At 37.5% G+C, this 72,089-nt stretch overlaps 1 long non-coding RNA gene across 1 annotated transcript; it reads left to right on the forward strand.

Annotated features, from left to right (window-relative positions):
* The first annotated feature begins 14,461 nt into the window (after window positions 1-14,461).
* LOC125099259 (uncharacterized) lies at window positions 14,462-49,367 on the forward strand. Its single transcript, XR_007127071.1, has 3 exons — window positions 14,462-14,516; window positions 42,619-42,696; window positions 49,262-49,367. It is a non-coding gene; the product is annotated as an uncharacterized LOC125099259 (long non-coding RNA).
* The last annotated feature ends 22,722 nt before the right edge of the window (window positions 49,368-72,089 follow it).

The raw sequence follows: 72,089 nt of genomic DNA on the forward strand, positions 1-72,089 counted from the left end.
AAAACAATGACTGTGCTTGATTACTTTTTGCATGCTAATTCAGCTGTTTTATTTTTTCCCTCTGCCTTGCTCTTGCTTCTTAAAGTGTTCCTCACAATGACCTGGGTTAGTGCAACCCAGCTCCACTGGAAAAGGGCGGTGTGGGCACACTCTAGTTCTTTCGCTTTCAGTCTTCTTCTTCCCGTCTGACTAGCTCACCTAATTACACAGTAAGTCACCGATTATATGACACAGGGAGGAAAGTCTTCCTGAGCTAGTCAATTGATGCTTTTATTTCACTCAGGGAAAACTTATCAAAGGAGACAAGGAGCCCTAAATGCAGCAGATATTTGATGCTAGTGGTAAGCTTATATTGTTGCCATAGCAACCTTGTCATTAAGGATGTTTCAGCATTTCCTATTAACCTCTATTTTCAGAGGTTTATAACTTCTTGGTAAAAATTCCCTCCAGGCTAAAATTTGGTATACATGATCTCAGACGTGCCAGGTGTCAGTGAATATATACATATATAGTATCCATTTTCTCAAAGAAAGCCTGGTGCATTTCCAAATGAATTATCTCATTTTTCATATGGTACAAATTCATTCAATTTAGTGTTAACTTGATTATTTTTAAAAGATTCTTATGGCAACATGACTAAGCACCTGTACGATTTCGTGCTCGCGGTTGCTTTCTTTCCCTTCACCTTACTAGTTGGCATGGTCACCATGCTTTATCTCAAATATCACTAAGGGAGACATGACCGGCTCAAGATCAGTTTCAGATTCACCTAAACAGAGGCCGTTACAAGTGGACACTATGTGAAGCTGGAGTTTATATTTTGCATTTATCAGAGTACAGGGAATAATAAAAGCAATCTCACTGGTTGTGCAGTGCAGGAGTCAGGAGGGATGAAAAGGCAAGGCTGAGGTCTGAACCCATTGTCCCTTTTTCTTTCCCTCTCATGCACAAAGTGACTACATTTCCCGTGGTCACAAGGAAGAAGCCTGCGGTTTCCCAGGGATTAGAACCTTCCCACCGCAGAATTTCAGAATCGGGTAACACAGTAGTCCAGGTTTGGTTTGGTTTTCTTCAAGAGAGTTTGTTTTGTCTTGTTTAGGTAATTTCTTCACCCATTCTGCAATTTTTGGGCGCTTTTATAACTTTTTATTCTGAAGCATTTTAAGCCCGTAGAGAAGTTACAGGAATAGCAGAGCGAGCGTTCATCTACCTCCTACATTAACCAATTGTTAACATTTAACTAAAACACTTGAGAGTTGTTAACATTATTATACTTCAGTATAATATAATATATTTCAGCCTGTATCTCCTAAGCATAAGCATAGCCTCCTGTGGAACCACAAGACAATGATCACACCCAGGATATTTCCCATTAATGCAATTATCTAAAGTAATTCTTAGGCAGTGTGCTCCGCTGTCTCACATATTTTGTTGCTTTGTTTTCCATCCAGGATCCAAGCAGGGATCATACATCACATTTAGCCGTCACATCTCTATATTCTCCCTGAATATTAAATATTTTTCTGATCAATTTTAACTTTCATGGCATTGACTTTTTTGAGGAGTTCAGGTCTGTGGTGGTGGAATGCAGAACATTGCATTGTCATTTCCTCATGATCAGATTTGGGCTATGCACTTTTGAAGATTTTATGCATTTTTGAGAGAGAGAGAGAATGAGCAGTGGGGAGCAGAAGGAGAGAAAGAGAAACAGATTCCCCACTGAGCAGGAAGCCCAAAGCGGGGCTGGATCCTGGGATCCAGAGTTCATGACCTGAGCCCAAGGCAGCGGCTTAACTGACTGAGCCACCCAGACCCCGTGGGCTAAGCATTTTTGGCAGGGACGCCAATCTGGTGATACCAACAGGAACATAATGCCACTTGGTCGTTTTGTCCCATTATTGATGACTACTTTATTTCTTGGGTTAAGTTTCATAACTCCTTTTTAGCCCATTTTGTGTTTTTAATATATTAAAACCATCCCCTTACCGGTCATTTATTCACTGCATTAGAGTTGTATTTGTGTATTTTCCTTCATGCCATACGTGTGTACATTTTTAAAAATTCTTACGTGATTTTTAAAAAATTTCTTTCAATGGGACAGATTCCCTGAAGTGAGATTACTGGATCAAAGAGTATACTTTGATACAAAGAGTATCAAAGATACTGTATCAAAATATGTGCCCTTTAATTTTAATAGAGTTTGCTTGCTTGTTTTAAAGGCTGTGTGTCTGCACACCCACTGCCAGTGTGTGAGAGAGACGTTATTCACTTGCCCACCAGTAACAGTATTCTCAGTTGCTGCAGTGCTTTCCTATGTAATAGGTGTAAAGTGAGGATCTGACATTAACACTTAGTGCTTTTTTAGGTTGACGTGTTTGGGCAGCTTTGTGTGTTTATCTGCCATTTTGGTTTACTTATCTATGAATTGCTTCTTCACATCATGGGCTTATTTTTCTAAAAGAGTTTTTTTGCTATCTAGTGAATTGGTAAGGAGTTCTCTATATATTACAGGATTAAACCTCTGCCTTTCTTTGTGTTATATATATGTATTTATTTATGTTTTGGCTTATTGGTTTTATTTATGATATGACTTGCCATTCAAATATCTTTAGAATTTTTATGTAGTCAAGTATGACTTTTGTTTTACAGCTTCTGCATTTCCAGGGTTAGGAAGCAGACCAATCCTACTCCTGGTTTTTATATGTAATCTATACAGATGATTTTGCAGAATACTTATCTAATATTTTTAAGACTTCAGCATAAGTACAATTAAACTTTATGAGAAAAACATTATGTTTAATATTATTATCTTCCAGATGTAACTTTAATTGCACAATTTGTTAAATAATCTTATATTTTCCTACTGAATAGAAATGCCCTGTTGATCATGTTAAATTTCCATATGTACTGGAATCTATTTCTTCATTTTCTTTTCCTATCCACTGACTTGACTCTTTATGTGCTTATAGCATGTGGATATGAATAAATCTTTTCCCACTTTAAGATATCTATTCTGGTTTATTGTTTATTTAAGTCACACCAGTCTCAGTTATTTCCTTAGATTGAGATCCTTAGGTAATTGTTTAAAAAAGCATTTCATATGCACAAAAATATTTTTTACCATAATAGGTGAATAATAATTTGTCTGTTTGTAGAGCTACTGGATTGGATTTCTGCTCCTTGGAAATCTGTAAGATACCTGTAGATAGTTTTCTTTGTTATAACTTGAAATGTTGCAGATGAGAAGTCTGATTCCAGACTGATTCTTTGCCTCTTAGAAACTTGTCCTTTCTCTCAAGAACTATATAACGTGTTCTCATTATTTTTAGAATTCAAAAAACTATTACCTGTATATATCTTTATGTGTGTCTTTTCTAATCAATCACTCCTTCTTGGAACACAGTGAACGCTTTCAATTTATAAGTTCAGTTCTTATTTCATCTTGGAGAATTTCCTTATTGATTTGTTTAATTATTGTCCATCATCCATCTGTTCCTTTTTAATTTACAGTTTGGGAATTTTGATTAATCTCATGTTAAGTTTCCTGGATCTATCCTGTTAGTCTCACATTTTACCATTTCACCCCATCTCCCTTCCTTTATTTCTCTTTTTGAAAAAAAAAAAAATATATATATATTTTTTTTTTTACTATTCCAAGTCCCCAAGTCACATTTCAACCAACACCCATACACTTCTTGCACAAATTATTCAGATTGGAAGTCATGATTTCATGTCCAGCAATTCCATGTATGTGCATGTAGACATGTGTTTCTGTTCATGAACACACCTGCATGATACATTTGTATCTTCCAAAGGTGCAGTAATCTCACTTGATAAATCTCACTTTGATACAGTAATCTCACTTCCAGGAATCTGTCCCACTGAAAGAAAATTTAAGAAAATTTTTGTTGCTTTTCTTTGCCAGTTCATGCCTCTCTTTTCAACAGTTCTGAATCAATGGGAATATGGCCTAATGATTTTTTTTTTAAGATTTATTTATTTATTTGAGAGAGAGAGAGAGCACGCAGGTGGGGGTGGGGTGTAGAGGAAGATGGAGAAACTTAAGCAGACTCACTGCTGAGCTCAAAGCCTGAGGCAGGTGGGGCCCAATCCCACCCCACTGAGATCATGACCTGAACTGGAACCAAGAGTTGGAAGCTTAATCAACCGTGCCTCCCAAAGCACCCCATGGCTTAAGGATTCTGATTGATATTATATCCAATGTCTGAGCAACTAAAATTGTAAGATTATTTTTCTTCTGGACTGATTGCTAATTGGTCTGGTCCTTGCAAGGTCATAACTGGTGGCCTTCTCAAAAGTAAGAAGAAGAAATGATCTTTATGTGGCCAGCTATGTAGCATCAGACAGGCCTCAGGTGCAGGGAGATGCAGTACCCCCATGCAGCTGGTTCTTGGCCACTGGTGCAGGTACCATGTACAAGGAAGTGAGATGAATTTTGAAGTTATCGTGAGAGAACTACACTCTTCTCTAGGCCATTATTCTAAATATGCAGTGCTCTATAACTTTCTTTGTGGATCGCTCTGATTTGGGTTTCCAAGTTCTTACCAACCCAAAAAGAATAAAGCCTATATGGATCCCTTCTACTGGAATTACAGTGGATTCCAAGAAAAGTAGATCACTTAGAATCAACAAAGAGGGTAAAGCAAGGCAGCGATATGCAGGTCCCAAATTGCTGAATGAATCCTTTCTATCTGCTTTTTTCTACCACAGTTTTTGTTTTTAATTCTACTAATGTTTACCTTATAATTTAAAAAGTACGTGCTTAAAATTATATTAATTTTTTAAAAAGATTTTATTTATTTACTTAACAGACATAGATCACAAGTAGGCAGAGGAGCAGGTGGTGGGGGGTGTGGGGAAGCAGGCTCCCCACTGAGCAGAGACCCTGAGGGACAGGGCTAGATCCCAGGACCCTGAGATCATGACCTGAGCCGAAGGCAGAGGCTTAACCCACTAAGCCACCCAGGTGCCCCAAATTTATATTAAGTTTATCATTGGAGTCAGTTTGAAAATTTTCCATTTATTTATGTAAATGTGAGGTTTTTAAGATGTTCCCAATGCCCCCCACCACACACACCTTACCAGTACTGACTTTCTCATTTCAAATGAGAAAGTCCATTACTTTTATTTTTTTCAAATTTCAAAGAAAATCTCTTACTAAATTTTAACCATATTCAAAATGATATTAAAATTTATCCCAACACAGTTAACACATTTAATGGCTCAAACTGTCAGTTATTTTCAACCATGACATTTCTCATTATAATTTGCTTTGTGTTTCATCATTTGGGGATAGATCTTCTGGCAGTTTAGTAGTTTACCCTGGAAAGCATACAGACTGGGTGGCAGAGAATTAGGCCCCTACACATCAAAGAGTTGCTTTCTCTTGTCTTCATAAATGAATGACAAACTGGTTGGAAATAGAATTCTTGAGTCAAAACATTTCCCTTCAGAATGCTAGAGTTGTTCCATTTTCTATCCTTTAACGTTGCAGAAATGTGGAGTCATGCTTTGTGTTTCTTTTCTTATACAGACTGTGCTTTTTGCCCCCTTGATGTTTGCAGAATTCTTCTGTATCTTTGAAGTTTCCGATTTCACTAAGCCATTTTAAGTATAATATTATTTTTAAGTTTGGCTGGAGCATGATATGTACTCTTGGTTTTTAAAATAAACATTCCTGGGGTGCCTGGGTGGCTCAGTGGGTTAAGCCTCTGCCTTCAGCTCAGGTCATGATCCCAAGGTTCTGGGATCGAGCCCCGCATGGGGCTCTCTGCTCGGCAGGGAGCCTGCCTCCACCTCTGTCTCTGCCTGCCTCTTTGCCTGCTTGTGATCTCTGTCAAATAAATAAATAAAATCTTTAAAAAAAAAAATAAATAAAAATAAACAATCCCTTTAGAGTTGAAAATAATTTCTTCCATTTTTTTTCTTATATGCATTCTGTTTCTTCTTTCTAAAGTGTTTTGCTACTTATAGTTTGGACTTCCTGAATCTGACCTTTATACGCTTCCATCTTTTCTTCCATGTTATCCTTCTCTGATCATTTCTGTCAGGTCCTGTAAATTTTTCCTAAATTCTATTCATAACTTTGATTCTCTAGCATGTACGACCTGCCAGAAAACAGTCTTGTTTCTCATCACAATATCGTCCTTTCTGATGGTTTTTCTCATCTGCTGGTTTGGGACTTCTTTGTTGTAAAAGTTTCAGATTAATTTTAAAAAAATTGACATTTAGACATGTCAAGGAGTATATGTTGAAGCATTGAAGTCTCAGGCCTGAAAATGTCTACTTTTCCATCTGCTACTTGAAGCATTGATCATCTCATGGATGAAGTTCCATGTTGCTCCACGAAGTGATTAATGTTGGGTTTGGTGTTTAGGCAAGGTGGAACAATGAGATCTAAGGTTTGTAGAAAGAAGTCACCCTGCTGTGGACTGCTTATTCTGAATTTAATGTAAGTTAAACACTTTTTTTTTTTTTTTGCTTAAGCCACTCTTCTTTTTCCCTCTTTTTAGATCCCTTTCTAGGGGTTATAGAGCCAGGCTGCTCAAGTTTAAAAGACAGCACTGCTGCTTAACTCATTTTGTGGTGGCCTTTAGAGAAAGCACTTAGGCTCTCTGTGCCTCAGTTTACTCATCCATAAAACAGGAATACTGATAGTACCTATTTCATGGTTCCTGAAAGTTAATTAGGCCACTGAATAGAGTTTTGATCCATAGTGACCACCATAGTGACCACCATATAAATGTCTCTATTATTATCTTTAGCTTTAGCAAAGAATTTACCTCTGTCTTACATCTCATAGATTACCACAGAAAAGCTGCCACAGTGGCTATTTCTTTGCTTTGCAGGCTTGCCAAGCACTCTTCTTATCATTCTTATCATTGTGCCCACTGAACTGTTGGAGTAGTCTACACCGGTAAGAGGTCTGAGTCATTATCTCTAAGGTTCAAAAGCTGAAAAAGGGAGTTGAGCTGGTGTGCTTCTCGACAGGCCCTTACCTTGATATTACCTCCAGTTCTCCACTTACAAGAGCAATATAACAAAGGATTTCTCAGGTCTTTTACTTAGTATCCCAATTCTAAAATCCTCCTTGAGTGAAATCTGTGCCTTTATATCTGCCTTCAAAACTAAAGGAAAACATTCTCTGCTCACAGCACCACTGACCCCAAGCAATTTTGTATGGATACCAACTGGTCATTCTATAATTTCATTCATTTCAGGTATTAATGACCCTGAGTTATCCCAAACCCCACTGGTTATGGGCTCCATTTTGCAAGACTGCTCCCCCACTTTCAATGCCAATTACAGGTTGTGGGTTTCAAGGTCGCACACACTTCCGTCTCACTAGGCTACAACCCCTTCCTCAGGTTTGACAGTTCGCTGTTAATGACTCACAAAACCCAAGGAAATGCCTTACTTGTTACTGTCAGTTTATTAAAAAGAATATACTATTATAGGATACAAATGAATAGTATTATACAATTTTATAAGTATATGTTATATATAATTATACAATTATAATTATACAATTATACAATATTATAAAGGATACAAAATTATAAAGGATACAAATGAACAGCTAGGTGAAGAGGCACATGGAGCAAGGTCTAGAAGGGTCCTGAGAGTAGGAGCTCCTATCCCTATAGAGTTAGGTATGCCAGTTTCTTGGCACGTGAATGTGCTTACCAACCCAGAAGCTCTCCAAATTCCTTAGTTTAGCATTTGTACGGAGGTTCCATTCCATAGGCGTTTTTGGTTAAATCATTGGCAACTGGTGATCATCTCCATCTCCAGCCCCTCTGAGCTCTCCAGGGATTGGGAGATGGGGCTGAAAATTCCAAATCTCTAATCATGTTGTTGGTTCCTCTGGCAACCAGCCCCATCCTGAGGCTACCTAGAGGCCCATTAGAGTCACTTCATTAGCATGAACTCAGGTATAATTGAAAGGTGCTTGTTAAGGGTGACAAAAGATGTTCCTCTCACATTGTCTCTTAGGAAAGGGTTTTAGAAGCTCTGCCTCAGGAATCAGGGGCAGAGACCAAGTATATATATATTTTTTTTCTCAAGTAACAAACATATTTTCCCCTATGTACTATATCCTGCAAAAATTCCTGAAGTCTATAGATAGGCTTCTATGTCGACCAATAAGAATTTAACCAGCCATAGATGTTTCTGTAATGATGCAGATTGTTTTTCCTATATATAAATCAATTTTAATAATATTTGCAAGATGGAGAAGTAGATGCTTGTGTTCATTCTGCTCAGAAGTTTAGGGTAAGACCAGGTATTAATAATGTCTATGAGAGATGGTGCCACACCCCCATCCATTTGTATTTCAAGTGGTCCAACTTTTTCATATCACTGCTGAGTCCTAGTCCTTGTTGGACTGTTGACTTACTTCTCTTTTATCCTCAGGCTAGCTTAGATTTCTTAATGAGGAAGGGCTCGTTTCAGAGAGAGAAACAAATAGAGAGAGAGAGAGATTGTTTAGTAATTCCTGATTGTGTATCTTGGGCACAAACTCAGATTTAGACTATCCTGAGTCCTGCTCTAGACTACTGTGGTAATTAGTCTGAGTGTCTACACATGTGTGCATGCGCACACACACACACACACACACACAATTTTCCCAATTGGTATTACTGTTACAAATTTTTTTATTTTCATCTTAGTCACACTATATTGTATAGAATATATATATATATTCTGAGGACATGGGGCTCTCTCCACAGAAATGGAGGTTGAATGGATTGGGATTCATAATCATACATTTAGGGCTGATCATATAAGCTGTCTTAAGATATTATCTTTTTATAAGGACTTATTATTCATTTTGTATCTTAGTGTCATAATGGTGTCCTAATCATGACTCAAATTTACTTCTTTTGACTCCTGGCACATTACTTCCTATAATTCTTTTCCCCAAAGTTTGAGGTAAAAAGCTGACTGTATCTAAAAATCTTTAGTATTACAGTGTTGACCAGTTTCTAGAAACTAGCAATAACATTTAACTATTTGAATTAGCATATCTGCCAAACAGGATATTAATTAAAAACTAGGCTTTATGAAAATGACTTTTGGATGTCCATTGACATTGGGATGTGACAGGTGAGAGACTGAAATATTTCCTTACGTTAATCAAATTACATATTACTTGATACATTTGATTCTCTGGCTCATACATCTGTCTAAAAAATTTTCTTAATTGTGCAACTGTGATTCTAGAATTTTGGGGTCCAGTGCCTTTTTTGCTTTCTCACCTTACTCTAATAATTATTATGCTTTGAGCTGGTCAGTTGCTGCTTACTTGTACCATTGACCTAATCGTTGGACAATGAGGATATGAATAATTCTTGTCTCAGACATGGAGTAACAATTTAAATCTGGGGTATAGCTGAATGCTAAATTGTAAAGTCTAAAACCTCAGAATATAACTGCTATAAATGTATTAAAGGATTAGGCTACATGTGTTAGCCCTGGAGTGATATCATATTCATCATGAAACTGGCAAACATGGGTTTAAGTCTTTAATCCCGTATCTCCAAGGACATTAAAGTGGCACCAGATCACGACTTTCTGCAACACTTCTTTTCTCCCCCTCAGTTCTTTTGTACTGAATATTTTTTGCCAAACTCAGAAGTGGTGTGGACTTGGTAAAGCAGTTTGTCCTCTTCAATATGAGTGGGTATCATCCAATTGGTTAAAGGCCTGAATAGAACAAAAAATGGGGGAAAGAAGAATTTGGCCCTTCTTTTCTAATTGCTTGAGCTGGGACATCAGCCTTCTTCTGTTCAAGATACTCCAGGTTCTTAGACCTCTGTAGTTGGACTGACTGACACCACCAGCTCTCTTGGGTCTTGCACTTGCAGATGGCAGATGATGGGATTTCTCAGCCTCCTTGATTACATGAGACAATTTAATAAGTCTGTAGATGATAGCTAGCTAGCCAGCGAGATAGATACATACATACATACATACATACATATGTAGAGATAGAAATACAGATATCTCCTATTGGTTTTGTTTCTGTGGAGAATCTTAATACACCACTCTTAAAAATTTTACCAAGGAGGAAATGAAATATTTTTTAATAGCTAACGTGATTTCTGCACAGTTACATCTGTTACTTCTGAAATGTGCTAACTGAAATTACTGGTTTTATGCTTTGGCATATAAGCCAAAAGCTTTGAAATTCCCAGGTTCTAAGTACTATCTCAAAATTTTTCATACACCAGATCTTTAACCCTCATTAAGAACAATATATAGATCTTAGCTGGAAATAATGCAGAGATGCTAGGAATTTTGAAGTTTAGAAATTCCAAAGAAGAATTTTAAAACTTGAATTAACAACCATTATCTGCTAATTAATAAACAATTATGTTAATAAACAAATTTAGTAACAACATTTTAAGATAGTCTTGAGTGTAGAAAGCCATGTGATAGTCCTCAACAAGCCCTACAAATTTCTGATTTCCTGGATTCAAGTCTCAGTTCCTCCAATTTAATTACTAACTAATCTTGAGCAGGTTGTTAAATCTCACAGAGTTTTAGCTTCCTTATTTGTAAAATGAAGAAGATAACATTTGCTTCACTGTGTTAAACTAATGCACAGAATTACTGTCGATGTAGTTTTAATTTCTTTACTCTCTGCAACATTTTGAATCAGTTCTTGTATTGTTCCTATGTCCTCCTGTCTACAAAGACTACCTTGTTTACTTCCCAAAGGTAGGGATCTCCTCCCTCCAAGTTGTAGAATCAACACACCTAACAAGGTTTCCTTGTTCTAAAGAAAATGGGGAAGAGAATTCTAGAAATGATGTACCTTACGTTTTCTCTTATTTTTTTAACTATCAAATCTGAAAATAATCCATTAATCTGCTTTGTTATTCAGTGATTTCATTTAAGTGTGTGAACTGAAATGGCTCTATTTTCAGCCCCATGCCAAAAATGTATTGCTGAAACTTGCAAAAGAGCTCATTGTAATTATCTTCCTTGTATAACCTGACCAACTGCATACAGTTGCAGTATTATATGCAGATATTTTAATATTTTCTTGATACTTTCCCCCCATGCCTCTTCCCATTATTTTAAACATTTTTATACAAATTTTAGGACTTTTAAATTTTACTTTTAAATCAGTTCTCCCTGCCATCCACATTAGACTACATCCCCAATTTTATAAGGAAAGGTAAATTGGAAAAAAAAGTTTACATATGTAGAAACCATATGTAATTAACACTTTTAAGGAATATTTTTTTTTATCTCTCCCGAAGATATGTGAACCTCATTGACTCGGTAAGGTTTGGGCTAACAGAAATGAGAAGACATTCTTGCTCTCTCATTTTCCACATATCAGCTAAATTTGTTGATAGTGCCTTTTATATATGCCTGTAACTGTACCCCCCAAAACAATTTTGATTCTTCACACAGTTGCCACTTGTTTTTCTAAAATACTGAACTCTTAACTGGTCTGGACTCCAGTGATGTGTCTCTTTAATAGGGGCAATGTTTCTAAAACACAAATATGACAATTTCACTACCTTCTTTCAGTGGTTCCCCATTACCCTGAAGATTAAATATACCTTGGTATGCGATTGAAATCTCTTCATAGAGCCAGATTTTCTTTCCATCTCCCTTTGTGAACTCTCTCTTTCTCCTTCCTTTCACAATCTATTCCCTGCCCAGTGATGCTAAATACTGTCCAGTTCCTATAGCATAATGTACCTTTCATTCCTCTGGAAAATATCGCATGCCTATCTTTCCCCTTGAGTTGTGTAACACCTACTTCTTGGGGATGATGTTACCTCCCCTGGGTAGATTTCTTGAGTTTCCTGAGCTCATTAGTTGTCCATGTTCATGCACCATATGCATATAAACTCCAGAGTGCTTGTTTATTGCTCTGTCTACCCACAAAACCATAGCTTTGTGTTATTTTCCTCATTGTGTCTCTTTAGGATAATACCCATCCACTTTACCCTCCAGATCCTTTCAACACCCCAAAAATCCTGGCCTGTGTCCTAACATTGATCCCTATGGACTGTATCAGTGGGTTCTCTTGCCATGACTTTCCACTGGCTTCTGCTAAAGGAAGATCCTGACATGAGATTGAAAAGGTGAGGGGGCACCTGGGTGACTCAGTTGGTTAAGTGTCCAACTTTTGATTTTGGTTCAGGTCATGATTTCAGGGTTGTGAAATGGAACCTGGAGTTAGGCTCTGGGCTCAGTGGGAAGTATGCTTAAGAGTCTTTTTTGCCTCTGTCCCTCCCCCTGCACAAACAGTCTTTCTCCAAAATTAATAAATCTTAAAAAAAAAAAAAAGAAGAAGGTGAGGATATTGTTGGGGGTTTGGTTCCCCCTGACTGGTCTCCTTCCACTAAAGGCTGTAACTCACTTGTCTCTCTTTCTAGGATCTGGCAAGCACTCCTTCCCATTCCCTCTTCATATCTAGAGATGGTAAACAATAAATATTTATTTGATTACTTCTAATCAAATCATTTTATTATGAAATACTTTTTTTCCCCTGGTGCATATGTTTTCTTGAGTAAAGAAAGAAAATGAGTTTTCTTACATCTGATGGCCCATTAATTGACCGCTCTATAGAACATTTTCCAGGCCATTTTTGATTCTTGGATGGTGCACAAATTAATATTATATATTTTAATAATCATTTACTTTGATCTATAGCAAAAAAAATACAACTAACATATCAAACCCATGGCCTTATGGGTAGCATAGAGAACATACATTTTTCTTATAGAATGCCATTAAGTGAAATCATTGTCAATTGAAAGAAAAATGAGTAAATAACATTTACTTATTACTGATAGTAGTAGATATGACAAACTTACGGAGTATTTTGTGACTCTCTGGAATCTGGAAAGCACTGCAAAATAAAGGATTCTGAGGCTGCATCTTACTCATATAGAAAAGGTTGTGATAGACTGATGATGTCTGCCACAGACACTGGAAGGTTTACAAAAAATACACTTGCCAGCACTGTGTCATGTCTGGAGTCTCACCTTTCTTTTACCCTGGCAATCCAGTGCAGAGAATTTCTAATTCGAATATCTTACCTCAGCTGCTCTATTGGAGCTGGATAGCCTATGTTAATGCTGCTAGGTACAAGTGTGGGAAACATACATATATTTCTGCCTTTGCCGGGAATCTATCAGCTCCTATTATTCCAGAAGTTGAACTGACACTCATTTAATTATCCCAACTGTTACAAACACTGCCTCGAATTACTAGCTACTAGCAGAAGAACAAAGATCTTGAAAGAGTCATCAGTGTTATCGCTGTAAGTGTGTGAACAGAAAAGGTAACATTCCCATCTCTGGAGTCCACGACACCTGAAGACATTGTACGCTCAAAATTTTAATTTTGGTTAAAAAAGTCAATAGATTGTTAGAACCCTGAAAATAGGATTATGGAATGGGAGAAACTTTGGGGGCAACTAAATTTTTTATGGGAACTGAATAATTAAAAACTATTTCTATAGCTATTCTCCTGGGTGGTGACTGGGTTTATGACTCTAGGCACACAATACTGGGATTGAAACATTAGGTCCAATTCTACAGAGACAAGTATTTTATTTACTTACTTGTGTATAATTTATACCCCACCTGCTTCCAAAACATATGTTACACCAAAGAATAAAAGTAATAATAATGAACATTTGATTGGTTTTGGAAGCGCAGTAACAAGGTATATTAATTAATTATACTTAGTATTTCCATGCCATTTAGTTTGGCTAGGACCATCCAAAGACTACCACAGCTTAATGGATCCTAGGGCACCATCCGAATAAAATGGTCGATTGAAATGCTTAAAGTTAAAACAAACAGACAAACAACAGCAAAACCCTCAGAGCTGATTAATCCAGTTAGCATGTCTACACTGATTCAATCACTCTACAATTTCATATATATATATTTGTACCTGGGAAGAAGCATGTGTAGACAAATAGTTTACGAACTCAAAGGGTTAAAATAGGGTTTTGTGGAGGAGGGGTGAGTATCTATTCAAAAGATCAGAAGCTCCCCTCCATTCAGTGGCCGTCTAGTTTCTTATTGTGGTCTAACCTATTTACGAGAATAAAATCAGCCACAGCTATTCCCATTTTGAAAGACAAGAGCTTAGTTTCCTAATGCTCATTACTCAATGTAGAAATCCATTTCTCTCTTTGCTGTCTCTTTAGGAAATCTTTGTTTAATAATGCTCAGTAAATTAGGCCTCCATAGGCTTGCCTTCATCCCACCCTGCCAGCTTCTTTTCCTTTTTGTACCTCGGTAAAATATCTGCTTAGAGTCTCTGATTTGAAATGTTAATTAAGGTGGGCCTGGCCTCAGGTTACAGTGTACATCCCTTTTTACATGCAAAGGGATATGCTAACTAGGTTACTTGGAATCTGGGGGCCAGGAAGGAGGCTTCCAGAAGACAACAAAAGTCCATGAAGAAGGGGGCACTTCTCAGCAACTCTGGAAACCATCGGTAAGGTAGTGTTGGCTAAAATGAGTTAATGTAGTAGTAGTACACAGAAGGGTCTGCTGTTGATTGTGGCCACTTTTTTTTTTTTCCTTTTGCAATCTCTTAATGTTGAGTTTATATCCAGTTAACATAGATGTAATATGATTGAATTAGATATTCAAAAAAGCCAGATATCAGAGTAATCCTAGCTACTAATTTCAAACAGTTAACTAACATTGAATCTACTTGAATTCAAGACAATGATCTCAAGATTTTCAGGTTCCTGAGTGTGTTATTTATTTCAATTCTTCAGGGCCACTCTGAGAACCTCAAAAAGATGCCTGTATTACACTGAAAAGAGAGCGTCTGTTTCTCTGTGTGTTGTGATTCTGAGTGTGTGGGCATGAATGGGTGTGTGTGAAAATAGTGTGTCTGAGGTGTGAAAGCATTTCATAGCCAGCTCTAGCAAGCTGGAGTTAGAAAGGCAAAATCTACATTTGAAAGCAAGGACACCGCAAATGTTAACTTTAAATCATGTAAGATGTAGCACAAAGAAATAAATTAATATTGTTGTGTAAAAAGTACCCTAAATTAGCCTCCAGAGACATGAATTGCAAAATAAATGCAAAAGTTACACCTTTAATTACTGTGGTGGAACCTTTGAGATTTTGAGACATTTATTTGTATAAATCACTTTCATAGTTATTATGGAAAGTCTTTTCCAAGTCTTTTGATTATAACGTTGTAGATGAGAAATCCTAGTTTCATTATTCTCATACTTGAGATGTTTAAAGTTCTCCTGTCTGTTAGCATTACACTTTTCCTCTGCAGAGCTGTAGAGGACAGTCATTCCAGCACACGCAAAAAGAAAATATTTAGTAAGAAGCATTTTCTCTTAGAGGTCAGTCTTAACTCCCCCTTCTCCCTCCCCCTTCTCCCCGCCCCCCCCCCCCCCCCCCAGTGAAACAGTCTTTCCTCCTTGCTTTATAGCAGGAGTTCATTGTGTGTGAACTATACGGCCTCTAATAGCCATAGATGCCATGGAATCATTCGGTTTTTGAATATAGCAGTCAGTCATGGATTTTAGTTTCTCTCCTCAGTTCTCGAAGGTTGACTAGTTCCCCCCTTCATGTTAAAGTCATTAAGGATAAAACATTTAAGCGAGTTGAATAATTGGTATTTGGGCAAATGTCTGAACAAAAGATAGGATAAAATACCCAGTAACAGAGGAGAGATTGTGTTTTGTCCTGTCCACAGCTGCCCCCGCAAACCTGTGCCCTTTATTAAGAATAAAGTAAATAAATAAGATGTGTGTGTTGGGAGGAGGTGGGGAAGGTTTTCCTAAAGATGAAGGAAAGCTCAGATGGTTATAACATACTGGCAGGTGTTCCATTATACCAACCTCCTCCAAATGCTATTCGAAAAATCCATTTGGTTTAAATGTGAAGTTTCAGTCCACAACCAGGAAAAAGAGCCCCTTTCTGGAATGTAGTTAATGTTTCATTTTAAAGAAAGAATAACTAGAAATGTAAGTTTAGGTTTTCGATGCCTCGAGAACCGCAAACTAATTTCTGATTGAGATTTAGAATTATTTTCTTTGAAAGTCTTTTAAAAATATTTTTCTCTTCCTACTGCATTATTTAACTGATAGCATGCTTTACAGAGCTAGAATGATTCTTAGCTTTACTTCTGAGGTATCACGGATAATGGGAGAGCATTCTTTTGACCCAGCCAGGGGAAAAAAATTAAGCAGAGTCTAATTAGCTTGTGACTATTTGGCACTATCTCATACTATTCTCCAAAAATTGAAATACAGTAAATTTAAGGAAACAGACAAAAATCCTGGAGTTATCCTCCCTTTCATTCATTGAAAGATATCATGTCAGCATTACTTTGTAAAATACCAGGAGTCAAAGTCAAAATAATTTCACCTGATATTTCGCAAAGTCAGTCATGACAATTGTCTTCAACTCTGTACGTCAGCACTATTCTCAGCTTTCTTCTCAGCAGTTACAGGAAAATCTCATTCTAAAGTAGGCCACATTACTGGAATGTACACCCTTACTTTCCCCTCCGTGGTTTACATGGACTCCTTAGGCTCTTAACTTCCCCAGTTGCTGCTAATAATGATAGAGCCAGACTACTCCACTTCACAAAAAATATTTAAATAAAGTTTCTTCAAGCACAAATGAGATGCAGCATATTTACATTTTTATTTGATGAAGCCTGTTCCTGCTATCTTTGTTCTTAATTTGGTCTCAAAAGAATTAGCAGTAAGAGGAAAAATAGTCTGTAAATATGTATGAAATCAAATATAGAGGGTAAGCTAAAAGGTATTGACTGCCAACAGAGCTTAGCGGCAGGAGGCAAAATTTTCTCCATAGTTTTCTTCTTGGCTGGAAACACATTGCCTTCTATCTAGATTATTTAATCCTCAAAATGCACATCAAAGCTTCTCATCGGGTGGTGCATGTCTTTATAGGCAGTTGAATGTCAAAGATCTAGCTTAAAGATTTTTGAAAAATGTAAAAACATAATAGATCCCAGATAATAACACAGCAGTGGAGCTTCTGTCCTATTCCTGCCGGCAAAGTCCCAGCATCACAGGCTGTGGCTAATCTCTGTGGCAGGGAGAAGAGCACATTCTGCTGCTGACAATGTGTGACAGCTCTCCAACCGCTAGCAACGAGATGCTTAAACCGGGTTCCAGACCAAAATTAGCTTGTTGCCAATCCCAATCTCACTCCACACCTGTGGCTGAGGAGAACTCAGAGCCATCAATGCGGTCCTGCTCTCATGCCCAATTAGGCAGTGGAACAACTTATGCAAAAATGTGGCAGAGGCATTTTCTGCCCTTCTAATGCAGAGCAAGATGCCGGCTTCTGCACCAGCACTCCCCTTTCAGGATTCATTTTTCAATCTTTGGCAAGGACAAATTGCTTGTAATGATTACATCAACTCCTTTAAATGATTATATCATTGTGAGTTGAGTTTAAAAGCCCTTTAACACATTTATTTTGCACTTCAAAAGTTGGCTTTTGTCTTGGAGAGACAGGGAAGCATATGGAAAGAGACAAAAGCCCCTATATTAGTTGGACGACCCCATACACGGGGGACTGTGGGGTTTAGAAGGTCATATGCTAGGTGTAATAGAAACTGCCTGAAATCGTCCCATATTGGGCTCAGAGTGGTATTCGTTTATATTGAAGATGTTGAGATAAAGGAGGGCTAAGCCTTCGCCTTCTTATTGAAAGATGTTGCACGAGGCTAAGTCGGAGTCAACATTTCATCCCCATCATCATCATCCTGTATCTCTCTGCCTCTTAACGGAAAATGGCTGGATGGTTGTTCACATTAGGAATTTTTCTCTAGTTTGTAGTTGGCCCACAGAATACTCTCTTACATATTTTTAAAGTAGAGAAAGGAAAATTAGCATCTCTGCGGAATGCCAGCTATCAAGCACCTCCCCTTAATTATGCTACCCCAAATCCCTTCCATAATCTGCCTGGCAACTAGACACTTCCAGCTATCTCCGGGGAGAGATCATTATAGTGTATTAATTCAAGACTCCTAGTGATCTGGGGCACCGTAACACCATGCAGCAGTTGTAGTAAATGCATTATTTAAGTCTGTAAAAGTATTTGGGGATGGGTTTTGGCATGAAGACACTACACAAAATAAAGTTTTATTTTATTAACAGAAGCGTGGGAGAAATGGGCCATGACGTTCCAGGTGCACTATTAAGTACGGCTCCACATTTTGGCCAACTATCGCTTTTTTTCTCCCCCATTTTCCTCACGTGGCTGCCTAACTGCCTCCTAACCCTTAGCAGGAGAGGAAAACAAGCCCTTTTGGAGGCCCCTCCAAAACATCCGTGTTTTGGATGCTGTGGTGACATATAGCCACAGTATTTCCGAGATGCTGTATTCTTTCTCCCTCTGAAAATTACTATACAAAGACAGAGGGAAGAAGAACGGTTAGGAAGTTGTGTATATGACAGACATCAACATTGTCACACTAGTGGCTATTTGCATCTCTGCCCAGCTTGAAAATGTTGTCTGTTGTGCCAACACAGCTTCCTTACTTGTAAAAAATGCTTCTCTCTGTTGGAGGGCTCAGAAAGATATTCTTCGTACAAAATCCCCTTAGAGAAGCTCCAATCCCTTTGGGGCAAATTCTGCCGGTGTATGGCGGCGATGAACTGTCATTGGTTCCTCCTTGGTCTGTGAGATTGGGACCCGTAGAAATGGCTGTGACCGTTACTTTTCTCTTTGGGGATTTGCCCTTTTTTTCATTTGGTTGGAGATTGAGACTGAGCTTTGTTACAGAGAATTATCCTGTGGCAGTGGGTTGGGGAGATAAGTCTTTGTTGAGACATAAAACACATACAGACAAAAGTGTGAAAAATTGAAATGACAAGGTTGCTGGGGTGTTGTTTCTTAAGTTTGGTCAAATGTTCAGACATAGGAAGTAAGGTACTCTGGCTCATTGCTGTGTATTCGAGTGAATTCGGTGTTCCCAGAGGGGAATTACTGTATGATTGTATCATAGGCACATATGCCAAGAACTAATACAGTATCCAGTTGTTACCTTGTCTCAGTGTCTAGAATTAACCACTGCCTGTTTCCATTTTGGTGTGATAGTGAAGTTAGATGGCTGCCATCTTACAAGAAGCTGGACAGAGGAATCAAATGAAAGTCAAGTTTCTTCGTATCTGTTTTCATAATTACACGATTCTGTTCTGTGTAGTTAATACACATCACCATCTGTAGAGATGCTATATGAAGAACAGAGATTATATTTGCCTCATTTATTTTGTTTATCCTCATTTGAATCAAAAAAGACGTGGATTTTTAGGCCGCAGTTTTAAGGTCTCTGAAGTCCACATGAAATGAATTCAGTTGCTGTGCGGAATGTGTTAAATACTAAAATACTACAACACCACCAACAGAAACAATTTTTAAAAAGCAACATCCTCAATCTTAGAAAGAGAGCCTTATTTGGTATCTACTTTACCTATCTTACAGGTTTTTAGAAGTAGAACCTCTTAAGGAATGTAATTTACCTTCCAGAAATAGTTCAGAAAGTTGTGATTTTATTCTGCCTTCCTAACCTCTGAATAACTTTGTTTTCTTCATAAACGTGTGATTTGAATCCCGTTTATTGTGATTTCCAGATTCTGTCAGTTTTAAGACCCAATATCAATAAGTGCAATGGATGAAACATTTTTTTATCTGGTATATCTTACAGAAGGGTTTTCGAAAAAAATAAGGTTAACATACAGCAACTATTCTGGAAACCCAGAATTCTGTTTTAACAGAAAAATTCAAATGCAAATCTGGTGAACAGCAAATAAAAAATTAAACGGAAAATTATAAACTGACACAAGACACTGAAACAGTTTCTTTTGCGTTTGATGCAAATCATCAGATTACGTTGAAATACTATTGAACACAAGGACTTCTTAGTAGAAATGTAAGACCGGCACATAAAAATAGCTATAAAGGTCAAAGTAAGGCATATTATTGCACTAACATTTTGTGATAAATTTTAGTTTTTTGTATAACCTTTGTGCTCTTAAATTTATACAAATTTTGTATTTTTTTAATGGAGAGAAATTACATTTAAAACTTTTTTTTTTCTTTTTCCAAAACTGATGTTGTGAAATCTAAGAAGACCTAGGTTCTCATCCTCTCTTTGTTCCTAATTTGCTAAGTACTAACGCTAATAACTGTTAACCTCTCCAGACCTAGGTGTTTTCTTCTTTAACATGAGAAGATTAAAATTAGATTTTCTAATCTTTTCTATTACTATAGTCTATGACTCTCTTCTCTATTTTTTTTCTTTTTTTTTGTCATTTCCAGGCTATCTTTTGGAAAGGATATTGTCACCTTAAATCCCAGCATTGAAGATTCGGCAGTCTATTGTATTTTTAGTCTCTTATTTACTCACCTAATCAAATAACATTTCAGTGTTACCAAGTCACCTCAAAGTGGTCTGAAGAGAAAAGTTCTAGACCAATTATACTTGGTGTCAGAAAAAGAAAAATGAGACATTTATCGCTTCCCTGTGTGTTCTAAGGGTTATCATTAATTTTATATCATGATATCCGTTTCAAAATATGCTGAATCACTAACAAAGTAACTTTTTGTGACATTTAAGCTGAATAATTAAAAGTTACGGTAAATCTTCGTTTAAGACTCTTAAATTTCCCTCTAAGACTTTTGTTATATATTTTAAATCATTATCTAGTTACATATTCTGTATTTTACTTTGCGTTTATATATAGCTGGCTGAACATGAAAAATGAGTGAAATCAATAAGCCAAACAAACCAGAGAAATAAAAACCATTCACTCTCGATTGAGCAATATTGATTATTGAGGAATTGCTATTAAGCTCTCTGCTAAAAACGAGTAATTTAAGGAATTCATATTTGTTATATCTCAAGTCTTTAACATGCATTATCTAATTCACAAGGAAACCTCATGAGGTAGTATTGATATTCCATGATTCAGATGAGTTAACTAAAATCCAAAGAGGTTAAAATTACCTCAGCTAAGGAGGTTCCCAGCATGTACTCATGACTGGTGCTCTGGGTCACTTGTCTTTATCTCAACCTCATATAGTTTTAAAGGGTCTGCATTGACTGAAGTAGATAGGACATGCCCGATTCTCTAAAATAAAAGATTTTAGTTCTCTGATACAGATCTGGATAAATTTTAGGAAGTAAAAGGAAGGAGACATTTGGGTAGGTTTTGGGGGTTTTTGTTTAGTTTTGGGGTTTTTTTTTGTTGTTGTTGTTGTTCATTCGCTTGTTTTTAGCAGAGGGAGGCATTTTTAAAGTTCAAAATAGATACCTACTGCCTTGGGAAAATCTCATTGTTAGTTAAAAGCTACCCCGCAATATAACTTGCTCCATTTCCAAGTGCGCCAATAGGACCAGGCGATGTGGACGGATACCGGCTGGAGTGGACTCCTGTGAGCCTGCCTGCCGCCTGATTATGCCGGCAACAGGAGTTCTAGCTGCTTCTCTTACCACTTGGCGACATTTGCTAGTTCTTGGCCAGGATGGTAGACTCAAGTTGTGCCCGGAATTTGTGTCATGAGAGATAATCCGAGGATGCCCTACAGTGGGGTTAGCTGGCAAGATTAAAATGTTCCTCCTTTCTTCCAGTTCACTTAGTTGCGTTTTCATGAATCTGTTAGAGAACCACACAGTTTTTTCCCATTAAACCAGAAGGCCCTTTGAAACAGTGTTTTTTCCTTTATGTTTCTCATTGGCACAGTTCCTGTGAAACTTCCTTGTTCTTTTTGGACAATTACCCAAAATCAAATTAATTACTCATGGGAACCTTCTCTTCTATAATTCTGAGGCCTCGCATGATTCTTCTATTTTGTTGCTTTATGATAAATTTAAATTAAGCAAAGAAATAAACATTGAATTGCCCATATCTCTATTTGGTGTAATATTCTTCTTTTATTACTAGATAGAAATGGATTGTTACGCTATTAATGTTTCCTTTTCTTAGCCACTGAAAGTTAATGTTCAGTTCTTCTCCCGTTCGGATATTTTGCAAAGATGTGTAGAAGCTTCATTCCTGGTCATAACTTACCATCTCAGAGGGCAAGTTTTAGTCTTGTGCTGTGTCAGAATGAGCTTGGGTGGGAGGGTGAGGACAGGCAGGCTACACTGAGACAAGACCTTGACTTCAGCCTTTCCACCTAGACTTAACATTGAGCTGGAGCTGAGAAACCCGATTCGCCTCGAATGAGGAGCATGCGAGTACAATCCTTTGGTGTTCAGCATTAATTATGAGGGGGACAGTATCACTTCCTTTTTTCCTTGTACTTCAAGCATGATGAAACAACAGACGTTCACATAAAAGTAGGTGGTAGAAATATTAGGTCTCCTGCAAATTAGTCACATTTGAAATATGGTCAAATCACTTTTATGGTAGTATGTTTCTTGCTTTAAATGATATCTTCTTGCTTCAAACACAGAATTCAATGGATATAACACCATTACATCTAAAAATGACAATGCCTTGCTTCCTTTCTGACACATTTATCTTAAGTAAGAATGAACTGACCTACCTATGCAAATTCTTATGGACTCTACTGCTATATTCATATTGACCAGAGATACAAATAAATCAATAACGAGGACAGCGTAGGTGGATTTGTAGGAAAGATGATCTTATTGTGAATAGAAGAGCTGATGAGAAACAATATAGCTTAAGCCACTTGTACCAGGGGAAACAGTTTAAAAAAAGTTGCTAACTAATCAGGATGGATTCTTAAAAAGAAATGAAATTATAACTAGAAAGAGTATAGAACCTCTGTGAAGCTTCAGACGGTACAGCTGGCTGGAGAATGTACAGTCCCCTGAGACTGAGGATAAAAACCCATAAATGCACCCTCCCAAGTCTTTTCTCCTGACCTCATGCCAAGGTTAAGATAGAAGATTTTTTTCTATGACTTTGAAGCAGAGTTAAGGCGAAAGAATTTGATAAAAACAGATAAGTGGGGGCCTTTCCCATTACTCAAGGGAAGAACCCGAGTAAAGAGGCCAACTTCTGTCACCCCCGTGTTCTCCCATCTGCGTCTCGAGTTTGTGCTGTGATTATGTTGCGGACACCTTTAACTCCTGCAATTACGTATGCAAATCAGTGAATCCGGCCTGCGACACAGAAAGGGTAAAATGCTAGGGCAGGCTGGAGCTTCTCCTGTTTGGTTTGCACAGGCATTCCTCTGAGCGGCCCCATCCGCTGCCCTTGTCGAAAATAACTGCCAGAAAAAAGTAGCAGAAATTTGTGAAAAACAAAAAGATTGCTGCTAATGTCCCATAGATGTTAAAGACTATTTGGTAACATCACCGTGAGGCTGTCCGAGCGTGATGCACCACACAGGGGACACATTTCATTTCACTCAGGATGCTGTGCTCAACAGTAAAGCCCTAGCAGAAGAAGGACGCATTTTTTACTGCGTTCTGAACTGTATTTGTCACCTTTATTTTCCCTTCTCAGCTGTTTTCATTCTGTTCTTCTGCAACAGTAATAATTATGACAGTCACAATTTTTTTTTTTTTAAGTTCACTAAAAGGAAGCTTTAATGATCTAAAGCGCTGAGAAGATTTATATATTCTTTCAGGTTCTAAAAGTCTCCCTTAAAAAAAGCAAAACAAACAAACAAAAAAAACTGGCCCCTATTCCAGCTTCTAAAAATGTGTTTCTGTAAATTATGTGATACTCTTCCCCAGGCTTTCACATGGACTTGATGGAAGGTCACGGATACATGTTCCTTCGAAGGCTCCTGCCTGCCTGCGTTCAGGACTGCTGCCGCCTACCACCCCACCCCGCCTCAGGAAATGCTTGCACATTCTTTGAGCTAATTCATTAAATCAGTCTTTATATTAGCAACATAATATGTTGCACAAACTCGAGATGGCCAGGTCATTAGTCCTAAAACAAATGACACGCATCTTAACATGTAAATTTAGAAGCACACACTGAAATGTTAAGATGCAGGTTGTAACAGAAAGCAAGCAGATGTCTAATGTGGAGACGGAAGAAAAAGGCAGCCCTTACTAGTAGGGGAAAGTAAGGTAAGCCTTTCTTCCTGTGTTGTTTCATGAGGAGGATGCCGCCTCCACATGGAGACAAGACAACAACAAAATGCACTGAAAAGGCTCAGGGTGTGTACACATAGGTGTGTATTGTCATTCTGGCCAGGAACTCAGCCAGACTGGTACCCTACAGATGCTGCGGGAGATCTCTTTATCCCTGCCAATGATCTATTTTGTTTTCGAGATTTTGAAGCCTAAGCAGTAAACAGTCTACACACTGACCAAGGTGTTGATTTTTATTGTGTGACTCCTGCCAAAGAGGAAGGCTCCCTAACATTTCCTAAGGGTGGAGACCAAGTGTAACAAGAAGAAACAGGGGCACGTGGAAAGCAAGATGGCTAGACAGGTGAAGCAAAGGAGAGCCAACTTTAAAAAAAGAAAAGGGACAGTAAAAACAAAAGAAAAGAAAAGAAAAAAGAAAAAAAGAACAAAAAGTCTGGGTTTAAACCAGTTTCTCTTTTCAAAGGAGATCGGTGATTTCAGCACTTGAGTGAGCATCAAGCCCCGTGAGAGAAACACACTGACTGCCTTTAATTGTTAACCCTCCGTTACAGGAGTCTTTGTCATAAAACTAAAAGCTGTTTGACTTAAAGCACAATCTTTGCACATGAGATTGCACAGGTTGTGATGAGCCTGGAGACTTAATTACTTTCTTGCTTCAACTAAGGGGGATCCTCCAGGTCAGGCTTATGGCATATTGATGGGAAATAAAAGAAACCTCACAAAAAATTAGCCTCCAGTGTTCTGGTTGCCCAGACACCTAGGAAAGCTTGATCTTTGTTTCTACTTTTCATAATTTCTTACTATTCAGGAGCAATATATTTACCATGCACACCAATGCTGAGTAGGAGGGAAGGAAAAAAAAAAAAAAAAAAACGAGTAACACGAAAGGTTAGTCAGCTTAAAATAACGGTGCTAAAATAATTTTCTGGAAAGAACCTCACCCCTCAAAAAACAAACAAACAAACAAAAAAATAAAACAAAAATACCAGAAAAACCCTGCTTTAAATCAGTGACCATACTCCCTAAAGTTAGAATATTACTTATTAAATGTGTTTTCTTATGGAGGGCTGAATTTGCAGTTGCTTGTCTGCAGTTGCAAATAGAAATCTTGTCTCTTCTATTTAGTTTTTGTGTTCCTTGGGGTGAGTTCGGGCAATTGCTTAGTCATAAAAGTGACCTGTTCAGCAAAGGCTCATTTTATACTGTTGGTGTGGTTTTATTTCGCTAAATATGGAATAAATTTGGAGCCCAAAAAACACGTTCTTTGCAAAAATAATTACACAGTTCTAAGTGCAAAAACTCAAGACAAAGGATACGGCTGGAAGTGAATTCTGGAGAGATAATGGATGGATGTTGATTTCACTAAGGGAAAACAGCCCAGAGTCAGTGTCCCTATGGCTGTACTATGTCCATCACGCTCCCTTTATCTATGGCCAGATTCAGTCTGATCAGCTTCTGCAGCATTTCTGTGTATTCTGAAGGAAGAGGCAGCATGTCAAGGCCTTGTCATCTCTGGTCAGGAGAGTAGTTTGTCAGGAGAGTTTGGAACTATAAAAGCATCAGTAACTCATTAGAATATTTGTTGTTTCTTTTTGACAAAAGAGGCAAGTGTCTGTCAAGAAAAATCTGGGGTTTCCTTGCCTTCCCTAAGGAACTTGGAGTCGGCCTTGAATAGCCGTAGACTCTAGAAACCTTGTGTGCAAAACAGATGTATTGATTCCTGGAGAATCTTGTTATTCGTGACATGCAACAGTGTAAGTCAACATGACTTCACCTATTTGTTGCCATGTGTGAAACAGAACGTGCAACTTTCATTAGCGAGGAGCACATTATATGCCCGGGCTTTACGGAAGGTCTCACTGGAAACCCACGGAGGCACAAATCCACACATAATAATTCAGCAAGAGACATCACCTGCTTAACGGGGAGCTCTCTAAATGGTTAAATATCGATGTATTGGTTAAATGTTTTAAATTTTTTTCCAGAGCTAAAAATGCATACTCATGCTTGTAAACAAACAAATCAGTTGCTTAAGGGTTATAAGAAATTTAAATGCAAACAGCCCTTTGTAATGATGCCCCAGAGACTGACATCGTAGTCAATTTCTTGAGAATGCATCATTGTAAACTTAGTTTTTGCTTCTGGTTTCCCTAGTAACTGGAACAACATATTGTTCGGGACATAAAATAATATCCTATTTCAGCCACTGAGAATCTTGAACTAAAATGTAATTGATTTTGCATGAGGTACAGGATTATCGTGTCCTCCCCATTTCGTTCAGTGAGGTGTTTATTACAGCACAAAACGAAGGTACTCAGAAATATTTTTCAGACCAGCCATTTTGTTTCTAATCATCTCATTGTGAGAATACTAAAATTGCTAACCGTGTGGAATGTTATCTATACCTTTAAGAAGGACATATTATTAAACAGAATTATGCCATTGATAGGTATTTCCCAAACATACTGGGATAATGTTTATTTCTCTTATCCTCACATGCAGAAAGCAGCTTAATCTCAAAATATCTACATTATTGTTAAATAATAGTGATGCTTGTTTTGTGCAACCCATATGTAATTCAAAATGTAGCCATGTAGATATTCTAAAGTGAGTAGATGATGGAAAGTCTGGTATTTAGTACAATGCTTCAGTCTGAAATTTTCTGACAAAGAGTCGGAAAATTTTATTTTAATTTAGTTTCTGCAGCTGGCCTGCTGTACTGCCGGAGGCAAATTATTAGATCTCTAGTGTCTCAATATCCTTATCTATAAAATGGGAATCATAACACCTACATCACGGGGGTATTATACGGATAATTACTTGATGTGTGCAAAGAGCTCTGAAGATAAAATATGCCAAATCTTATGATTGTTTTAAACCACACACATAGCAGTGTGTTATAGGCATAAATTAGAGAGTAGTTTAATGAGCTTAGAAAATTGGAGGCCCCAGCTTTAAGAGAGGAGTATCTGGAGACTTAGCAAAGCTCTGTCTGTTTTACTGTTTGCAAATAGCATTTCCTAGAATCATATGGCAAGAACAAAACTGTTGAGTGATTGATTTTTGATGATATCCTTCCTAGAAATACTGTGTTCCCAAGGAGGTGATAATATTATGCTCTGGGCACCTCTGCTCCAGTGAAATTTGTTTGTAGATTTTTTTTTTCTTCACCCCATTGGGAAATTGACCTCCTTCCTGACTGCTCTGTGGGAGATGTGGGGTTCTACAGGAGAGTTTCCAGATGGAACTGCTGCCTTCCATAATACCTTGTTAACTTCTTTGCCAGCAGAGGCTCAGTCTCCTGTCACACCAGCCACTGACTGCTTTTTTTTTTTTTTTTTTTTTTTTTTAATAAAGTGGCAGCTTGTAGGAGTTTTCTGGTCTATGCCAAAGGAAACACCCTGGATATTAGGAGTGGTTTTGCTAATGTATTCCCTTATTCAACAAATATTGAAAGTCTGCTATGAAGCAGCTAATATTTGAGGCATGTAGGGATTATAAAGATGTGTTACATCATGGTACTCACCCCTCAGCTCTTTCCCAGCACAGCGGGGGCAGGTTACCTGCGTCCACTGAACCACTGTATGATGTGGAGAGCGCAGATGTCATAAATATCGTACAGAGCGCTCTAATTGTTCTGCGACTGGCTAAGATGATCAAAGATGAATTCTAAGATCAATGTCATTTAAACTGGGCTACATGGAATAGGAAGAATTTCAAAAGCTAGTGAGAAGAAAGAGAAAAAGGAAAGGTTATAAAAAATACAACACATTAGTGTATTTTTGAGACAGAAAAGGAAGACAATTTTGATCTCAAACAATCCAGTTTGCTGATAATATCAGGTATGTGGAAGAGAGTAGCAGGAGATAAGGGGCGAAAAAGTTCTTTCTGGAACGTCATTTCCCATGAATTTTGTGATTGGTAGTAATATATTGAATTATTTATTGATTGAGGTCACTTCATTCTCCCTCCCTCCAAGTCCACCCTGAAAAGGCACCACTTTCTACATGATCCTTGTTCATTAAACATTTGTTGAGTGAAAGCAGGCAAGGACCAGGTTGTGGAGAGACTTCATGCCACACTATGGGGTACGGATTTGCCCAGGGAATGTCACGGAGTTACCAGCAGTCCCTCCTAGAAGGGAAGAAGGGAAATAGGATGTAGGGAGAGGTGGAACCTCAAAGTAGGAAAACCAGTCATGATTTTGTTGTTGTTTTTGTCAAAGGATGGATTAGAGGCTCTAAGCCAAGATGATGATGACTGGATGGAAAACATGAGGCTTTACCGTAATACATGTTTCCCATCCAGTCATCATCATCTTGCTCTCCACATCTTACATGGCACCGCACTCCACAACAGCACAGCCTTACAGGAAATTGGGTTCTCTGGGCAGCTGGGTGGCTCAGTCGGCTTAGTGTCTGCCTTGGGCTCAGGTCATGATCCCAGGTCCTGGGATCAAGTCCCACATCGGACTCCCTGCTCAGCTGGAAGCCTGCTTCTCCCTCTGCTTGCGATTCCCCCTGCTTGCGTGCTCTCCCTCTCTCTTTCTCTCTCTGTCAAATAAATACAATTTTTTCAAAAAAGAAACAGAAACTGGGTTTTTGTGGGCAGGAACTGATTTGGTTGGATACACAGAAGTTCAGTGATAAATATGTTGAGTATGAAATACTATTGGAACATGGAGGTGGGAGTGTCTGACAGATCTCTGAAAATAGACTAAATCAAGAGAAAATTAAGAAATGGAGATAGTAGGTTTCAGTGCCATCTGTAGAGGGCTAATGCTGGAAAACCATTCGTGTAGAGAGAGACCACGGAGAGACAGAAGGACAAAGGAGCCAAGAGAAAGCTTGATATTTAAGAGATGGAATAAGAAACAGAACCAGGTAAGAGTAGATCCAAGTATTATCTATCAGAGATTCGAGAACAGAACAGGCATAGAATTTGAAAGGCTTAGACTGTCAAAATGGACAGGCTGATAGCAAAGCAAAAGCACAAGTAGGAAGAGACTTCAGAAGAGTCACTGAGTGTGATGAAAGTTCATTATTGGTATGTAAGGGTTTCCTTTGAGCCATTAGTATTGATATCTGACATTAAGTGATTAAAGAGTGAAAGAATGAGCATTGAAGAAGTGAATGCAATAATTGTAAACCATTCCCTTCAAGAGTGAGCAGGGACTGGTATAAAAGAACAGGAGAATCATCTGAGAAAGCTGTTGGCAGACACAACTGCAAGTCTGTCGCTGTTAGAGCTGCTGCCCGAGATGCACCATGCGCCACAGCTGTGTATCTATTTCCGATATGGAAATAGAAGGCTCTCCTGTCTGGTTGCATAGAACCCTGTCATAATTACTCCGACTTCATGATTTCTATGTTTTTGATAGACACAAGCTCTTTCATAAACTCTCTCGTGTCCTTGTTCAGAACAGAGTAGTAGTAAAAGGAAGCACATTTCTGACTCTGTTGCTCATGTTCATGTTCTCACAGAATGGTAAAATTTTTTTTTAAATGTAAATTAATCTAGATATCAAGACAACTGACAAATCTAACATCAAACTCTCTGAAGAGAATAAGGTAACATTATACGATTTTCTGGACTGTTGTTATATAATCGACAGTCGCATTCTAGTCACCTTTCAATATACAGGTTTCCTCCACTATCCGAAAGCAGCGTTCCTATGAAAATTTTGCCAAGTTGAAATGGTGTAAAGCAAAGAAGCAATTACATTAATTTGTATGGAAACATTTTTGAGCATTAAAAACATTTTTTTTTTTAAAGCAATCTCTCTTAGGTTTTTCTGATGCCTTAGGATACACTTTGCTAACAGATGCACAAAGTAAATCGACAGAAAACACAGAAGCTCACAGACACAATTCAAAGCTATGGAGGCTTGATGTGGGGCTGCTGAGTGTCCTTCCTGGGGAAGGAGCTTAATGGGGTCACTCTAGCTGCTCAGGGTACCTGCTGCCGCATGGAAGTTCACTATAAAACAGTCCCGAATGCTAATTTTAGTTTTGCATTTTATTTTATTTTGTATTTTATTTTAATCTATTTGACAGAAAGAGATACAGTGAGAGAGGGAACACAAGCAGGGGGAGAGGGCAAGGGAGAAGCAGACTCCGCACAGAGCAGGGAGCCCAATGTGGGGTTCAATTCCAGCACTCTGGGATCACAACCTGAGCCAAAGGCAGACACCTAACAACTGAGCCACCCAGGTGCCCGGGGTTTTGCCTTTTTAAAATCAAAAGTGAAAATTCTCTTTGGATTTATTTTGGTTAGAAAAAACATGGGTCCTTCGTAAAAGGGCAGTTGTCTCTGCAAAAAAAAAAAAAAAAAAGAGGTCCTTCCTAGGTCCTTCATAAAAATAAAATGTGAACTTTAGAAGAGCAGAGTGTACCTGCATGATGTTTTTATACTATTGGATAGCAGTTCTCCAAGGAGCTTCTGTGTTTTTGCATATCTTACCAGTGAGGCACTGGATGCTTATTGAACAGTCTTAGAAAGAGATAGTGTACCTCTTCAAAGTAAAAGGCAGGTTTGCCTTCAGCCTTGGAAGACATCGTGTCTCCTGCTGGGGCAAAGCGCGGTCCTGCTTACTGATCATTCTCTTGTAATATCAACCATTGGGGGTGCCGAAGTTCTTGGCCCTCTTCACCTTGCCCTGAAGAAATGGGGGTTCAAGCAACTGATGCAAAAATGGTCATACCCTGACTATGGCTATTACTGTAATTAACAAACTGCACTTTGTCTCTGATCCAGGAGTCCCGTGTCTTCCCCTCATACTCATGAAAAAATGGCAGGTGTACAGACTACCTCCCAAGTAGTATAAATCTGAGAGTCTTCCTAGTTTTTGCATATACATTAGTAACACTAATAACGTGAATGATGAGGTTCAAAAAATTGATAGCAAGTATTGAATACCTAACATGTCAGATTCAATGAATATTTTCAATAAATTAAATAAATATTTATTTAGCATCGATAGTAAGCCACGGATTATCCTGGCCTGGGTGTTAGGATGTGGTAGGCAAAACAAACATGCATCTTTCTCTCAAAGAATCCATGGGCCATTGAATCTTCACAATGGCACTGTGAGGCAGGAATATCCCTCTTTAAAAACTGAGAGAACTAGAGGTCAGCAAGATTAAATAACTTATCCAAGGTCCTGGCAGTCTCTGGTTGGGCCAGAATTTGAAACCACATCCAAACTGAATAGGTCAGTTTTCTCTTTACTATACCACAAAATGTATTATTTAAAATTTTATTTTCTAACTTACCTTTGAATAAATATTATTTTAAACTTATAATTTGTAGATCCTCTTACATATATCTGGCCCTTAGATAATATCTAAATAAATTGTTTTTAAATGGAATCTTTAGCAGTTACATAACTGTTTTAGTCAAAATAATTCACTTGCTTGGAACAGCCTTCTCAAAATATTTTGTCTACCATTCCCCCCTTCCCCATTTAAACCCCTCTTCCTCTGTATTTTCTCCGATCAATATTGGAAATTATGGGCTTTGAATTTTTTTTTAATTGGTGTTGAGATGGGTTTATACTGTATTAACACAGTAATTGTGTTAATAAGAAAGAATATTGTTAAGCAGCAGAATATTAATTATTGTTAATGATAAAGAAAGAATATTGTTAAGCAGCTTGATGGACAGGTCCGCAATTGAATTAGCAGTTTATTTTGTGTACTTTTACTCAGCATGTTTCCTGCTCTCAATTCCTAATGTCCTACAGGGATGCAAAAAGAAAGGCAGTATTGCTCAGTAATAAAGATCGTAGGCTCCGAAGCCAGAAGCCATGCAGCATACCCACTCAACTTGTGATTTGGGTGAATTTCTTTTCTATTCCTCAATTTTCTTTGGAAATTTGAATAACAGCATTACCTGTGGATAAGGCTGTTACATGGTTTCATTAATTTAATGAGCTCAGTGCACCTAGCACAGTGCCTGATATATGGTATACGACAAATGTTAGCAGGACCTGTGACATCATACCAGGTCCTCGCCAAATAAACATCTCCATTAAATCTGTAGTCTTCTAAAGTTCTAGTTGGTCACAGTAGTTTTGCTCTGAACTCTGTGCTCCAAAGCAACGGCCCTTGACTTCTCAGACTTTTTCTAAGCATAGGGTAGGCATGCCAGTTCAAAAATGACGATGCCTACCTTGTAAAAGTAAATGTCACCGGCCTCCACTGTGAGCATTTAAGCCAGGTGAGTGGTCTGAAAGAGAATAAGGAATCAGAAATTTTGTCTCCTATTCCCAGCTCCATTACTGACTTACTAGGGCAGAATAAACAAATCACAAATAAATAAATAAACAAATCACTTAACCTTTCTGGATTTCAGTTTCGGCAGAACGAGAGTGATAAGCTTTTACTTTCTTTCTAAGGGCTTTGAAATCATTGGCTGGAAGGTGCTACAGGAGTGACAAGTGTTATTCACTTTGCAGTATTTTGGTCTTACTTGTGCATACTCTGAATGTTTGCTTTTCATCTTGGGAATTAAATACTTCTTTCACATTGATATGTGGTAACTGCAAAATTGGTGAAATTCGCCAGCTCCTCAGATAAAATCAGAGGACAAAGAAGTCAGGCAGTTAATTATGTGAAAGAATAGATTAGGGGAGGGAAGAACAGCTTCAACAGAAATCTCTCGGATTGTGGTCCCAAGTTCAGGGTTACAACTTTGGAAGGTGAAACAGGGAGGGTGGAGGTTATAGAGATAAAAGGGGAACATTTGTCTGTGTTCTGCAGCCATGCTCTCCCTGTCCTCTGCCCACACTTCTAGGTTCTTGCCTCCTTGGCCTGCACAGTGTGCAACCACTTCAATCAGATCCGAGCTGCTATGTTTTGTATTTTTTAAGTAATCGCTATTGCCTGATAGGTCTCAAAACCCTATTGTATTTCAAAAGCCATATTCTTTGCCTATTAATTTCCTCGTTTATTTATTTTTTGTAAACTCACTTTTGAAAGTGTAAACGGCACAACCTTTTATATTTTGTACACAGACACACATACATAAATTTTTTGTTGTTGTTTGTAAGGGTGTTAGAGGAGTTAAATAAGTCCTTAGTATTTTGTTATTAGTCACCATTATTATTCTTATTCTCTTAATTATTTTTAAATGATGAACACTTGTATATTTTTGATAAATTATTGGAAGATGTGAAGCATACCATTTTTGCTCCTGTTCATAAAGCAGACACAAAAGAGTTACGGTTTGTTGGCCAAATAAGATTTGCTACACTCCTCATAAATCTTTTATTTATGTGTTTTTGTAGGAAATCAATATTACATTGGTGTAAAATACAGATAAAATACAGTTCACCATACATTTTATAAAACAGGCTTTACTGGAAGTACTTTCAGGATACATTTTAATGTGTCACATTTTTATTGGAATGTAGGATTCTATTTTCATCTATATGTGAATATCTCTTTTCCTTGGAATGTGCAAACTCCAAACTTGTTTTTATTATGTACATATATATGTACATATATTATTATGTACATAATACAAACAAAAATAGATGCACTTTTTCTTCAACATTTGCTCTGCTTGAATTGTTGAATTTTTGTCATATAACTATTGTCTTAAGAAAGCCCTGTAGACGCTATCAATAAGCTACAGACACGATAACATATACTCAAGTATTGTACATATATTAATATTCTTTGAAGAAAATCTTACAGTCCTCTTGAATCTAAATATATTTTTTATATAAACCATTTAAATATAATGATTAACAGTCTGCTGTATTCACTCTTCAGGACACGAGATGTAGTATTTTCCTAATTACATAGACCAGGGTAGGAGAATATGACTGTAGAAGAAGTTTAAGCCATTTGTATTTATTCAATGCTGCCTTCAGAACATTAACTACAAAACTCAGGCCTGCTGTATTGAATGCTGAGGAATTTGATTACAAGGGTAGTAGACTCTGCCAATCTTGGCTTGAGACAGCAGACTCAACTAATTGTCTATCAGCAGTGATTTAGCTGCATCATCCGTCTACAATCTTGCTATTGATGGGAGCATTTAAAATCTGATGAAAATTACTGTTTAATAATCAAGACTTGGAAAACCCACCTGGCAGATGCTTTCTTTCTTTTAGTTTTTTTCCCTACTCATTTTTTTAAGGAAGATAAAAGTCAACTTTCCCAAACTTAAAATACAAACTTTGTAAAAAAAATAAATAAATATATATATATATATATATATATATATATATATATATATGTATTTCAAAAACTAGTTTTGCAAGTATTTTATCAAAGACAGGCCTAAATTTTGTTTTCTGTTGCTGTTCTTTTGCTTTGCCTTCTGGTTTCCGTGAGTGCCCTTGAGCCTCCATTTTGTAACCACTTTTAGTAGGGAAGATGGCGGTTCAGTGATTAGGGTGTATTTAGGACACCAGAAGCTGTCTTTTGATTGCTGCTCTGCTTCTCTCTGGGTCTAAGTTCTGTGGCAGAATGCTTAGTGGAGGCGGTGCCTTAAAATAGTAGCCCAATGCAATACACCCAATATATTACATAAATTTAAGTATGATGAATCTGATATATTTTTTAGAAAGATGATTCGTGCAGCAGAGATTCTACCACTTAAAACAAATCTAATGTGTCCCAAAATAGCGTATTTCATTATCTGTTCAAGAAGAAGAAAAATATTTCACATTTAGAGGAGAGGATGAAGACCTTCCAAAATAGTACATAATAAATAAGGGTGTGTGGATAAGGTGAGTACAAAATCAATCACCTCCTGGTTGCCAGGTTTGATGAAACAGATATTTAATAATTTGGGACATTTATACTCACTCACCACTCACGTGAGCTTTGCAAAGAGCTTCCTTAAAATTAGTATGGCATTTCTGTAAGTAGACAGTTCAAGGCGCAGAAGGAGTTCCTTAAACAGTCCTTCGTTTCTCCCTGAAGCAGAATTTGCAGTGAGCGTATGTAGCAGTCCGTATTCCTGCGTGAATACCAATTGGTGTCATTAGGTGCCCGGAGCCTCGAGTTGCATTTTCGAGGCATGATTTTCTGCTGGAGCAGACTCACACATACCGGTCTCAGATCTTCACTGTGGGTTTCATAGTTTGATAGTGCATAAGTGATTGGTTTTGTTCTGGGAGCTTCCCTGGGATTCTTATCACTTGGAGAAAGAGATGATACTGAAGCGTTTTTGTTTTTTGGGTTTTTATTTTTTCCCTGCTGGACTGGACTTCCGAGGATCCCTTATAGATGGATATGAAGAATCAGTAGAAATAGCAATGTAGAAAGGAGGTGGGAACACAGGAGCAAAAAGGAGATTCTGAGATGTCATTCCAGGTATTCAAAGGAGTAATCAGGATGAATTATTCCCAGTGACAGAGAACCATAAGTTAATGGACTTCTGAGCCTATCAGGGTGTGTTTCCATTCCATTTGTCACTGGTGAATATGTTTGTATGGTCTCCGAACTTTGAAATGAATGATGACACAGGGTTAGAGTGAGGTCTGTATTTGAGTTCCTAACTTTCTACTATTCTGTAGCTATGAAAGACAAATCACTTTCCTTAAATTTACCCCATATTTCCTATTTCTGTGTGATAATATGTCCTGTTTTTCTATGAGATAATACATCTAAAAATGCTATGTAAATGGTAAAATGCTACATAAATATAGTTAGAATTACTATGTGATTGCTTAGTTCCTAGGAAGCCACACACAGTTTTATTTTCACTTTCTAATACATTTTAATTGCCTTTATAACTTCCTATGTACTTTTATGGGAGGTACTGATTGAAAAAGTGTAAGAAGTTAATCTTTGATCAAACAGCTTCTTGGAATGAGAAAGGTACAAATGGCAGATTTTAGAATTTGGGAAACTAAGTAAATTCTTTGCCTGATGAAAATACAGTAGCCTAATTATATGTCTTAAAACAGTTGAGAGAAGAAACCTATATAGAGAATAGCCATGTTAACTTTTTAAATGGCCATTTTCCCCAATAGATGTATTTTTTAAATAATATGTTTACGTCCTAGAGGATACTGTTTGCTCAAATTGCAACTTTTTTCAAAAAGGCCAAATTGCAGTTTTTAGCTAGCCTTAGGTCAAACAAAGTTATCAGTATGTAGCAGATAATTGTTTTAAGTTGTCAACTGAGAGGCAGCTATCAAATTTACTGTCAATCACCCACCTGATTTCGATCAAGAGAATCCTTATCCTTTTCAATGCCTTGTTTTGATATTTTATGTAACTTAGGATACTGATGAGAGAATTACGTGAATGATAACAACCATGTTTTAACATATATTCATATTCTTTATTCCAAAGGTGATAGAGTCTGATACAAATTCTGAATTCCTCAGATTTAGTATTCAACCATTCCCCCCCACCCCATGCTATCGTTATACCAAGTAAGTTGTGTATTTTAAAAATGCCAGAATCCTATTTTTATTTGGTTTCCATGCCCTTGTTATAAATTACATATTGGCCATCATATGACTATCTCTAAAATTCTTCAAAATTGAAGGTGATAATTAAGAGATTATGATGCAGGATTTCCAATTTCCTTTAGAACTGGCTCATATTTTTAAAAAAATTTTTTTTTTCAAAGTTTTTCAAAAATTTTTGACTTTTTACATTTAAGGCAACCTAGGGTATTTTGAGGAAATCTACTTTCCACTATTATTTCCTTCATCATTAAATATGTCCAGATATTTAGATCTGGACAAAGAAGTAAAGTGCATGGTCATTTGAATTTTAAACTGAAATTGAATCTTGTTATCAGTGAGAAAATAGAAGAACATTTGAAAGGTAGTAAATTTGCTATATCTTAAAACATGTCCGTAAGAAAAATTTTTGATGAATAAAATGTTAATTATGAAACTTGGTTGTAATAGCTACAAGTTAATTATTATGACATGAATTGGATATCAGCAGGAACCTGGGATAATTGATGTCAGATGAATGTGGAAACTCCCTAGGATGAGCTCAGTCCCAGATGAAGTGACGATTAGAAAAATATAAAAGCTGTTGTGATGCATGTACTTGTCCCCGAATGAAAGCGGATTAATTCCAAAAGTTGACATTAAGTCAGTGGGGGAAAAAAATCTATAAAGATCTTTTCACAAAACTTTGAATGGAAGCAGGCTATTTCTCTTCTTAAGGTATGAAGAATGCCATTTGTTTGGGTGGATATTTTGCTACTATTCATTAAAGGGTCCATTGAGTCTTACAGTCTCCACCTTCCTCCTCCTGTAATTGTTTCATATCCCAAGATACAAAGAGTAATTTGTTCTTTTGTTTTTTTATTGTCTTCTCTTTGTATGAAAGTGGGAGCATATGCATTTTAGATTCTTTTGTTTCATTACACGCCAAATTAGCAGCAATTCCACTAGCTTGGTTTTGATATTTCATTAATTCTAGAATAGCAGTGTGTAACTGAATGGGGCACCAAAATGCAGGAGGCAAAGCCAAATCTCCCTCCTGCTTTTGTTCTCAACATTTGAGCCATTAGCTGTGGAAGGAAAAATCTCCATTGAATTGAAACCGGAGATTTTTTAGCTCTCTATTTATCCAGTCCCATTTACAAAATCTTTATTGATTCACTGTCAGAGATTTGTTCCTATGCTTATAGTTCCAATAGACAAATGGACAGAGGTTATATATATCACAAACTCATCAACAATTACTTTTATACTCAGAATTAAGGGATCCAAGTGGATCGAAGAATTGATGTTGCTTTCTGATCTTTTGATTTGACATTGCTTCATGAAGAATGTCAATGGTAGCTCAAAAAGTAATCAGAATTGAAGAAAATGTGTATCATTAGACTATCTTTCTAAGAAAAAAGGCAAGTCAACAACCAAAAAGATTTTCATGATCTCAGTTCATTCAAAATCTCTCCTGTGATTATCCTCCAATGCTTTTATGTCTCAGTTTCTAATACTCAAATTAACTTCTAAGTTTGCCTTTGATTTCCACACCGTCCCACCTTTGAAGAGAACCTAGTGTCACTCCTCAGAACAGTGTCTGAGTTGGCTATCGTCTGGAAACTTGGCTCACTAAGTTTGTTATGCTTCTCTCTTTTGCTCAGGTCTCAAACCCTATTACAACTTGCAGAGACTGTCCACTATTGTTTGGGGTAACTTTTGTCCTCATGATATTTGGTTTTAATAGATAATCATAAAAAAAGGCACTTAATTCACTGCTGGCACTTGGTAACATTTTGTTATATGCAGACATTACCACAGTGGTTTGTTATAAAAGAAATTGGTCTTGAGTTTCTGCAAATTATTTCATCATGAGCCTAGCCCTTTCTAAACAATAAAACATACATGGTTACTCACACATACATACATAATTGAGTCATCACATAATTTTGCTCATGTCCCTGCACTGCCAGAAATAGTCCATGGTATTCTTTTTCCTTAGCTCATGACCATGTATTTTATGACTTTTCTTGCTTCACATCTTCACCTCCTTCATAGCAAAAAAAAAAAAAAAAAAAAAAGAAATCCTTTGTTGAAAGCTGCTGCTGTTCTAGGAGTTAGCTCCCTCCACCTGGGAACTCCCATTAAAAAAGGCTTTACATTGCCTACAGGCTGCCAATTAGTTCTCTACCAGAACTGTAGCCGCTGTTTTAGGGAAACTTTTTGTTGTTGGCACCTATTGTGTTAAATTATGTGTTACAGTTATAGGGTTTTGATCCATAAATTTCTAAAACTTCACTACAGAAAGAAAAATACCATAATATTATGAAAGAAATCTTAAATCGAATATGCTTTACTTAGTAACATCTTACTCGTCCAGTTTATTTGGTGGGATGGAGTGTCTCCTACAAATAGTTTTTCAGGACACAAAGGTACACTTTTTATATGCCTATTTATAGTATATAAATTTGATTAAGATGCTATTAAATTTATGACATGTTTTCGTATGTCACCCGACCATGTATGGGCAATGTGATTTAACAGTTTCTTAATGACTTGAGGGTCTTTGTTGTAAAAATCAATTGTTCTGTTCTCTATTACTCTTAGGGCTCCTGCCCTATGCACCCTTATATTAAATGCCTACAAACAGTTGAAGTCTTACTGTTTTGTTTGTTTTGGTTTTATCTTCTGTGTTAGATTTCTGTTCTCACTTTGGTAACAACATACCAATTAACAGAAGAACAAAGATGTCTGGGCAAATTAGCACCCAAGACACAAGCTGGGAATTACAATTTGAGAAAACTTCAGGTCTCCTGCTTATTGTCCTTATTTTGTTCCCTTTTGTGGTGGTTGTTGTTTATTTTATTCACATTCTCTGCCTTTGTTCTGTTCAGAAGGATGCAATATGGGGGAAGACATGTAGCAAGTTGCGATTGCTGAAGGAACCATGCTAAACAGTGACAGAAACAGCTTCTCTGAGAGCAAGAACAGGTAACTCATGGATGGGGTTCCTGGCTTGTTTGGTGCTACTAGAAAAAATAAGAGTGTGAATGCACTTTCCTAGAAACCTGGAAAACTCCCACCCTTGCAATGGTCTCTCCCCAAAGAATATCAGGCTCTCGAGGACAGGTTATCACCCATCTGTGGGCTGCTTGGCTGACGGACAAGGCAGGGGAAGTAAAGGAGCAAAGCATTAATAAGGAGGAAGGCAGACGGGCAAACATCCCTTTGGCAAAAATGAGATCTTAGCTCCTCATTTGCTACACAAGCTACTAAAAGAGACCTAAAAATGGTGACAACAAACACACTTCCTGTATTTCAGTTGAGAAATAAGAATATCAAGGTCACCTCCACCATTTGGGGGGACACCCTAAAATATTGATAAATGTCCATCAAAACTTTTCTCTACATATGCTATGATAATATGAGTGATATTGCTCTATTGCCTTTTTATTTTTAAACACAATTAGATCTGGTAGTTTGGCAGCATCTTTTTCTTCTTCTTCTTTTTCTTTAACAAAGACAGAGCCTTCAAACTCTTCAGAGCAAGGCTGAAAATCCTGCCAGGTAAAAAAAAAAAAAATGTTATTGAAAACCTTTCTCCCCTTATAGGCCCGTTTTGACAGGAAATCTTTGAGAGGCAGTAGCAATGAAGTGCCCAGAGATTTCATCTGTCTTCTTTTGCTTCAGGAAATGCTGAGCACAAGGCTCTCTATTAGGCAAATAGAAGGAGTACCAAATCCCCTTAACAATCATCTTCGGCCTGCTCCTGGGTTGACAGCGATCTATGTCCTAGACTGTCAGACAGGCCCAGGATCATATTACCGGGACCACTGTAAAAGTTTTTGACAGTACTTTACAAAGAAGATTATATTGTCCTTGTTTGCTGGTTATCTGGCACCATAAATTTTGCATAGGCTAATCAGAAAAAAATCTACAATACCAGGGAGGCACTAATTTACAGTACTTTTATTTTTGTTTTTTCCTCAATAGTTTTGACATAAAGTTTCTGTCTGGGTGTTTTTCCCCTGTCATTCTCTGTGACTGGTTAAATTTCAGCGGTCCTTAGATGGTATGTTATATGATCCAATAGGATGACAATGTTTTGTTTTGTTTTGTTTTGTTTTGACAGATGCCAAACCTAAATTTTAAATAGTTCTTTGGGAAATCAAAATGCCAGTTTGTAGCAACACTATTGAAGTCAAAGCAGATATACTTTAAAAAATAATCAAGATGGTAAAATGAGTTCACAGTGGAAGTTTAAGAGAATCATTTCATAGTTTGAGGCAGACATACTTTGTTCGGTTTCGATTTTTTTTTTTTTAAGATTTTATTTACTTATTTGACAGACAGAGATCACAAGTAGGCAGAGAGGCAGGCAGAGTGGGGAAGCAGACTCCCTGCTGAGCAGAGAGCCAGATGCACGGCTCGATCCCAGGACGCTGGAATCATGACCTGAGCTGAAGGCAGAGGCCTAACCTACTGAGCCACCCAGGCGCCCCTGCTCGGTTTGGATTTGCTTATGAATTTTCTGTTACTTCAGTACTATATTTAACTAACTCATTTCCTAGAAATTTTTCACAAATAACAACAAAAAAAAAAATTCCTGAATAAGTGTAAATTAATTAGTGAATAATTTTAAAAACTTAAGAGAAAGTGGTATGTATGTATATCACACGCTGTGTGTGAATTAACTATATTGTAGACATAAACATTAATTAAATAGCAGCCTATCCAAGGAAATAGAAGCAAGGGAAAAGGGACATCATTTCTGAAGTATTCTCTAAAGTAAATTAAATGGCAGAAATGTGATTTTTGGGGGCGCCTGGGTGGCTCAGTGGGTTAAGCCTCTGCCTTCGGCTCAGGTCATGATCTCAGGGTCCTGGGATCGAACCCCGCATCAGGCTCTCTGCCTCGGCAGGGAGCCTGCTTCCACTCTCTCTGCCTGCCTCTCTGCCTACTTGTGATCTCTCTCTGTCAAATAAATAAATAAAAAATCTTAAAAAAAAAAAGAAATGTGATTTTTGGTACATTTGTGATGAAAAAACACATTGTAAAAAGGATGATTGTGGTTAACAGTAAGGTTCATATAACTCAATTCATCTAGGCTGACATTTAGGTAATTAACATTCAAAAACAATCATTAGAACAATAGATGCCAAGGGACAAGTAATACAGGACTCGGAAGGCAAGCAGTGGAAAGGATGTGTATCTTAAATGGCCTCTCAGACTCTAGCCCCCTGGTTCGCAAGTCCAGCCACCAAACATCTGTCTCTGAGTGATAATCTTAAAACGCAAGATGTATTCAGCCACTCCTCTATTTCAAACATCGCCAATAGTTTCCGATTTATAAAACTAACATCCACATTCCTCATGATGACTCGTAAGACTCCTTGGTATCTGCCCCATGCCTCTCTCTCTCTGTGCTTGTCATAACCTAAATATCTCCATGGTCATGGTTTAAAGTTTATCCCATCCCTCCATGGTACAGTGACTTGAATGTATTGCCATTAACTGATGGGTTGAGTAAGTAGCTTGCAGGAGATTTTGGTTGCCTGTCAAGTATCCATGTTTCCCTCTCTCCTTCCTTGAAGACGTTCACAGTTGTTCATTCCACACCCTCCCTTCCCCCATGAGGCATTTGCCCTGACTACAAGAGGTAGGCTTTCACTCATGCAAATTAGATCCTAGCAGCCCTCTTAGTTTATGGGTAGACCTGTGATGTGAAAAGAGGTTTGCTGGGCCAATGGAATAGGAGAAGAGGTTTGCTGGGGAATTTCTTTTTTGTGCATGCTCCCCAGAGTGACTGACTTTCTGTTGTTCTTAAGTGTTTTTACTTCTGATGACTTATCTGTGATGTGCAAGTTGGCTTAAGAGTCAGAGAGAATGCAACATTCTATTCTAAAATGCAAAATAAAAAAACATTAGGTGTTACTTGTAATAGTTAAATCCATGCCTAAAAGCCATGGATTTTATACAATTTTAAATATTAAGTCACTAAGGAATTTTCAAAATTACCTATATAGAAAATTTGAAATATAAACTATAATTAACATTAAAAAATGCCCTTTCACCTACAGAACTGAACAAAATTATACTTCTTCAGAATAATTAAAAAGTACCAGCAGTTAACTTCCTCTTCAGGAAGGCGAATGCAGGTGAGTAGAGCTTCTTTTCATTTACCCACATCTCTGTTACAGTGCCAATGAAGGAATTTTAAAAAGATACTATCCCACCACAACAAAAAGAACACAAAGGCAGCCAGCAACTGAGGGGAATTTTCATTATATTTTAGGAAGATGGGAGGCTGATGGAGCCCAGAGGAGGGGGGGAGTGGAAGCCGGGAGCACACCCAGGAGCTGCAGTGAGGTCCCACCTGCCGCCCAGCAGATGCCCAGGACCCCAGGACCTTCCAACCTGGGAGGGCAGGAGTGGGAGTGGGGGCTGAATGGAGGCTTAATTAAAGATCAGTTTATAGAAAAATGAGTCTTTTACCTTTTTCCACTACAGATCTGTCTCACTCATGCACACACATGTATGCATGTGTATGTGTGCACACAAACACACAGATGTGCACATATATATGCAATCACACAATGTGTGTGGGGAAGATGAATACTTACAGCTGATGAGCCAGCAAGTAGAACACTCAGGGAACTGCAGGCTTAGGGGCACATCTCTGCCCATAGCCCTAACACTGGACAAACCCACCAACGTGCGCAGGATTTCTGAACCAACTCACAGCGCCTTCATTCTTAAATAGACATTTATTTAACCAGAACTACCAGTCATGTGAAGAAAACCTGTAGCATAAAGAAAGACCAAGATAAAAATAAGAAAATGTACCCCAAAGGAAGCGGAATTTTCTTGTGCTAAAATTCTCCCTTGGAAAGGAAATGTAGAAAGTAAATTTCTAGCATATTCTAAGAAAGTCAAGGTATTTCATCCATAAAATAAAAATAAGATGTTATGAAAATGGACACGCAAGATGAAGACAAGCCTTAGAAATTAAAAATGGGAAATTAAAATTGCTAAATCTATAAAACTGCAAAAATACAAAGTCAGGAAAATCAATTAAAATTTAAAATAAAAAGACAACACAGTGGGAAATAGAGAGAGATAATTGTTCTACCCATAGGCCTAATATCCGAGTATGAAGAGTTCCAGAATTTGAAAAAAGAAAAAAAAAATAGAAGAAATTTAATTATCATGCAAATATTGAATAAAATTCCCCAAAAGAAAAAAACACATGGACCCAGAGAATATTGATCATGGGAAAAATTACAACAATAAATTATTAATAAAATAATTTAAAAAGAAACTAAATATAACTGTAAAATTTCAGGATGCCAGAAAAAGAAACCTCTGAAAATTTCCAGAAAGAAGAAGAAAAGAAAATAAAAGATATCTTTTTTTTTAAAAAGGGGGCAAAAATGAGACTGATATCAGACATTATCAGTAACATCAGAAGCTAGAAAATATTGGAGAAATGTCTTTAAAATTAGGGAAAAACAATTTCAAACCTCTAAATTCTATATTGAAACAAATCTTCACATCATATATAATGGTATGTGCCAAAGAAAGACTTTTTAGACACTTGTGTCTTGTGTTCTGTGCCTACCTTCTGACAAAGTTAATGAAAGATGTGCTACAGTGTAGTAAGAGATGAAATAAAGAATCGAGCCATGGGTCCAATAAGAGACATATGTAAATTGGCAGATGGACTCAGATGATAAATTGCTCACCGTCTTTGATTTGTGCAATAAGGTGGAGGGCTTCCAGGGAACTGTGTCCACGGAGAAACAAATTGAGGCAACAAGGAGGAGTGGTTAATAAACTGAGTGTATGCACACCTAAGGACACAATAAACAGTAAAAAAAGAAAAAGAAAGATAAAAATAAAGCAAAAAGGAAAAGAAAAGACACATTTTGCTGTGGGTAGGTAAAAGGATCACAAACTAAAGGAAAATTAAAATACTAGATAGTAAACATAATGTGTCACTATTGATGTCGTAAACAATATTTACCACTGTACCCCAACACCTAGAACAGTGTTAGCACAAAGGAAAAGTGCTATTTAAGAGCTTGGAAAAGGAAGAAAAAGAAGGAGGGAGACATGGAGCCAGGTAAGGGTCATAATAATGAAAATGCTATACATTGTTTTCAACTATTAAATTTGATTTATGGGCAAAATTCAATAACCATAAGTTTACTGAATTAAATGTGAAATTCACCACCCTCACAAATGCATAAGTACATAAATAGATAGCAGGTACTGAGTGGAAGGGAAATTTAGGGACAATGAAATCCTCCTTTTGTATTGTTGCCAATCATGATATTTCTGTTTAGTTGGTTGAAATACGTAAAAATAACATAAGTACATAGTTTTGTTTTTTAATTTATTTTTATTTTTTATAAGTATATAGTTTTAAAATATAGTGGAAAGCAAAAGTGCTAATGCAAATAATTTTATATGCCATAATAGGAATGTGATAGCTAATATTTATAGTTTAAAAAATCAAAGACAGTAGAATTAGCAAATTATGTAAAAATAAGAAACAACCAGAAATCTAAAGCCAGAGGACTGCTGCTTCTCATAAGGTCTTCTGTATTACTATATATATGTTTTGATAATATAGAGATTAGACTGAATTTATTTTAGAAGTGAAGTTAGGTGAAAGTGCTCTTTTGGTTTTTTACATGGTTTTTAGTAAAGAAAAGTTACACTTAAATGTCTTTATTTTTCTATTTTCCCTTTTTATTTTTAATTTTGTTTAAAGATTTTATTATTTATTATTTATTTAGAGAGACAGTGAGCGCACAAGCAGGGGGAGGGGCAAAGAGAGAGAATCAAGTCAACTCCACACTGAGTGTGGAGCCCGAGGCAGGGCTTGATCTCACAACCCTGTGGTGATGACCTGAGCTGAAACCAAGAGTTATGGACATTTAACCAACTGAGCCACCCAGGCGCCCCATCTATTTTGTCTTTTTAAACTGACAATTGCTGAGCTACCCTACAAATTTAAAGTAGCTAAACACTGGAAAATTACATGGGTTAGGATTCTTTGGTTATAAGTAACAGAAATTGAGTCTGGATGAGTAAATTTAGAAAGAATTTATTGGAAGGATAACTGCACTGAAAAACTCATACACTGGAAAAAAACCTGATACATTCAGCCCAAGAAAGATCAGGAGTTGGGAACTCACTGAGAGTTTATTTGAACACTTCTATTAGAAAAACTTACCTCCACTTCCCCACTCCCTGTATCATTTCTCTGCTCAATCACAGTTCTGGGAGACGAAATAATGACTGGGCTAGACAGGGTCCCAGGCTCATTCACTGGAAGGGCTGAGATGGGATGGGCAAGATAGAAATAAAGTGACAGATGGTTGCACCAGGGCTATGTGTTATAGGGAAGGACACATTGACTTCCAATTACTACCATTGACTTCCATTGACTACCAATGATGGTAACAGGATTCTGTGTAGACAAAAACAATTGTTCAATGCATTGGCCTTAAAATTTTAATTGTCCTATTTGGGGCTTTATCCATAGTGAAGCATACAGAATGTTTTCCTGAAATACCCAACCAACCAATCAAGCAACCAAAAAATATTGTGTACATACTATAAGGAAAGAAAAGAGGGTTCTGCCAGTCCTATCTCCAAGACATATCTCCCCTCTCTTCACTTTCCTGCATCTCTGGAGCCTGCCATCATTTCTCATTTCATTTTGTAAAACAACCCACTGTTCCTTCCTCGCTGTTTGTACCTTTCTCCCAACCCCTGATTCTCCTTTGTCTATAAAGTTGCCAGAATTACAGTCTTAAAGTAAAGATCTCATCATACCACTTTTCTGCTTAATTACCTTATTTTTGTACTTATCTATGTACTTCTTAGCACCACACGTTTCTTTCCAGCCACCTCTTCACCCCTCCTACTTCTGAGCTCTCCTATTGGCAGCTCCATCTTCCCAGAATGCCATTCATTCCACCAAGGTCTCACGTGAATGGCTCATTCTCACCCTTCTGCACAGAGTACTTCCTCATTCCTCCTTCCCAGGTATGATCACAGGACTCTATGTATTCCATTCATAGTACCTGTCTGGTTTTCGTTTGTTTGTTTGTTTGTTTGTTTTTACTGACTTGTTTATTGTCTCTCCAGGCCCTATAAAAGCTATAGACTGGAAGAGACCCAAAACCTTTGACTTGCTGACCATCAAATCCCTAACACCTATAATGGAGACCGCTCTTTACTACATGCATCCAAAAAAAAAAAAAAAGGAAATTCAAACCAAAGAAACATATTAAACAATAAATAAATGTGCAGATTCACTTGAAAAGTGAGAGTTTACCTTCAATTCACAAACCTATGCTCGTTAATAAATGACCAAAAGGAGTCAACCTTGTGCTAACTGAATTGATCTGTGATGCTTTGCATGCCAGATTGTTCACATTATCCACTTTCTATACAGAGCTTTTTTTTTTTTTAAGATTTTTAAATTTATTTGACAGAGATCACAAGCAGACAGAGAGAGATCACAAGCAGCCAGAGAGGCAGGCAGAGAAGAAGAAGCAGGCTCCCCGCTGAGCAGAGAGCCCGATGCGGGGCTCGATCTCAGGACCCTGGGATCATGACCTGAGCTGAAGGCAGAGGCTTTAACCCACTGAACCACCCTGGTGCCCCTCTATACAGATCTTTAAAGTCTGGGAACTACAGTTCCCAAAAGCCCTTGCTAGCAGTATCCCAAGTTAGTTCTAAAGAGGATCACTCACGAGAGATTTGGAAGGAAGAGCACAGTCAGAAGCCCTATGACGGCTTCTCTGACAGTAGGTGATAGATGTGTGAATTTTCACATGTGGAGTTTTGCAACAGCTTTTCAGCTTTCTAAATGCTTAGTCAGAAATTGAAAATTGTCATCATCTTCACTTGACTTGTATTCTTCAGTCATTCTAAGGCTTTTTGTTTTAAATTTCTATTTTGAACCAGTTTCAAAGTTCCAGAGAGTTATAAAAATATTATAGCAAACTCCTCTATATTCTTCACCTAGAAATCCCATTGGAGCCTCACCAATAATCTCACTAATTTCTTTTATGACAAAAGGATTATGCTTGTATCCGATTGTCTTTTTAGTCTCTTTCAATCTGGAGGAGGACCTCAGTCTTTCATTTTTATGAATTTGATGTTTTTGAAGATTATAGGACAGCAATTTTGTAGAATATTTTTCAAATAGATTTGTCAAATGTTTCTTCATATTAGACCAATGTTCTGGATTTAGGGCAGGAATAACACAGAAGTGATGCAGTAGTCTTCTCACTACATCCTGTCTGGTAGCACACAATGTTGGTTTGTCCCGTTACCAGAGGTTTAAATTTTGATTACTAGATTAAAGTTTTGATTACCAGCAGTCTCTGCTCCAATATTTTTTTTTATAAATTTTTGCTTTCTTAATAATGTATTATGTAGTAATATTTGAGATTGGATTAATAGCCCTTTTCTCACTCCACTTTCACCCAATAGTTGTAGTATTCATTGATTTTTTTTTATCTAAATTAGCTCTGTGATGATTACAAAATGGTGATGTTACTAATTTAATCATCTGTCTACATTTATTGATTGATATTACTGTAAGGAACAGCTTTTTCTTCTCTGTATTTATCCATATGGATTCAAGGATTTCTATTTTATTCAGTGAGTTAAAGTACATTTCTATCATTTTCTTTGATGCTTCTATTTCTTATATTTGGCCAGATGGAGCCCTTTCAAATTTGTTTCTTTGTCCAATTTGCTTTCAAAACCTTGCCTTCAAAACTTGTTCATTTTCTGAATATTTGTTACTTATTCATGTTAGTTTAAACCAATATAGTCTTTGTCACTGGGGTGTTGCTGCATCCAGAAAACCTCTCATTGCACAGAGCTTGGAAGTAGATATATCTATCTATGTATGCATGCACGCACACCTACACTACACACACTAACCACTCACATACTCATACATACCCTTCTGTCTTTTTTTTTTTTTAAGATTTTATTTATTTATTTGACAGACAGAGATCACAAGTAGGCAGAGGCAGACAGAGAGAGAGAGGAGGAAGCAGGCTCCCCACTGAGCAGAGAGCCCGATGCGGGGCTCGATCCCAGGACCCTGGGATCATGACCTGAGCCGAAAGCAGAGGCTTTAACCCACTGAGCCACCCAGGCCCCCCCCTTCTGTCTGTTTTTACACATCTATCATCTACCCATCATCTATCTGTCGATCAACTGTCACTCTCTGTGTATCTTGAAAACTATGAATTTATAATGTAACTCCAATTTCAGATGAACACCACAGGGTTTATTTAAGCTTTCCTCATTTCTTTTCTTTTTCTTTTTTTTTTTTTTTAAGACTTTATTTATTTACTCGACAGAGAGAGACACAGTGAGAGAGGGAACACAAGCAGTGGGAGTGGGAGGGGGATAAGCAGGCTTCCTGCTGAGCAGGGAGCCCAATGCGGGTCTTGATCCCAGGACCCTGGGATCATGACCTGGGCGGAAGGGAGATGCTTAATGACTGAGCAACCCAGGTGCCATAGCTTTCCTCATTTCTATATTTGTACCTTCTTCAGTGAGAAACCTGCTCCCATTAGGCTTAATACATTTGCCTAGTTGCTCAGTTCCGTTAATGCAGCTAATCATAGCCCAGTGTGACTTACTGCCTTACCCGAACACATCAACTTTTCATAGACCGCCATTACTGACTGCCTCTGGGACATTCCTGTCATCCTACCCCAACCTGCTGTCCTCATGGGAACTTCCTGTAGACTGTCATGACAGGTTACCATCAGATGACCCTAACTTCCTATTTCATGATACCATCTACCAGCAGGTAACATCACTGCCCTCGCCTGATGCCTTTGAGAGGGGGGAAGATAGGAGGCAGACAGGCTCTCCTGCATCTTTACAATACTAATCCCCTTACTGAATCCTTTCTGCTTGGCATATCTAGAGTGGTTTTTATTTCCTTAACCAAAAGCTAATTATTATACTTTGGTATATAAATGCCAATGTAAAAAATTTATAATGCATTGTGATTTTATTTACAATATATATGAAATTGTTTGTACACAAAAGTCAAAATAACGAAAAATGTGTGCCCAAATAAAAGAAAAAAATTTCATTTGGAAGTGGATAATTTGTGAAATTTAGAAATTTCAAACCTAAAATATTTAACAAGTCTGATTATAAGTGTTGTCACTACTAACCTGGCAGACGCTCAAAACACTTGGTTGGATATTTTTCACTTGGTTGAGTACTTAGCTGAAGTTTCGAGTTTTGTCCTGCTAAACTGCTTCAAAGGTGGGAGTTCTGTAGAAAATGTCAGGCTATTTTAACTATTAAGTTATGTAAAAAACATCAGGTGCTAGTAAATCAGGTGACAAATTTTCGATTATCTTACTAAATAAGTCTTTTTTTTTTCCCCTTCAGCATTAAATGAATGCTAGTTTCACTTTTATTTTCAGGGAATGGTGTCTACAAGAAAGGAATATGGCTATATTAAAGGACACGTTCATCATCTGCATGTCAGAACAGAATTTAATTAGCGTGAGGCACAAGCTCCACTATTTGTGAAAGAAAGCTTTTGCTCAATCCTGCACTTCTAACTTTCTATATGTTCATGTTACACCACACGGCAGGTGAAAAATGTAACCTGAGAAAAAACAAATGTCTGCTCACGATATTTCTAAGTGAAGTTTGTTCATTTGAAATATTTGCCCCCAAGGAAAAGGACCCCAAGCAACATCTCCATATCTTTCTCACAGGGTTTTAAAATCCTTAGGTTTTTAGAGAGATGAAATTAGAAGAAAATCTACACACCCGGTTGATAATAGGTATTTGAAATATGCATGTCTCATTCTTTATAAAGTAAAATTGAAAAACACATAAAAACATAAGAAAAAGTACTGTCAGCGTCCTCTATTTCACTATGTATATGAATCAAATTATGAACTAAAACATACTTGGCTTATGTCTATCACCGAACTCATCTGGATACTCGAGTTCACGGTTAGTTCACCTGTTGCTAAACTTACCATAAACACAAAGTTAAAAGAAAAGTGGGGGGGGGGGGGCAATTTTTAGCTAGTATAATTCCAAGGGTTTAGGAGCTACAGAATGATAAATAGGCTGAGGAAATCTGAGTTCTTGAATTTGATTCAGCAAATATTCATTGGCAGATTCCTGCACTCTAGGTATAGTGCTCAGTTGAAGAGCCATGAAATGAACCCTCCTAGTGTGATCTGGAGCCTCAAAATATTTTCAGTCGATGATTGGAGATGTGGGAGCAGGGAATTTTCACAAGTCAGTGTCACACAAACGAGCAGCTTTTCTAAGTGCCATGACATTTCCTCTCACTGGCATGGGAAGCTTTATTTCCTCTCTCAACACATCTCTCTCTTGGAACTTGGATTGGCACCTTCATACATCGAATAGACATGGCCGCTGTGAAGTAATTTCAGGGCACAAAAAGCACTTAAAATATTTGAGACTAATAATGACATTCTAAAATGCCATGGCGTGGTAAGCTAGAGCAACTCTTCCCAAACGATGCTCAAAGGGGAATGGAGTTGAGCTGGGAAGGAGAAAAAAAAAAAGAAAAGAAAAGTATTTCATGGTCAGTGAGTTTGAGAAATGCTGGGTTAATTAAAGTTGAACCAGTTTCTTTCCTGTAGAACTTCTCTCTGTATAAGAAATTTCCACGAGGGGCTATAATATCGTGGGACACATTTCCGGGAATTCTATGCAAACAGGCAGAAATAGCAGGCAAAACAACAACCTAAAATAAAAATTCCTTTAACTGCTTTGATTTCCTATGCTCTTTTTAAACATCTAACTCAAATGTTGCTTGTAGCTCAGCCAATATCAATCCGCGTTTTCTGTTGCCACATTTAAACACTGGAAACAAATGCATCAAAATGCTTGGTATCTTTTTATCCCTTACAGATGTCCTTGCTCCCTGGTAAAGAAACCATTGGAATGTTGCCATTTTAATTAGGCTTAGCTACCAAAAAGCCTTAATCTGCCTTTGAGATGTATATTTGTCTGTTTTATTAAAGCTTGGGGGGAGTGGAAAGGGGGTTTAAAGTTTATAGAAATTATGTAATGACACAGACAAACTTAGTCCAAGATAGTTTTATAACTTAGAATGAATTTGAAATATAATTGATGATTTTGAGGCTGCTGCCAAAATTAAGAACAGTTTTATTTTATGCTGTTTTTAATAACCAGGCTTTTTTTCTATCATTATTAAAGCGATTATTTCTTGGAACACTGTCAGGCTGTATAATTTTTCATGTTAAAAAGAATATCCTAGTCATATACCAGATACTTTTATTAGCATAAATATCACCAGCCCTTAATTAAGGAGAAATCAAATTGAGAAAACAGCTTTTATAAGAGTGCTATTAACCTGTTATAATATTTCTCTAATCTTTATTTTAAGTAAATGATTGTGAGGACTTTGGAAATTATTTATACCTTTCCCTTCTATGAGTTCTTAACAATGAATTTTGAACATATTCATTCAGAATTATTCTGTGTTTACAGAAATTTTTCCATGCCACACTTTGTTTAATATAATAAATATTTATTTAAAGGTAAAAGAACATAAAAAGGAGAATAAGTCATAAATATGAACATATCAAATATTTAAAACAAATAAGCCTAATGCCTATTTTGAAGCATGAACAACCATATTAATACTTGGCTACTGCTTTTTCAAAATACCATGTTTATGATTTAATCAATATGCTAATGTGTGAGTTGAATGAGAGCACATAATAGTGGAAGGGAGCAGACCACAGCTACATTGCCTGGAATCGAACCCTGGTTCCAACAGTCATGTCCATGGAAAATTTCCTAACTTCTCTGTGCCTCAGTTTCTTTATCTGCTTGATTAGAATAATACCATCTACCTCAAAACATTGTTTTGAGGTTTAAATGAGTTAATAGTTAAGGTAACAAAGGCATACCTCTGAGATATTTCAAGTTTGGTTCCAAGACCACCAGATAACATGAACATTGCAAAAGAGCAAGGCCAGTGAATTGTTCTGGTTTCCCAAGTGCATGTAAAAGTTAGGTTTATGTTGTACTGTGGTCTCATAAGTGTGCAATAGGAGTATGTAAAAAAAAAAATCAATGTATATACTTTAATAGTTTATTGCTAAAAAATGCCAACTATCATCTGAGGTTTCAGCAAGTCATAATATCTGCTGGGGAAGGGTCTTGAGGTTGGTGGCTGCTGACTGCTGGGGGTGGTGGCTTTTGAAGGTTTGGGGCGCTTGTGACAACTTCCTTTTTTTAATTAAGTTTTTATTTTAACTCCAGCTAGTTAACATACAGTGTTCTATTGGTTTCGGTGTACGATATAGTGATTCAACAGTTGCGTACAACACCCGGTTCTCATTGCGACAAGTACCCTCCTTAGTCCCTGATTCTGGCATTCTTAAAATAAGACAGCAATGAAGTCTGTCACACGGATTGACTCTTTCTTTCAGGAACAATCCTCTGTAGCATGTGATGCTGTTTGATAGCGTTTTACCCACCATAGAGCTTCTTTCAAGACTGGGGTCCGTCCTCTCAAAGCCTGCCGCTGCTTTATTGGCTAAATTTATGTGATATTCTAAATCTTTTGTGGTCATTTCAACCATCTTCACAGCATCTTCACCAGACGTAGATTCCATCTCAAGAAACTACTTTCTCTGCTTATCCACAAGAAGCAATTCCTCATCTCTTGAAGTTTGATCATGAGATTGCAGCATTTCAAATATAATAATAAGGAAAAAACCTTGAAGTATTGTGAGAATTACTAAAATGTGACACACAGGACACAAACTGAGCAAACGCTGTTGGAGAAATGGTGCCAACAGACTTGCTCCATGCAAAGAGAGTGGCCACAAACCCTCAGTTTGTTACAAGAAAAATTGCAAGATCTGAGAAGTACAATGAAGAGAGGAGCAATAAAATGTGGTATCCATGAATTTAAGTGTGCTAAGCATTGAGTCCTAGAACAGTGCCTGGTACATGATTAACATGAAATATATTCAGTTTAAAAATAAATAAATTAAAAATTAAAAATTTAAAAAAAAAGGAAATATATTCAGTTTGTCTCTACAAACCCAAAATTTATTTCAAGAGTAGTTAGTATTACCTTGAAAATGTCAACTCAGTTTATCTTCCCTTTAACTGCTGTAGTCGCCTTTGGCTATTATTAATGAAAGCTCCTATAAGAATTAGAAGGCATCGGCGAGGACAGACTCTTTAAGATTTTATAGTAACTTCACGCGAGTGCTGGATCTAACAGTGCCAAAAATCTCCCACCAAAGTTTAATGAAACAAAACTATTGCATTTTACTTCTAAACAAAATAACGAATTAATAATTAAAAATGTTAAAGAAAACTCTCATTAGATTAGTGTTGTATTGAACAAACTCAGCCTTTCCAACCAATACCACCATGAATAAACACCCAAATCTAAAAATAGAAAATCCACATACTACCTTCCCTACTCCAATTTTTAAAACAACTTCAGAGCCATTAGCGTAGTGTGTTTCCCATATTAAGTATATTCTACATGTTTGGGCTTTTCTTCTCCAAAGTATAAAAACAAATCATTTAAAGTGAAATTTTAGGGGCGCCTGGGTGGCTCAGTGGGTTAAGCCGCTGCCTTCGGCTCGGGTCATGATCTCAGGGTCCTGGGATCGAGTCCCGCATCGGGCTCTCTGCTCAGCGAGAGGCCTGCTTCCCTCTCTCTCTCTCTCTGCCTGCCTCTCCATCTACCTGTGATCTCTCTCTGTCAAATAAATAAATAAAATCTTAAAAAAAAATAAAAAAAATAAAGTGAAATTTTATTTTGGCATTTCTTGTGTAACACCAAGTTTTCCTCGGTTTTATCTTCACCTGTACTTGGCTGTACCCTTATTCCCAGATTCTCAATAACTCCATCAACTGACTCACGCCTGACCTCATCTTATGCTGTAAAATTTATTTTGAATCTCCTTTTACTTAAGAACTTCGCTTCCTTGGGGCTCCTGGGTGGCTGACTCTTGGTTTCAGCTCAGGTTCCTGGGATGAGGCCCCCTGCTGGGCACTATGCTCACTGCAGAATCAGCTTGTCCCTCTCCCTCGGCTTCTCCCCTCAATTGCAGGCTTTTTTTCCAAATAAGTAAGTAAGTAAGTAAACAAACAAACAAATAAGTAAATAAATAAAAGATTTAAAAGACCAAAAAAAAAACTTATTTAGAACTTGTAATGAATGTATTGGGGTATGCTACTAACCCACACACTAATGGCTATATATGTATATTTTTTTTCTTTCACAGGTATTACTCTCCAGCCAAGAGTAAACCACTATCAGTTGGCCGTATACTGGGTAACACCATCCCTGATCTTAGTTTACTAACACAGAGGTGTTCATCTGTTGTATGTTGAGACAGTGATATTTCTTTTTCTTTAGGGAATTGAAAATGAGATGAAGGTTTTATTTATGGGTACTTATGTACATGTAAAGTTAAAATTTTGGGGTCCCCCTGTTTCACCATGTGGAATGCTAAGAGCCAAGAAGAATCTGCAAGGAAAAAACTGAAGCCTACACTGGGAAGTATAAAGTTGCAAACCACAGGGTACAGGGGTATGCTACTCACTCCCAGTTTCAGCCCATTTCTAAGGTTTGTGACTGAAGACACATTTCCAACAAAATGCCCATTTTGGTCTCTTTGGCTTGGAAGAGCCAAGGAGAAGTTTTGAGAAATCCACACTCTTTGCAGTCCTAACACATTTTCTATGATAATAGCTATGATAGTACTATTTAAAATGTAAATTTGAGTCTTACAAAAATCTAAGTTTTACATGGATACAGGTTCAAAATGACAATCCCTAAGATTTAGAGAAGAAACACCCATACCTGGGTAGTCATCAAGATAAGTATCAATAGTTAACAACAGTTTGTTTAATCAAGCCTCAAAAAATAGTTTATTAAAATTAAAGATGACAATTCCACAAAAACTTGCCCTATCAAAAATATTGCCCACATTACAAGTCATTCCCACCTTTTTATTTCATCTTTGCATGCAGTGAGGTTTACTGTATTTAGCAAATAAAAGAACAGGACACTCAGTTAAATTTGAATTTCAAATTACAAATGCTAATTTTTAGTGTAAGTATGTCCCATGAAATATTTGATATACACATATACTTGAAATGTTTCTTCTTTATCTAAAATTCAAATGTAGCCGAGCATCCTGTATTTAATCTGTCAGTCCTCAGTATAGTAAATAATATGCAATCACAGGCATAGGAGAAAGAATTTTATTTTCCCAATATGCATTTTAAGTGGTATGTCTTGTCACTAAGCAGTGAAATCAGCCAACATGCAAAGTGGCAACTTCTATCAAAATGTTTCTTCAATGAATTGTATAGATGTGTCAAATGTTCTTTTTTGAGACTCACTCAATTTCATTTAATAGGGAGAGTTGGGGAAATAAGAGGACACTATACATAATAAATGTTAGTAAATTTTTCTTTTTTTATTCCTGGCATTAATATTGCAATACAAAAACCGTAATTTTAAAAGTAGACTCATTTTTCTTGGGAAGGGGAGTAAGATGGTAAAAGAACAGAGATAAGGAAAGAAAAATAAAGACAAGGTGATCTTGGAAAGAGAAAATATTTGGATTTTATATGTTACATAGATTTTTTTTAAGCTGTCTGCCCTTTTTTTTCTTCTTTTTTTAAGCTGTCTGTTTGCTTTGGCAAATCCAAATTGGATTAACTCCAAAACAAATTTAATCATTAGGGCAAAAATTGGTAATAGTTGCTGAAAAAAGAATCGAAGTTAATGAGTAGTCACAAAAATTGATACTGTTTCTGATTAGAGAAACTTGGTTATACTGAGATTTATATCATAGTCCAAAAAGATTGATCTTATTTTTTTACCTTCTGAAACTACTTTCCACTCCATGCTCCTCTCTCTTGTCCCCTTTCATAGAGGAAAATAACATAAAAGCATAAAATGTAAAAAGACATTCAGAGAAGCTTGGCTTAGAACCAGCAGCCAGGAAAGGAAGCAATAGGAAAGTCTATTCTACTGGTTGGGATTCTGGCCTCTTGGTGAAACATGTGGAGTGGTGACAGGTGGGAAGGTGATTTGTCAATATTCCCCTTAAGAACCAATGCTATTGCAGTTCATCAAGTGTCATTTAGTATGCTGGTTTGTATTTCAGGGCATGTCATTTACCTGCCTGAATCCATGTAATAATGAAGTATGAGTCTGAGGAATATTAATTAAATCACGATAAATAAGTTCTTTGTACTTTGAACTCAAGAACGGTGTATATTCAACAATAACATCACACGAATTTGAGCATAGTGTACATCTCAGACATTTTCTTAATAAAAGAAGGCATCACATTCTCAGAAATAATTGAGATTCTTTTCTAAATTGAGGCTGAAGTTCCATAAAGGAAAATTCCTGCAACGTGATTTGCTCTCACTCAGTTTGTATCGAAATTCTTGTGGTAACTCTTGGGAAGATCATCTTTTTTTATGATTAGAACCGGGAATATAGGTGTCTTGCTGACTAAATTGCTCTTTCTCATGTCTGATGTACCCACCCACTATGTCAGACTCTCCAGTACTAATATGTAGGTCCCTTTAAACCAGTAGGTTACACATCAAACTTGAGGTTTGAAGCTCTGGAAGATTCTCTAGGATCACAGGTTAAAATCTCACCGGGTCCAACGCAACCTTTCATTCTTCCAGAAGGGATAAATCAACCAGCACGTACTTCACTGCGTTAGGGTGTTTCAGATGAGAACTTATAAACTTAGACTTTTTTGCTTTGTAATGACATTAAAGATCTCATGGGGTGTTTGTTCTAAGGTTTGGAGACCATCCTAAAACCTTAAGTAATTTTTGCTCATACTTGAAGTCTATCCTATGAGAAGCTTGAACATTCTTATGTGTTATTAAGGTTTTATGTTTCTTATTAAGTCATGAAAATTAAATTCATCTTTTAAAAGTACTTGCAAAATTAGTGTTACTGGGAGTAAAGATTATTGTGTATGTGGTATGATTTGAAGATCGCTATCATACCATTTTCATATATTGTGCGTCACATAGAGTTTTCTATACTCTTCAGCAAAATTGCATGACAATTGGGCCAATATCTGTGTTAATAAGGCACAGCCCTTTGGTGTGAGACTCCATTCCAGAGTCATGACATATAACACATTTAGGCCTCTGGTGACTTCTTTGTGTCTAAGGCCCCAAAGACTTTTTGAAGACTTTAATAAAGTCACTTTCATTGTCCTGTGTCTGATCGAGTCTGCCTGGATTACCCCCTGCCCTGATCTATATTATAAACATTCATCTTTTGATTTCAATTTCTCTTTCCATGATTTTTTTTTTTTACTTTATTGTTTTCAAACTGCCATTTCCCCCATTGTTTATGATTAGTGGATCTGTCTTTCTGGCAAACAAATAAACAAGGAGCAAAGTGAAGGCTCAGCCAGTGAATGTGTGGCTATGGATAAAGGAAACAAATTCTTATAATCAGCATTCATATGTTGCCCTTGATGATTTGAGTTTAGAGTTCGTTTTGGAAATCTCCAAGTGCTATCTATAATACTTTGTGTCACACATTTTTGCTTCATTTTTTCTTGTTTGATTGAAAGCCACTTAGAGAGTTCATTTTCATTTCATTGTGAAGCATGATCCTCTGGGATCATTCCATCAGAAAAATTTCCACACCCAGCTCACAAATCCCCGTAGGGAGGGTGTCCTGTTGGAAACACCCAAAGAATTGTGGGAAGGTTATTTTTACAATTTACATGAAATTACCTGAGGAAACTTATTTTATATGTAAAAACCAAACTTATCCCATCTTTAAAATATCTGAATAATTCCTCCTGGAAAGTCTTTTTACAAACCCCAAATGCAGAGGTTTCTTCCATTCTATTCATTTTCTTTCATACATTTGCAGCCCCATGGAAACATCCCCTCTTTCCCTTCACATATCATCATAATTAATTCCATAAGCTTCTTTCAGCTTGAGAATTTAATTTTTATTTTAATAGAAGTTAATAGCTTTGTAATAGAGCAAATGCAGGGAGTAGTTCCCATGAATGGAGATGCCACATTTTTATGTACCAAAATGAATCTCTCCTTTTTGTGTTTAGCATGACCTAATGTTCTCTGCTAGAAATTTTAATATCATCTCATTCATCACTCAGCTTGCTTTGTCTCCTTTGTCTATCTTGTTCATTTTCCCCCAAATCACTTGGCGATAGAGTGTAATGATTCCTATGGTGTTCCCCTGGTTTAGGTTTATTTTTTCCTTTGGATAACAGTACAATTAAGACGGGTAAATAATATAACCTCGTTTCTCAGTAAATAAAATGCGGTGTAACATTTTAGAGCCCATGGTCTGGATAAACGTCAAACAAATGCACACACCAACACACTCACACACACAAACCCAGTTTCCGAGACAAAGATCTTTTGTGTCTTATTTACCACTTCATCTCTTGGGTCTAAATAGGTGTCGCGCGCACAGCCAACAAATATTTGTTGAACAAATGAAATTACATACTAATCAATTCATATGTACTTCTATATATGTATTAAAATATTTGAATTTATTAGTCTGTCAAAAGTAAATGTTTGTGATCAATTTGCTAAGTTAAAACAAAACACGGTTAACATCCCAGTCAACTAATTCGCCGTAACTAGAGTACTTTGTGGTTCTGGGTCTGACCCTTGCCTCCCTTTTCCCTGTCTTGCTCTTGTATCTCTCTCTCCACCCTTCTACTGAACACTCAGGAGACCAGCTAGCTGCACTGAATGTCCTCCATTTTGTTACTCTTTCTCTCTTCTGATCTTCAGACAATGCTGCTGCCTCTTCTCTGTCCACTCTTCTCTAATCCACTACTTACCTTTAGTTCTCAAATGAGGGCCATATCCAGAGGCTAACTTAGATTAATTGAGTTCTTATCCACCACTTTATCCCAGGTTCATGCTCTTGGCTCATGCTTATTTTTAGATAAAATACAATAAACTTATTTTCTATTTTAATTTTTTTCTCCTACTTGAATAGGTTTTAATTCCAAATTTCATTGTAAGCCTGTTTTATTTAATACTTTCCAGGAGTTACTCTGAGAACCAGTAAGTCAGGAGAGCTGGAACATTAAAAAGATATTAAGACGGTACCATTTTTGCTTTACTGAAGATCTGCAACTATTATAATTCCTTGTCCATTTTTTCTGCCTAAATTAAACATAGGCAAAGCATCATGGGAGAGCTTAACTTTTTTTTTTCTTTAAAAGATTTTATTGGCTGGTAATATTTATGAGTGTTATGGAACTGTTATTTATTGGCCACATCTTACTCCATGAACTCGTGTCATGATTCCCAAAGGAAGAAAAGAGGGGTGAGAAAAAAATCTGGAAGATGAATTTTCTTTGCAGTATATTATTGAGAATATTACAAATGGCTGGGTTTGGGAACTAAAATACCTAGTTTCTTGTTTCAACTTAATATCAGAATCAACCCATAATCTATTCACTCGGTGTAATTGAAGTCAAGACATCAGTGGCTTAGGATGAAGTTGTGTGTGTACACGTGTGTGTGCGATTTTCAAATGTGTGTGCACAAGTGTATTCTGTGTGCACTTTTCTTCTAGTAGTGAGTTTGACATACCTACCCATCTTGGCCATGCAGAGAGGTATAAAAGAGGACTTCTGAAGCTGTATGTCTGCAGTTTTTTCTGCAGTACTAGTACTCCCCAGCAGTAATTTCTAAAATGTGCCTTGTTCTGAATGTGATGACGGGAAATGCACCTGCTCCAGAGATAATTATACAAGCCTCTGGAAGACTCTTACTCATCTGGAAAATGGAGGAAAATTGGATAACAAATGTGACCAAAAAGAAAAAAAATCACTCAAAATAAAAATTTAAATTAAAGTGGCCACCCATTCACAGGGTTCACTTACAGACAAGGAATCATATGCTAAGAGTGTTCACCCTCCGCTCTGGTTATGGGCGTAAGTGAATCTGGGCAGTTCACTTAGCCTCTCCATGCCCCCATTTCCTTCTTTTGGCATCTGTGGACACTGGTATTGAATTTCCTTGCAGTAATGTGACAATTACCCGATTAATGACTGTTAAGCTCTCTGAAGATAGAAGGCAAGGAAATGCTTAATAAAATGGTAAATAAGGAGAAAAATGGACAGTAAAGGGCCTGTAGTCACAACGGGAAAAATGAACAAAGGTTACTTCGAGAGGAGCAATGAGAGACATCTCCAGCACCGTCTAATTGCTGACTGCCTGATCTTATAACCCAGAGCTTGGCCCAGGCTTTTACGGCGCCTGACAATAGGGTCTTCCACACCTGCTTCGTGGAGAGGCTACCATCCTAGCCAAGTTCCCAATCACAGCAGCGTCTGAACTTTCCCCCTGAGGGTTGCTTTCATTTCATAGACACTTCTGTTAAAAAAAAAACAAAAAAAAACTAAACTTTTTTTTTTTTTCAAAGATAGAAGATAGAAACACTAAGTCATTTCTCTCCCCTTCACAGCAAACTTCCCCTCCCTTCTCTCTAGAAGGGCTTTACCTGTGTAGTTCCCTGTAGTTCAAAGGAAGAAATAGAACATAATGGGATTTGGCTGAAGGGTTATAATCCTAAGAATTCCAAAACTTTTCATCAAAGGGCCATTTCTAAAGACAGCTTTTATCCATTGGCAATTTCAGCTGAGACCTATTCAGTCTGACTCGGGAGGCACCACATAAAGCCTTTAAAATGCCCTGGTCTGCCACTGTCCCTTTGCAAGAGCAGACACAGAGGCTCTGTGTGGTGTTTCTCGGCCCATTTGTGATAGCATTCCTCTCAAAGAGGAATAGCCTAGAGCTAAACCAGGAGGTAGAGGAAGGCTGTTTCCTTGGCCAAATCTACGGTCAGAGAAGGGACTCCCTCTTCTCCACCCACTGAAAGAGGACCTAACATTTATGACTGGCCAGGCTCAGCTAGGAAGGTCTATCCTGTTGAACCAGGGGTTGATTTTCATCCAGAATGGCAGCATGACCATGGGGAAGGAGGCAGTGCCTTGTGACCGACACGTCAGAAAGGGAAACGATCACTCAGGGCATACACACATATATGTGCACACATGCATGCTCACACATACACACTCTCATGCTTCACTGGCCTCCTCTTTTCCCATTTCAAGGAAAAAATTGAATGAATCTTCTTTTTTTTTTTTTTGGTTAATGGAAGAAGCTGAATGTGTTCCACACACTCTTCTAGCTCTAATCTGTATCTCAGCCTGCCTGATGATACCCTGGATTCTCTTCTAGCTATTATTCAGAACGAATACAGAGGCTTATGAGCAATTTTTCCCATTAGAGTCGGAAAAATGTTAATATAGAACAGAAACTTTTAGAAATACCCCCATAGTATCTAGTGAGTTATATGCATTTTCATTGCCTTAGGAGGGGGTAAGAGTAATTTATTTCCATGTAGTCCCAAGCCTTCAGGATTGAGCAATGAGGCCTCTCCAAGTACTTAGAGAAAAGGGAAATAAGGTTGTCCTGTGAGAATTAAATGACTCGAAAACAACACTTAGCAAAATGTTTTCTAGTTCCATGGGAACATACTCGAATATCACTTCATTAGTGAAATTGTCACATCTGCAGTCAGCATACATCATCTAATGGGAGCAGCCATGTAGCAGGTTGTCCGCACTATTCAGGATACAAGCACAGAGACCGGGGAGTCATGAGCTTCTGGTCATCAACCTCATAAGATCTGGACAAACCATCCTCAAGGCCTTTGACCACACTTTGCTCTGATTCTGCAATTACTGAGCCATCCTTCAATTTGATAATTCATCTTACCTGACACACATAAATGGAAAAAATCATGACCTTGAATAGGAAAGAGAAGCACCTTAGTCACCAGAAAGTAATATTCCCTGTTTGGAAGTTAATTACTTGGCTTTCTCATTCACCTGTTAGTTTCAAGTTAATCTAGTTGTGATATGTTTGTCTCTAAGGGTCTATTTTTGTGTTTACTTATAAGATTTTGTTGTCACAACTGTGAGGTCAAGGACCATGGTGAATTCACAAAAGCAACGCCCCCCAGTGAGGAGTCCTCAGGGTCAGCCACAGCAACCCGGAGACTGTTTCTGGATTGTCCACCCACCTGAATGCTTTCTTCAGTTTGAACTTCAGTAATTCCTACTTTCAATAGTGATGTCAAAAAATATCTAGACATTGAAATAATCCCTGCATGTCCCTAAAATATGAATCTGATTCTGTTTTCTTTTCCTATGAAATGTGTGCATTTTCATTTAGGAATTGGGTCCCCAGGGATGTGTGACATGATGACACAGGGTCATTCCCACAGATAAAGAATGGAAGGAAAAGCCAAATCCACTTTAACCCAGTATAAGTGATTAGGATATAAACAGGAACTGCTTTATTTTAAGTTCTTTTCTGCCAAAATATACTCCCTTCACTTATCCATTTAATAATCTTTTTTTTCAAACGCCCACTACATGCCAGCCATTTTCTGGTCTTTGAAGATATGCTGACGAATAAAGCAAACCTTTACAAACCTTTACAGAACTTGTGGTTATGTAGGTGATTTGCACCTGTAGAAAAGGTAAGTCTTGAGACAAAAATTCTCAAGATAATCCATTGATGGAAATTGCAAGAGTATTAAATTCTATGAAGAACACAAATGTGATATTTTATTGAGTGACATGGGACTGATCAGGAAAAGCATCTCTGACAAAGTCATATTTAGACTCAGTCTTAAGGGTTAACTGAGTAGGGACCAGTCAGGGAAAGGAACTGAGGAAGAGCATCCAAGCATAGAGAAAAGTATGGACAGAACGGTATATTCCAAGAACTTGACAGAAGCCAGAATAGGTGAAATTGAGAGCTGTGAGGTGGGAACAGAGGTTTAGACAGCGATCTGTGCCTGCATGACAGTAGCTTCCACTGTGAATTGTATTTGTTCTTTAGCAAATACCAACTGAAGGCTCACTATGAACCTGGGATGAATTGCTTCTTGTAGTACCCATACGACAAGAAAGAATACCTTTGTAGGGAGGCAAACAATAAGTACATTTCCAGTATATCACAGGTTGTTAATATTGTGAAGAATAATGAAAAAGATGAGGAAAACAAGGGTTGAAGTCCATTGACCATTTATATAGCGTGCTAAGAGGTGACCTTACTTATAGGGTAGTGGACCCAAAGTAAATAAATGAGAACAAATCAAGAAGACATCTATAGGAAAAGCAGGCAAAGGGAAAAGCAAATGCAAGGGCCCAGAGGTGAGACCATAATTGCAATGCTCAAAGAACAGGAAGGTAGCTAGTACGACCTAAGTAATCAAGAGGGGGGTAGTGAAAGACAATATCAGAGAACAAATAATCCAATTAAGAAATGGGCAGAGGACATGAACAGACATTTCTGCAAAGAAGACATCCAGATGGACAACAGACACATGAAAAAGTGCTCCACATCACTAGGCATCAGGGAAATGTAAATCAAAACCACAGTGAGATACCACCTTGCACCAGTCAGAAGGCCTAAAATTAACAAGTCAGGAAATGACAGATACTGACGAGGATGCGGAGAAAGGAGAACCCTCCTACACTGTTGGTGGGAATGCATGCTGGTGCAACCACTCTGGAAAACAGCATGGAGGTTCCTCAAAAAGTTAAAAAATAGAGCTACCCTACAGCCCAGCAATTGCACTATTAGGTATTCATTCATTTCCGTTTTCTACTAAATCAGCTCACAAGCTGTGAGAAATATGTGGATGACATATGAGCAGACACCCCCTTCCCATTGACATCTAAATTGTTCATGGTGGCTTGCCTAAAATTTGGCGCAGTGCAGCCCATGCTGGGTGAAGATTCAGCAGGATCAAGGGCTCAGGACATGGGCTTACTGCCTTTCCTAAACACTAGGCTGGCAGAAAAGTCATGTCAAAGCTTACACACTTCCCATTGCCATAATCAGAAAATTTTTACTGCGTACATACTTCTGTGTACTCTTTCTTAGAGAGTAATCAAATTTACAGGGTAGTTCTGGCCCCACCTCTCACCTCCACCCTCCTTCGTCCTCCATCTGCTAACATTCTTGGAAAGAGGAACAATATAAATCAGAAAAACAGACAAAGAAATTATCTCCATGATTCACCACCTATCATTAATATCTGAGTAAAATGATTCTGCTCTGTGATGTCACTATGTTTCCTTCTCTCCTTCCAGCTGATTAAAAGAATAGAGACTGTTTTACCTCCCATACATTTCCTGAAGATTTTGTTTGCTCGACATCTTGGGCCATGCAAGACCCTCTTAAGTTTCCATTTCCAGTTGAGAGAAAGCTTTCTTGTCAACTCATGATATCCATTCCAACATCAGCTCTTCTGATTAGCAGCTAATCCCCTACATTTATTTTTCTACTTAGTTTTGTTGACTGCCAGAAGTTTCAGATCTGGATCACCACAGAAGACATATGAAAGCTTATGCCTTTTAATTTTCAGGAGATAAATCTTGAAGCATTTTAACTGATATATTTTTAGGAAAGAATGTGCAAATATCTTTTCACGGAAACCAACAGTCTTTTAAGTTCACTCAGCACACGGGACTATAGGCTTCCCTAAGCAGAGGTTGATAAAACATCCTTGAAGAGGGAGCAAGGAGGAGTTCAATCATTCAATGATTACATGCCAAATATCTACCATTAGCAATAGCTATATATATAACTACAGCTGTTTATATAACCAGTTCCAACTCCTCTGCAGACTGTGTCTTGGTTGGGCTCCTGAGTTTTCATAAGCAAATGTCAAGCTTACCTCAGCTCTACTGACTCTTACAGGTATGGCTCTGTTGTCAGTTTAAAAATATCTACACTCCCAGGTATTTGTTCTCTTTGATGCTCTATATTTATGGTTGGCTGTAAAAAATACCTGTGATGAATGAGCTGAAGAATATGAAGTCTTTCTTTAATCTGTTCTAATTTCATCCTTGGATCATTTTGCATTGTTATTGAACGGCTGTATGAAACTATGACTTGGTATCATGCAGTTTGGCGGACGAATGTTTATGAGTAAATATTCTCACCCTACATTTAATTTTAATGAGATTGTTGAGGGCAGTGTTTCCCATATCACACACTTTCTTTTATGAGAATCTATAAAAGGACATTTTTATCAGGTTTCCATATGAAACAAAGCTTGCCTCTCCCTCACCCATTTTTTTTTTTAAACAAAGCCTAACTGAATTTTTACTACACGCCAAACACTGTGACAGGCCAGAGACACACACTGATGAACACAAGTAGACACGGTTCCTAACCTCACAGAACCTAGAGTTTAATAAGCAAGAGATGCATAAAATATATTAGCCTTTTAAAAATGTTGAAATGAAGCCACAACATGTGCTCTGAAGAAGAGTTCCATCATATCGTTAGGGCATAGAATAAGGAACTTGACACCTTTGAAAGGTCAGGGAAGAAGGGCAAGTGGAGATGGGAAGTTATTGGGGATTTTAAGCATGTTGAGATAGTTCGACATGATTAAACTCCTGTTTTGGAAAGAACTCACAGCTGATGTGTGAAGGGCATATTGTGTTTCCCTTTTCGAATAGACTCCCAGGAAGCACAGACCAAATTTTCAGCCCCCTTTTTGCTAAGTCTATAACCCTTGATGGCATTATTTCAGTCACTGACTTTCTCCCTGTCTCTATATCACCTTCCTTCTCTTCATTTCCTTTTGCCCCATTTTTCTTGCTTAGCAATTTTCATTTTATTTTTCTGCATGTCTCTTTATATTCAATATAATTATTTACTTTCTTGGGGGGACGGGGGAAGGAGGAGGTGGTAAAATTCTAATAATGAGTAAGTGACAGGAATATATCTTAGTTCTAAAAATGTTTTCAACATTTTTGAGGAATTAGAGAAAGAGTATGGAAGAAATGGCTCTGAAAAATACAATGACAGTTAATAGAATAGGTCTTCATAGATGGGAGAAGGTCATTTTTAAACAAAGTTGATTTGAACCAGTCAGCAGCTTTGGGATCTCAAGCTGTTTGAGTGGAGAGTGTTTTTCAATACAGATACCCTTTTATTTCTCCTGTATTTATTTCTTTTATTTCTCTTAACCTTGGGACTCTGGTTTGTTTGTTTCTTTTTTTAATTTCCTTAATTGCTTGCTATTAGTTAGTAAATTTATTGAGGGAAGACATCTTACCTTTCATTTATTTATTTTTTGGACTGTGTCTACCCACATATACCCGCTACGCCCTCATAGTATCCAGTACAATGCTACAGGTCTACTTGCTGAATAATTTATAATTCTGCACTCAAAAAGCATTCATTCTTTCTCATAGCTTACACCTGTTATTGGTAGTGCTAGTCTCTGGATTTCCAAGCAGTGGCATGGAAAATACACAATTACAATGAGTATTTCCTCTATACATTCCCTCTACTCCCTCCCTTTCAGTAGTTGAGAGAAGAGCGCATTTGGGCTGTGCAAGAGCCAACGTTCCTACCTAAGATGCAGATGAACAGCACCACTAGCTTATACATAAATGTCAAAAACATGAATGGAAAAGGGAGGCGCCCATTATACATATCTCGCCTCCCCTTCCATTTTTTTCCTTTTAATTTTAATTTTATCCCAGTGTTTTGGGATAAAACATTAACATACCAACATACAGGGAATTTAGCCTCTTGTATCTGCCACCTCTGCCACCTCTGCTAAGGGAATTTAGCCTCGTGTACCTGCCACCTTGCCTTGGAAAACAACAAAGGCAAAAGGCCCAGTGGCAGCTGAGGCTGGGGGAAATGACGTGGGGGCTCAGGAGCTGGAGGCGGTTAACCTTCAGGCCGGTGAAAAATACTGAGCACTGGGAGGGAAAGTGGATGGAGGGAATTTAGGGTCTTTAGGGGAAGGGTCCCCCCCGCCCAGGAAAGCAACTTTAACCTTGTAAAAGATCTACTTCTGTCTTGTTAACCCGGCTTTGAAGAGGAATGACCCTGGGAGGAAAACAATAGCAGCGGCCAAGTAGAAAGGGTCATAAACTCCTAGGAGCCTTTTTAGCATCTTCAGAGTTTGGAGTGAGATGAAGGCATACCCGCGAAGAAAAGGGCACGGGAGCGATAAAATGTCCCCGCTCTCCTCCCGAGAAGGAGCTCTGTGTTCACGTCTTCCCAGGGAAGGGTCTTTCTCTCTTCCTGCCTCCGCCTGGAGGCATTTTTCTTTCTTTTGGCTCCTGGAACAGTTCCTTCTTTATCCTTCATCTTCTTGTTTCCTTCTTTCCTTCTTTCTAGTCCCCCTTTCCTTCTAAAAGCTGCTAAAGGAAGGGTCAGCGGCTCAGGGGGCTCTCGTGTCAGGGACCCTTGGAAGGGTTCTCAGCTGAGCAGACCTGGAACAGAAGCAGGCAGGGACTGGTGCCAGGCTTGGTCCCTCTTCATTAGTAGTCGGAAATCCTTGGTCGAGATGTAAATATCTGACAGTTAATTACATGCACACACACTCGGGGCTAGAATTCATCAGCATCATGACTGTTTGATTTAATCTGGAAGACGGGTGTGTTGTGTTTGGGTTTTTAGATTTCCATTAGAGTTTTTATTGACCTATAGACATATATGTGCTGTAGGTGTACAGAGATTTATTGATCTATTTATTAAACATCTAGAACAAGAAAAATTTGAGCGTCAACACCCCTAAAAGGACTCATCTGACCGCCTTATTACAAGACCCCTCTTAATGTAGCCACTGTCCTGACTTGTAACACCACTTGTTTTGCCTGTTTTTCCCTGACTCTTTGTGCCTGATTCATGAGATTCATACATATTATCGTGATAGCTGTACATTGTTCATTCTCATTACTGGTCACAGTGATTCTCAAAATGTGTCCCCAGATCCTTAGTATCAGCATATTAGGAACTTGTAAGAAATGCAAATTTCTGAGCAAGTTCTTGAGCTTTGACCTGTGGAATCGAAAACTGGGTGGGGCATAGCCCTCTGTATTTCAACAAACCCTCCAGGCGATTCTGATACACACTAGTTTTCAGAAACATTGTGATACAGCATCTCGTTCTCTGACTATATTTCTATCATTCCACCTCTGATGGACGTTTGGGCTGTTTCCAGTGTGAGGCTATTATGAAGAGCTATGAATATTCTAGTACGTGTCTTTTGGTGATCATGAAAATGCATTTATTGTGGGTGTATACCTAGTAGTATAATTTCTGGATCATAGGATACGCTTTTGTTCAGCTTTAGTAGATATTACCATACAGTTATCTAAGTGGTTATACTAATTTATATTCCCCAGCTGGATACAAGAGTTGCAGTTTCTTAATATCCTCACCAAAAATATACTTGGTATTCATTTTATTTTTAGCCGTTCTGATGGAGATAGTGTATCTCGTTGATGTCTTAATATGCATCTCTCTAATGACTAGTGAGATCGAGCGCCTTGTCATATACTCATTAGCCACTTGTATATCTTCTTTATTGAAGTGTACATTCAAATCTTTTCCCATTTTTCTATTAAGTTGTCTATTTTTATCTCATTGATTTTTAAATACAAGTCTTTGTCAGATAAATGATTGCAGATCTATTTTCCCACTTTGTGGAATGCAAGGCAATTATATTTTGATAACAAACCTTCCCAAAGTGAAGTATGGGCTGAAAGCCTGCCTTGTAACATACAGATTTTTTTTTAAACATACTTTCCATTTCCTGATTGTTCCCTAACTTCCTTAATGAAGCGTTGTTGCACGGAGTAGTGGAGCTTTGTTTAATGAAGTATGCAGCCGAGGAGATGTTGATAAAACCATGCAGAAAGCTACATGGAATATTTGAGGCAGGTCAGTGTCTCAGAGCAAACTCTAGATATTCTAAGGCTTAGGCATGAGCATCCTTATTTTTTCTGTATCTTATAATCATTATCCCATCTTCTTTAAAAAAAAAAAAAAAAAAATGGTTCCTAGGTGAGTGGCAAGTAGCCCAGTAACAGACCATGAATGATAAAGGAAGCAAAACATATCTGTGGGGAGAAGAAAAGATTATTCAATAAACAGAGTTGGGACAATTGGTTGGTTATTTGGATAAAAATCCATTCAGATTCTCCAGCCATTTATGAAAATATGTTCCAAGTGGAACAAAGAGTTAATATAAAAATTCCAACCATGAAGAACTGGAAGATAATATTCATGAATATTTTTCTGATTTCTTAAGGTGCAAGGAAATAGCAAAGGGAAAGATATTTAGCTCTATCTATACCATCACTTGAAACTTTTGAACTTCTAAACCCAAACTGAATTGAACGGGAAAAAGCAAACTGAACAAAATTTTTTCAAGAGCTATGACACACAGAGAGTATATACTTACTCTTAAATTCTTAATACATAATCATCATGAACAATTAGGAAACACATTAAGGTCCTAGTAGAAAATATAGAAAAAATTAGAAAACGATATTTACAAACCATGAAATCCTACTGGTTGTTAACTTAGTAGTTGTTAAGAAAAAAATTTTTTTTTCAGGAAAAGTCCAAACACACACAATCAAATAAATAAAAATTAAGAAAGAAAAAAATATGTATTTCAAATATTGCAGAAAGTTTGGCTTGATTTAGACTTAAATGTAGCTTAAATTAAGAAAGAAAAACTCTCATGGAGAAGCAAAACTCCAGTTTCTATTGTAACAAGGTACAAGCTAAAAAGAAAAAAAGAGGGGTGATTTCCTATTGCTAGTGAACAGCAGAGAAAATAAGAAGTTCTCCAGAGGCTGCTGACAGCCCCTAAAGATTGGCATTTTGGGCAAGGTAAAAAGAAACCAACAACAAAAATAATCACAACAAAGGAGGAAATAAAAATAGCAAAAAATTTGGAGAAGATCAGAAATGATGGGTGTCATTAATTAGAACTGGAAGCAAAAATAAAAAGCAGTCCACTTATTTTATTTGTTTTTGTTTTGTGTTGAGCAGCCCACATTTTTTAAAGCGTGAACAATAATCAGTTATTTATTATGTTCAAAATGAGCAAGGCACTGTGCTTCGTGTTAGTTTGACAAAGACAGATGCAGCCCACTCCTGCCTTCAAGGAGCTTAGACAGGTTAGCTGATAATTTGAATAAAATATTGTTGAAGCCTTTACGGTGTCGGCATCTTGAATAGGATTTTATTAAATTTGCCTGGGGCACTTCAACCCAGCGCCCTTGAAAACACAAGCCGTGGTTCGTGCTGAGTCTCGGTACATCCCAGCAACTGACGTTTCTAATGACCCTCGTGATTCCAAAGAAGTGGTGAAATTGAGTTAGTCTATACTGTTGAAGATGATGGAGGAAGTACAGGGTATGTTTTAGAATGATTTGTGGCAAAACTGATTTTAAAAACAACGCTGGCTCTTACAGAGTTAATCTGCAACTCTCTCTTCCTCCCTCTCTGTCTGAGTCAATGGAGAGAGCTCCACAGAGCTGAAATTTCACTGCATACGCTACTTCAGCACGCAGGATTGATTGAAACATTAAAATGAGCTGCTTATTCCACTACCTTTGGGAATATAGACCAAAATAAAGATGGGTGGCTGGGACAATAGGCACCCGTTTAATTTTTAGAGCACACAATACCCTACACGCCAGTCACTTTAGGAAAAGTCATACAGAAATGAGGATAATAAACACCTGATATTTACAGACACCACAAAAATCTGTTATTACTGTGAACGATTACCGTAATTTAGATTGTTTTTGCCTGACTCATTTAAGTAATTACCTCAAAATCTCTGCTTTATTTTTTAATCTCATGCTATAGTTTATTATTGCTACTACCTGAAGAAATAAGTAAAACACGGTAAAGTTCTTTTGCTTTTTGCAAACTAAAATCTTCGTTTTGGGAAAATACTATATTTGGTAATAGCATCAAAGACATGATTTTTTTTTTTCTAGAATTAGAAGCAACATTCACAAAACAACCTGAAAAGTGTACTGGTTAAAAAAACAACAAAAAAAAAGTTTTCTGCTTCATGTAACTAATTCTCTGGGAAATTTCATGACAAATACTCATCCATTGTTTTGTAGTAATCATTGCAACGTGAAATTAAAACAGACTCGATACTAAGCATTTTTAAAACAATTATCCAGCAGTGAAATTACTATATATTTCTTCTCAAAACAGGTTGTATCATACATACATTTATGTGAAAAATGGCTGGCCTTTTTTATTCAGTTCAGCAGCAACATTCATTAGACTTGCTTTTTAAATTTCTTCAATTGGCGCACATAAAATTCAGGCTGTGCTGGGGGTTTAGGATGTGAACACTTGTACGTGATTCCTTTTGATCAAGAGCAAAGCTGACCCTTCTCCCCACCCAGCTTTCCCTTTTTTGTGCTTGTGTGTTCCCAACAGCCTTTCGGAAGAGTCCCAAATTGCAATGATGTCCCAAATCACAGGATTAATGTGTCTACGAACAGACCTCTTATGCCTCCAA

This window comes from Lutra lutra, chromosome 4, assembly GCF_902655055.1.
Source record: "Lutra lutra chromosome 4, mLutLut1.2, whole genome shotgun sequence".
Lineage (NCBI taxonomy): Eukaryota > Metazoa > Chordata > Mammalia > Carnivora > Mustelidae > Lutra > Lutra lutra.